Genomic DNA, 59,339 nt, shown 5'->3' with positions numbered 1-59,339 from the left:
TGTGGTGCGCAAGATCCTTCAAGAGGTGGCAAAACAGGGAGCCAAGCAGAGAAGTCCGAATCAGAGGCAGAAGCCGAAAAGGAACCAGAGAGCTGTTTCTTGAAAGGAAATTGAGACTCATCAAAAGTAACATGCCGAGATATGAACAAATTGTTAGTAGCAAGATCAAAACACTTATAACCTTTTTTAGAAAGTGAATAGCCAATAAATACACATGGTTTAGAACGAGGTTGTAACTTGTGTTTATTGTATGGTCTCAAGTAAGGAAAGCATAGACATCCCAAAACCCGCAAGAATTGATAATCGGGATATTTATGAAAAAGTTTAAAATAGGGAGAAGTAGAAGAACTTGTCGAAGGCATTCGATTGATCAAGTACACAACACTCGAAAATATGTCATCCCAAAACCGTTCGGGAATGGAAGCATGCGCCATGTTAGCAAGTGCGAGTTCTACTATGTGTCGATGCTTGCGTTCGGATACCCCATTTTGTTGGGGGGTATAAGGACAAGTCGTTTGATGAGTGATCGATGGAAAAGAGCGCGAGATGGGCTTGTATTCGGTACCACCGTCCGTTCTTAGAATTTTAATGGTCTGTTGAAGCAAATTCTCGACTTGACATTTAAATGCGGAAAAGACCCGCAACACGTCATCCTTAGAACGCAAAAAATAGATCCAAGAAAAGCGTGAAAAATCATCAGCAAACACAATATAGTAACGAAAACCGTTATTTGAGAGTAATGGTGCGGGACCCCACAAGTCCGAATACACGATCTCTAAAGGGGAAGAAGAACAAGAAGTAGTAGGCATAAAGGGTAAACGATGAGATTTAGCTACAAGGCAATCATGACAAATGTTCATTTTATTTCTACTACAAGGTAAACCACTACAATTTAAAATCTTGTGAGTAGTGATAGAAGAGGGGTGTCCAAGGCGATCATGCCAAGTGTTGATAGAGACTTTTTCACCAAACAATGCTTGAGGCTTCATGAGGAGGGGAAAGGTGTAGAGACCATGTTCAACCTTGACTCGAAGAAGAGTCCCCAAAGTGCGACGATCCTTTATCACACAACAATTAGAGAAAAACTCAATTAGAATGGAGTTATCCTTTAAAAGTTTAGATAAGATTACTAGATTTTTGGCAAAAGAAGGCACAACTAAAACATCATGTAGAGAGATCGTGTAATTCGGAAAATGAAAAATTGAGGTACCAATGTGACTTACAGTCATACCCGCACCATTACCCATGTGAAGCTTGTCGACTCCTTCATAAGGCATGTAGGACACAAGGTTGTTCAAGTCGCTCGTCACGTGGTGAGTTGCATCGGAATCGAGAACCCACTCGGGACCCGATGAGAAAGGGGTTTGCGCACTATTGGCTTGAAACGGTGCTGGCTGGACCAGATTTGCTTGAAAATGGGGCTGCTCAGGATATTTGGCTAAATCAGACCTATACCAGCAATTTCGGGCTTGATGGCCCTTTTTGTAACAGATCTGACAAATAACATCCTTGTCAGGATTCGGCCTAGAAGGCCTTTGAGAGGCAGAGTCACTTCTTGGGCCATTGGGCCTGGGATTAGAAGAATATCACTGAGTGTGGGGCTGAGAAAAATTGCCACTGGAACGGAAGTTGTGCTTATTGGATCGGTAACTATTGGATTTCGGACCCGTGCTGATTGTAAAGAGCTGTCGGATTTTGAGAAGAGGAAATATCACCTGAAGACTGAGAAAGATTCAATCTTGCTTCGTGACTGTAGAGGAGTGCTGTGAGATCAGCGACGGATCGGGGCGGAGCAGTTTGGACTGCGATGACTAGAGAGTCGAAGTCAGATCCAAGGCCTTGAAGGATGTACATCTGAAGGTCCTCGTCAGAAACAGGCTCTCCAATGAAAGCAAGCTCGTCGGCCACCGATTGGATTCTCTGAATGAATTCGAGGCAAGAGGCTCCGCCTTTGGAAGTGGTCTGGAGTCGCCGTCGGAGATCAGAGAGCCGTGCCCTAGATGTGGCAGAAAAGGAGCGCAGTAGAGTCTGCCACAGATCCGCCGAAGTCTTGGCGGAAACCACTTGAGCAAGAATCTCACGGGTGAGAGATGACCTGAGCCAACCTAATAGCATCTGATCCTGCTTGTACCAAGGTAAGTGTGTGGGATTGGTTTTGGTGACACCATCGGCAGTGGTGACTAGCAAAGAAGGGGCGGGTGACTCAAGAAAGTGATACAAGTCGTATGCGTGAAGAAGAGGTACGATCTGAGATTGCCAAGACAGATAATTGTCTCGGTCAAGCTTGGTGGATACAGGAATCGTGAACATCACCAGTTGATGTTCTGGTGTGCTGTGAGAGGGAGCGGAAATGGTGGAGGAAGCACCAGAGTTCACCAATGGATCAGTTTCCATGACGCTCTGATACCATAAAGACAGAGAGAGAAGAGAGCGAATAGAAATGAACTCTAATCTTTTTATTTCTTGATTGAGTAACATTACAATGGAGGAATTACCTCTTCTTATATAGACAACAGGTTAGGCATCTAATCTTCTTCTAATTACATGTGTGCCACTAACTAACTTCCTAACTAACCTGTTGCCTCTCTTCCTTAATTACTATAGTGCCACTAACTAACTTGTAGTCTGACTAAATCTATTAGTTATTATAAGTAGCTTTTGAGTTCTAAATAATTGCATGACCCGTAATTGTACCTAGTCTAATAAAAAGGGTAGATGACGATGTTGTTATGTTATATGTGAGCGTGACCACCTAACCACCAAGAGAAAAGAATCAAAATATGCTAACCGAACAAGATCCCTTGACAGTGAGCTTTTTCAATGTTCACAATTTATACAATGCGCTCTCTAACTTGCACTTGGATTCGGCTCGTTTCACTGGTTGATCGAAGAGGCATGTATCTGACATGCCATAGAATAGTGGGATCAGTTGACCCCACTCAGATTTGCAAACTAAAGTCAGTACATTTATTTTTGGCATCAAAACCACATTATAATAAGGAATTCATAGTGCTGAAATATTATTTTTTTTCTTTTGCCACTGCAGCACTGCTTACTGGGAAATTTTGTTTTAACAATTTTGTGATCTTTTAATAAAATGTTGCCTACTCAGGTGAGGTATCTCATTTATTTTTACTGACCAAGTTAAAAAGGTCAGTGATTGTAAGGTGCAGCAACCACATGCATCAACATAAAACATTTTTTTTCCTTTTAGTTTTTCAAATTCAATTTAATGAAAAAAAAAATTACACTAGACAACAAATGTAATACCCTTGATGTTTTTATGTAAATGGTCAAGGCATTTAAAATGAAAAATAATAGATCTCATTAGCATCAATGAAAAATGAGGAACCTCCTCAACTTCACTCTATGTAGGTAGTCAAAAACTCAAAATTCATTTTGCTTTATGGTCTCTGCTGTGATTAAATGAATAATCTTAGAAACTTCTTTGACTAATGCCAAATAACGATTAAAACAATGCACCATTTGAATTCCCAAATAATGTGAGGTACTCTGCGGTGCGGGTGGGGTGTGTGTTATTAACAACTTGGCCACAAACAACCTGCATGCCTATCGAAACCATCAGATCTTACCACAACCATGCAAATTTCCAAAAAGAATGTTACATAATAAGCTAAATGTACTGGGTTTACTTTACATGGTATGGGTTTCCAATCATCGAAGCAACAATTGTTGCATTGAATCTACATTATAATATAGCCACCCCAAATCACCACTAAGAGCATGGCCTTTCTAGGGTTGGGTTTTGCAAGGATGCAACCAAACCCTAACATTTGAATATTACACAGCAACAATCTCAGCATTGCATGCCAAAAATTGCGCAGAAGGAAGGCCAGATAGTGCACTCGGAAGCTCCGTGTCCATTGGATCGATGGCTGGGATTGCCTTTGACAAATCGTCTGTTGAGAATGGAATGCTGTAAATAAAAATCATAAAAAAATAGTGAGCTAATTTATATGTTGCACTTAATAAGCTACAGAAATTACAAAATTAACCAGGAGTGAATAGTAAGTACCTTAAATCATCATCCAATAGAAATGAATTTGAAGTGAGATTTTGAGAATCTTTGTTGACCATCTCCCTCATTGAAGTAACAACCTATGTGATAATTCACATTATATTTACTATAGGGGGCAAAAAAAAAAATCAGCCTGACAGAAATTCATGCTACATACCTCACTGGACACACCTTGTGTGCCGTACTTGTCATCCCAGTACATCGAGCATATACGGTAGATTTGTCTAACACTCAAGGCCTGGCAAATAACAATAAAAGAATCATGAAAGGAATTCAAAATAAAACCATATGATTATGAAAAAAAATTGGTTTTTAGATTAACATACCGGGCATAAGTCTTGCCTTATCTCTTCTAGTGTCCTTTTCCTCTTTTGGTGTATAACCTTGTAATATTAAAGTGTATGATAAAATTATAACCACAGAAATAATAAATTTATTAATCAATAAGTACATAAATGGTAAGTAAATAGGCGCATTACCAGAAAACCAACAGCTTGCCTGATGTAATTAAGTTCATGCCATGAGGTCCCAGCATACTAAGGCAGGAATGAAAAAATAATTAAGCAGAGTCGCAAAATTTTATTTTATCAGAACATGAACAAAATTTAAACAAAACTAACCTCTTCTGTGACATCAGCTATCCATTTTTCTAATAATAAGAGGCCAGACTTCACATACTCCCCATTAGAAAACGTGCAACATTCACGTCTTAAAAGAAGGCTACAAATATGAAATAAGTATGTGAACCATCTGATGCAATCAGTGTTCTAAATAGCTAGCTATAGCTACACTATAGCGGCGCTATAGCTTTTTCGGACCCTAAAAGCTATGGCGCTATGGGCGATATATAGCTAGCTACTTAGTGCAATCGTTTTTTTTTTTAACCGTCCCGTAATACCGCTATAATCGCTATTTAAACCATTGGATGCAATAGACAATTAAAATCAGGGGCAGATCTCCCAGGGGGTGATTAGTCACCCCCATGATTTCTAAATTTTTATTCATGTATGTTGAAATTTAGTTTTGATATAGTTCAGCCTCCCTCGTGAAATGTAAAATGTGTGATTGTAGCCTAGTGGTTAGAAATCCATTTAGTGGTTGTGGAGATTGGATTCAAATCCCACTGACCACACAATATGTATTTTCACATATAATGCATTTTTGTGTTTCAGCCCCCCTATCTAAAATTTCTAGTTTCGCCCCCAATTAAAAGGTGGTACATTTACTATCATGAGTTCTTTCTTACCTGTTGAAAAGCTGGATGTTGATGAATGAAAAGAGCTGGGTGATAAGTTTACGAATAAAAAATGATGGCACCTACAACACACATAAAATATTATCAATGCATGCTAGCGTCGCATGGTTCCAGAATATTAGTGATATCTAGAAATACAACTTGGTACACATCAAATAGAGTATAAAAACATACATGATTCTCTTGCAGCCGGTGCATAAGGGAATTAAGGAATTCAATAATTTTGTCCCAGTGAATGTTTGTCAGTGGCTGAGCAGCACCCCCAGGGGATTTTGTTGATTTACCAGATTGCCCCCTAGATGATTTAGGAGCCTACACACAAAATCCATAAAATTGCCAACTAAGTCTTCGTACTCAGTGCCAACAAGTCGACAGCACATACACAGAGCACAAAATACAATCCAAAAGAAATTATGAAAACCTGAATGCAGAGGCTGAGGAGCGGTAAAATCTCCTTTTTCAGGCTCTCCCTGAGATGGCCAAATATCTTCTCCAAAGAGGCCGTTAGTTGCTGTTTGAACATTATCGCCGGGTATCTTGCTTCCACTTGGCTTAGTGTTTCTTCTAGCCCAAATAACTTTGTTGGTGATTTGATCGTCTGTATAATCACAATTCACGCTATAAAACAAAAATCAAACACCAACAGATTTGCCCAGTAACTTTCACGAGTAAAAGGTATGAGAATTCAGATCCCCTAAAGTAACTCTAATTTTGAATTTGGATCAAGAACATTCAATCTGATGGTCCAAATATAAACTCAAAAGGGAATCCGGACCCAATAGGCACCGCATACATTAGATAAGTTGTCATTACCACCAACCAGATGAGTTGATACAAGTTGGATAATGAACACAGCTTCCTTTTTCTTGTTTTGATAAGTCTTAGAATTTCCTGGTTCATCTTTTTTCATGGTTAAAAAAATGAAAATAAAATAAAAACATTCAGATTCAAAGTTTGGACAGGAAGCAACCTGCATAAGTTTGCCTCCAAAACTCAATGAATTAACAGAGCGGCGAGCAGGTGTGGTCAGAAAACCATTGGAGCGAAGATTTTTTTGTAAGAGGCAAAGTAATGCACTTGTGTTTGATAGCCAATACGGTAATAAGTTACTGTCCTCTTCATTCTCCTATTAAAGTCATTCAAAGAGAAGGTCAAGTGTTATTTCACTCTTTTGCCAAGTTAAAATATAAACTAAGACACAGAAAAATCTAAGAATATTCTTTTCATAAAAAGAACATATTTACCAAGGTGAATTACCTTTAGGACATCATTAATTGCCTCAATTATAAAATTGAAGATATCGGTCCTTTCAGATTCATAAGCACGCCAGTGGAGAAGGCTTTTGTACATTATGCATGCAGCAACTGGTTTGTCTTTTCTGAAACCCAAGTTTTCACGAATGCACTTCAAAAGAAGTTCGTGATGTTCCTGTGAAACAACATTAAAGAAAATAATATCAGATCATTTCTAACAGAAGTCTTACTAAAATAATAAGGTAGTACTTTGCAAATATGTGATATTGTAAAGAATGAGATATTCTACCCCTGAAATGTAAGATTTCTAATAGTTTCCCACTATTTTCAGAGAACGAGTGAAATGGTCTTGCTTGCATCTGACTCCTATGGTTTACTAAATGGGATTCTGCACTTTCTTTAGGACATATAATTTTACTTTCTCATGTGTAGACTCATGACATTACATGTCCTTACAGGGAATATATGCAAGTTTTTACGAAAAAACTCACCTCGTGCCTCTCAGTAGTAATCCGGGTTCGTCTTGATCCTGTTAGGGTTTGTGAGTAAGGAACCAAATATTTTGTCGAGGTTGGAGTTTCCTGGAGTTCCATAATCAGCATTTGTAATCACACAAACTCTAATATAATACACAGTAAGACTTACAAAGCTACAAATTCTAAAAGAGATTTAACTTACAAATAAAGACTTCTCTGTACTTGAAGGAACTGCAAGTGCACTTGAATACTTACTCTGCCGAAAGATATACAATGCAGATAATTAGAATTAGATAAACAAAAAAGAATAACTTGAAAGAATGCAGTAATAAAGTTGTTGTGCTTGAAAACAAAAGAACAAAGATGAGAAATTTAAGTAAAATAACCTCAGAAAATGTCTTAGGTGTGACAGCATAATTGCTTAGTGGTGATGCATTAATTGCATTCTGTCTTAGAACTTGGTTTTCTTTTTGTATACTTGACAGCTTCTCCTCTAGCCTGCAAACAGAAACTCAGTTAACTAACATACCACAACACAGGAACATACCGTTGCATAATAATAAACCAATATAAAAATGACTTATAAATAACATTCGGTTGGTTGAATCCAAAGAAGTAACAACAATTGATAATTCCAACAAAAGATCCATTCAAAAAGGTTTTACATGAAGAACAACAATAGCTTTGGAGAAAAGTTACCAGAGTTGTATTGGGTAGTCCCTGTTCCAAACAAAATGAGAGTACACAAATTGATATAAAACATGTTTAAAAAAAAATGAAAAAAATTATACTTTTCGAATTTTTGCTGGAGTTGTTTGCATTTTCCTTCTGTATCTTGTAACTTCTCTAGAGTGTCATCACTACACTTCCTGGCTGTAGAAAGCTCGGCTTCCAAATCTGAAGTCTTCTTTGAAAATGATTCAACTAAAGTCTAGTGTGTAATAAAACACAAGGACTCAGTTAAATACAATAAAAAAAACAGCAGAATTTTAGCTTTGTAAAGTCTGTTTTACCTTGAGATGGGAATTTTCTTGTTTCACCTCTGTCATTTGAGTCAAACTACCCTTCAGATTTGTTATTTCCTTCAGGGAGCAGTCTAACTGTCCTTGAACTGAAATGTACTTGCCATGTTCAATTTCAGCTGCTACTTTAGCTGCTGCGCACGCAGCACTGGACTCCTCCAGTGCCTTCTGTAGCTTCATTACCTCAGCCAACTTAGACTCCTCAGTAGCCAGCTGTGTGGTTTTAACAAATTGCAAACCAAAGATATCATGCTCAAAGGGTTGCCCACAAAATATGTTTTATCATTTTTTCATAGATGAGTTTCTTCACTAGTTATCTAATGACATGCACTTTTTTGAATGCATAAATTACCGGAACCGGGCACAGAAAAAAATTAAAGAGGTAAGGAAAAATTATTTGATACCCGCAGCTTCCTTTCAAGATCACATCTCAAGGAAAGTTGCTCCAGCTTTTCCTCAAGCTTGCTCTTTGCTGCACGTAATGCACCAGTTTCATTCGCAGCCTAGAGTTCAAGTAAAAACAAGGAACATTAAACCATTGCTAGAATGAATCAATGCATATCAACAAACTGATAACATAAAGCAAAAAAAACAAGACAGAACATTACAATATTTGAAAAAGAAATATTATGGGCTTGTTCAGCACACAATGAGAGAGAGAGAATAGGTTCAATCGTGTTCAAAATGCACAAAATAGAGGAATAGTGGAACTGGGCCTGTTCCAGTGCAGGGAGAATGCACTCTTCCTCTAGTCTATCAGTCCAGGAACATGGAATAGTCTATATTTATGGCATAGGGAGGGAATAAAGTTCAAAACAGGGGGGTATAACAGTAAATTTTAATCCCAATTCCACTTTTTCACTTTTGTACAATTTTGTTCAACACCTATTGTGAATGAAACAAGGTAAAGATAAATACCACTCTAAGTCTCCTTAGTTCCCTTCGAGCGAGCTTTCGTCTCCAAGCACACTGAATTTTTATGGCGGAGCTCCTGCAGTGCTTAAATGTTCTCAAAACCTGCCTCCTCCTCCAACAAGCCTAGTTCCCAAAAATATTAATGAAGAAATATTGATTTACAAGTTCCAATAATTGGAAGTCATCACTACTTTTTTAGATTGTATACGAATCAAGGGAAGTACCTGGATGAGTAAGGCAGCCTTCTGCTCTTTAAAGCAGATAAATTTCTGACGAGTAATGAAACCACGGATGACAGCCTGGATAAGGACAGCAGAAGAATGGATTCTCAAGAAATAACAGCGCATTAGCCACTTTTTGAGATGCTTTTGAATTATCACAGCTGCATATGTCCGTCTTTTATGCTCATATAATCTCCTTGCTAAGCAGCCTGTAATAACAACATTACTTTAATTTAGATAACAGATTATTTAGTTACCAGATATAGGGTCTAAAAGTCCAAGTTCAAGCTTTTTTCTTGTCCCTTTTCCACTTTATTTGGTAAGGATACAAGTTTTCTATCCAAAAAGGCCTAAAAGCAATTAAAAAATTATAAACAACAATTATTGAAAATAAAAATAAAAATAAAAACTCCAGATAATATGGGACATGTCAATGCTTAACATTTATGATGAAAATAGGATTTTGATATTCAACCATTTAATTTATAAATTCATCCATATGTCTAGAATAAGGGAAACAATTCAATGCTATAATGCAACAAACAAACAAACAAACAAATAAGAATACTAAATGGGATAGGCACCTCTACAGAAAGCTTGAAGAGATATAGAAGCCTCTCTTGTGTAAAGGAATTCCTTGCGAGTGATAAATGTTCTGAAGCGAGACTGAATGAGCCTCGCAGCATTGTCAAGAACCTCACTCCTTCTCATATCTAAAATGGCTATCTGACCCGCTCTAAGGAAAACTTTGCTCCTACCTAGCTGTAAACATAGCAATTGTTTACAATGCCTCATGGTTGATCCTCGAAAAATTAGAAGCTTATGAACTCCCTAATCTGTTTCTAGAGTGAGGCCATGTTACTATGCATAGCGCATATTGGTCCGTACTATGTATAAATATCTTTGTTCCCAAAGTTTAAACAGTCGATCTGAGCCGGTCAACATGATCTCCATATAAAAATGTATTTGCAAACTAAATTTCACATTTTTTAGAATCATTCTACTATTTTTCTAGATGGGTAGAAAATCACTACTTTTGAATGGTCTAGAATCTTTATATCAAGTGATTTTCTACCTATCTAAAAAGATAGTAGAAATAATTAAAAAAATATATAAAATTTGATCTACAAGTAAATTTTCATATGGAGATCATGTTGCACAGTTCAACTCGACTCTTTGGACTTTGAAAATGGAGATATTGGTCCATATTACGGACCAATATGCGCTATGCACAGTACCGTAGCTTCACTCTTGTTTCTAATGCTATATTATGGGTTTACAGTCACATATTAGATGCTTCACTACTGCCCTGTCAAGAAGTTGGGAAAAAAACTTGATAATAAAATAAACCAAAAGAACCACCGACAATAGTGACAATGTCAGGTACCAGAGCATTAGTAAGATGTATTGAAATATGTGTTGACTGGTATCATGATCCTTTGCAGAAGTACCAAAAGTGATTTAGAGGACAATAAGTACCTGAAAATTATCAAGACTCAGCTTCTCGAGGATTCCTTTTGTAACAGCCTTTTCATCATAGCTGTAAATGCAAATTAGCACAGAAACTAAATTTTTTTATCAGAAGTAATTATGTTAAATGATAAACCTGTAGAGGCTAAACATACCTCCCATCCATGAGCTCAAGAGCAAGAAGGCCAAAACGGTCCACAAATTCAAAATATGACCTTCTAGTAGGGTACCCAGCGAGGCTGATCCTAACTGCCTCTAAAACACCCTGCAGAAAACACATAAAAGCTGTAATGCCTCTTATGGAACTAAACGAATCCGCAGAAGCATCCAATTAACAAATATGGACTACCAGAAAAGTAAAGAATTAAGTGCCACTTACACCACACCGGAGTTGATGCAATACACTCTGGTTTTCAAAGATTTGAGGACGATTGAGAGAATTGGGCTTCACACATCGTACGTAGTGAGGCTCAGTAGACTTGAGTGTGTCCATAAGTGATTGGAGTTGTTGCTTTAAAAGAAAAAAAAAATATACATATTTTTAGTCTCGATCCCACCATCTAAAAAAATGTACATAGATTGGCCCAAATTCTGATCAGACTGTGTTGATTTAAACTCAAAATTTGGATTACTTGAGGCTATCCGGACCCCTAAATACCCATAGTAATTGAAGCCCTGTGGTACCTTAAATCTGGAGGAAACGGATGAGAACTTGTATGAGGATCTAGAAGATTCATCTGGGAGGGATGCAAACAGGCCCGAAACAAATGAGCATTTGGAAGAAGACAAGAGATTGCAATGCTCAACAATAACATAATCTCGGTTCTTATCCAAAAATGAATCTGTTTGGTATGTGACCTGCATGAAATCACACAAGTTTTATGTTCTTAGGTATATTATAAATTATGGCGTATTTTTGTGAAAGTTTGAAGGGATTCAAGGAACTGTGTTACCTTCCCAGCATAATGGCATAGAGTGAAATCAGTTTCTGAGAACTTGGTCTTTTCTAGTCTAGAATGAGAGCGAAAGCTTTGGAACAGCTTAGTCGAAAATGTCTCATGGGTTGATTTCGGAAACATACTGGAGAAAAGGAGAAGGAGAAAGAATGATTAACATTGCACAAAAGAGCTTGGTGACCAAGCAACACAGTAGCAGACTCAAATTAACAATGCCAAAAAAAGGTCTTACCAAGCTTCGTCCAGCAATGAGATAATTCCAATCGGTTTCTGTAAGACAACAGAAGATGAAAGAAATCACTTCCAGAACAAAATTAACTACTCAATGATACAAGCTTGTATGCACATGCACATACAAATGAGACATTCATAGGAATTTTCATGGATAACCATAACATGTTTCAATGATGTAGCTTCTCAGAACTTTAACAGTAAGATGTGCCAGTGGTATGGCACCCAGTACATATGTGAATTTTTTTTTCTTTTTTTCGCGGTTCATTGATTAGACTCCGCATCACTTCATGAAAGAACAAATAACTACAGAAAAATGACATCGTTAATACCAGTACTAAACATGGTTTGTACTATAACAAACATGCCAAATATCATGAACTATTGGTTCGTACAATTATGGGAATAGTTTTTCATCTATACACACACACACACACAATGTCCTGCTACAAGTATCAATTTAGACACTTTCTACAACTCTACATAGGGCACACGAACATGCACAACAAAACATGCCAAATCACCTAACCTAACAGCTTGAAATGTCATTATGAAAAAATGGGGAAAGAACCTTTTCTATCAAATCCAGGACATCTTGGTTGTCAATAAATTCAATATAACTCCAGTTGATTTCCTCATTGCTATATTCTTCCTGCTCCATCTTAAACACATGCTGTGAAAGAAAAAAAAAACAGAAACAACAATCAGGTACAGTCTCAGATTCTATTAAGCAAGAAAAAAAAATTTAGTAGGTGCCTATTATAGAAAAATAAAATATATATAGAAAAAAATTAATAATAATAATAATAAAGAGACATTCTAATAGTACCTCATTAAAGTGTTGTTGGAGCTTCTCATTTGCAAAGTTAATACAGAACTGTTCAAAGCTGCAGAAACAGATCAAATATATCAGATCAGTACATATGCATTTGTAATTATTCAGACAATCATGATAAATAGCAATCACAAAGAAAGAAATCGGAACTATCTAAGACCTGTTGCTAGTGAAACATTCAAAGCCATATATATCCAAGACACCAATTTGAACTTTTGAATTCTCATCTTGGCCGATCGATTTGTTAATGTTTTCTACAAGCCTGCAATTTTTGAGTTGCCATAGTGAATTAAAATTAATTTAGTCATCAAGCACAAAATAATGCACAAACAAAGTAGAGAAGAGGTCATGCCAATCGAAGAGCTTGGAATATACAGTCTTCGCAAGAGCATCACGGTTAGCAGCAGCAGCCTCACAGTCAAGGAATTTTACAATTATGCCCTCCCGAGTCTGAATGGACCGACTGCACAATGTTGTGACCAATAGGTCCGCATCACACCTAAGAATTGGACGTTTGGTAGTGTCAAATTATGAAACAAAATAATCTATTAAAAAAGAGTGCATAAAAGGAATTTTTGTAAATCTATCCTTACATAAACAGCTCAGCAGCCATTTGAAGATGGAAGTTAGATTTTGAATCCTTAATAACTGATGAATCATAATCCTTTCCTGGAGAAAACTCAATATTCCCAAGATGAAGAATAGCAGCTAATGTTCGAAATATAGCCTCCTGAAATTGAAAAAAAAAAAAAAAAAAAAAACGGAAACAAAAAGCAACACGGATAGGTTTCAATCAAATTTATCCTGTGCACATAGAGAAACAGGAAAAAGTTAAATACAGATCATCAAACCTGGTCATTTCCAGTAATTCCAACAATGGTCATCGCCCGTTTTGTCCTGGCATATTCTTCAGCATTACTGGACCCCTCCAGTTCATATGTATTGCTTTGGTTCAGGTAATGGAAGCTGCTAGGATGGCCAAGCTTGTATTTCTCAGCATACTGGAGTCACAAAAACCAAGGAAATAGTAAGACCACAGCTTTTAGCAATGGAAAAGGAGGATACTAGGGACTACAATTGTCAATTAATATATTATTATTTTTTATTATAAAACTCTTGATTGTGCTCATCAACACCCAGACTCTTTTGAGAGGTCACTGTCTTAAGCCCGTAGCACATGTGACATTGACACGAGGAGTTCCGCTTCGCAATTAAGTTTTTTTTGTCTTTTTTGAATTACGTCAGTAGGTTACCAATTTGGATCCTCAAAGATAACTTATTTTGGAGTGTTCAAAAATGTATCAGATGGATAAAACAAATTTGATTAAAATTTCACATTACAACTTTAGAATAAGAAGTTTTAAAATTCAAGGAAATAATTGAACCATGAATTTCGTTACCTCTCCAGAAGCACATAGCTGGTAGAAACAATGGAAGTTTCTTTCAGGGTTGGTTATCTGCACAACCCGTGACCTCTCAAGAAGATATGTCCTTATGGCCGCACCAGATATTCTGCCTCTTGCGTCAAATTGGATCTCCACGAACTTTCCAAATCGACTTAAGCCATAAAAGAGAGAAAAGCAAACAGCCTTTAAACCAATCCAGCAATAAACAATTAACTAGGGTTATGCAGTATGCACAATTTCTTGCATAGAACTCTAAAATTTCATGTCCTTAACGGACACATAATTTCTTTGTCTATTGATTTATAACTAATTATCATACATGTAAAAGTTAGGGGAAAACTACTCCATAGCTTTCCATAAAAACCTAGGTATCTAGCAAATAAATTCAGAGCTTGCTTGATTATTAATTTTGCCTTGGTACGACCCGAAAAAGAGGCTCTTAGAACTAGAATTGAAATTGTCAATATAAAATTTGATGTACTTATTCTATGCTACAACTAACTGTTGAGTGCTATGTACAAAAAGAGATTCAGTCAGATATTGTTTACAAATATAGTAAGACATTTGTTGTAATTCGCAAGGAGAAAAAAAACATCATGAAGGATAGAGGATATTAGCAGTAAATAGGCACACCTTGAGTTGTCATTTCTGACTGTTTTAGCATTGCCAAATGCCTCCAACAGAGGATTAGACTGAAAAGGAAAAAAAATATAAATAGGAAAATAGAAAGGTTATACAAATGGGCCAGGAAAGAAAAATGCAAATCAGTGTTAACGAATTTCATTTTCACACAGAGCTTGAACTAGGGTGTCAACGGGTCCAGTCAGGTCGGCTCGACATTCTTTTATTATTTTCCTCCAACTCTACCCAACCCATGTAACTTGATTGCTTATTATTATTATTTTTTTATGTGTGCAACTTAATCTTAAATAATATATAATTAATCTAAATTAGTGCAATAAACTTTAATTACTGATAAATTTCAACTTAAATCTATCAAAACACAATTAAATGAGTTGGATCAGCTCTGACACAAAACGAGTCAATTTTCTAGACACGTACCCGACCCATTGGGTCAGGTCAGAAATTGACATCCCTAGCTTGAACTAAAAAAGAAATAATGTGAGAGAAAAAGCGTACTTCAAGGACTTGTTGTTCAACTGAGCGGTCATCAATAACAGCTCTGCCCCCAACAAAGGTTAGGTACTGCATGATAAGCTTAGTAGTCTCTGTCTTCCCAGCCCCGCTTTCTCCACTGACTAAAATTGACTGACTCCGAGCCTCACTCATCATAGCTCTGACAACAATAACAGATTATTAAATATTTTTGCTGTTCTTGGAATCATGTTATTGTAAACACCAAGAAATATATTGTCTCACACTCTTACAGAAAACTCCAATGGAACTAACCAGAAGAATTATTAAGGCCTTATTATTCAGTAAAACGTGTTTGCTGATGAAAGACAGTACCATATATAAGAAATGCACCCACCTGTAAGAGGCGTCAGCGACGGCAAAGACATGAGGACTCAAGTCGCCCAACCTCACACCCTTATATTGCTCCATCATGTACTCATTATACAAATGTGGAAGCTTTGTGAATGGATTGACAGCAATCAGTATGGTCCCTGTATACGTCTGAATTTCAAAAGTTATGGCAGGTTAAAATTTATGTTTTGGCTCAATGTAACATGAGCACTGGCCAAGATACGAAAGACACTTTGCTAAACAAAAAAACATATCTTGCAAGTAACCACCTTGATTTGCGAAAAACACACAACCTCAGACTAGTGGCATGATAAAGGTTTGCTAAAAATATAACTATTGTGCCCCCAAACAAGTAATTAATATTTTCTTAGGGAATCCAAGGTGATATAAAATCAAGACAAGCAAAATATCATGTTCCGTTCAAGACTTATATGAAATATCTGTTAAAAATTGTAGCCATTGCAGTTTAGTGCGCATTGATTATAACAATCACTGCCAATTAGATAAGATTTAATATTGATGACTGGCCCTAATGCAGTTAACAGCCCTTTTTTTAAGCCTGAGTTGAACTAAAATCAAGCAAAGCAAATTTAGATGCAGTGATGCAGATCTATATTAACTAATGTGTATGATTTGTTCAAATAAAATATGAAATCAAAGCGCATGCAAAATATTCATTTTGATCAAGAAACATTGAGTTTAATAAGTGAAGAAATAAAGAAAAATGACAAGACATACAGTTGACAAATATGCCCCCAATACAACTTATAAAAATCTTTGTATTATTAGTTAACAACGGCCGAGTCAAATCTTCACAAGCCCAAGTTGAACTTAGGTCAGGACAAGAAACTCAGATTTTTGTTTCCAGGCCAAGTTGAACTACTTAACATACTATTTTTTTTCCCTTTTTGTTTTTTTGATAAAAAAATCCTAAGCAATTAGATTAATATAAAAAGAAATATGGGCAATTTAGTCATCTTGCTTTAGCTATCCGTATATGCTTAACAAGTATAGATGAAAGGGTAACATAATTCAGGTGCACTTGTAGCAAGAATTAGCAAGTTGGCCCCCCTTTTTGTTAAGTAAGCACAAGTTTGACTGAACCGATGTAGCAATTTTAGGTATAGGAGTACAGATTAGTACAACGTGCCCCTAAAACAATTACGCAAGTAATGTTGAAACAAAAATAAGGAAAATCTAGTCAATTTCGCTTGAACAAAACTTTCATTTTAGGACGTGTTAGATAAAAAGGGACAAGAAGACACGTACGTATATCTCGTTGAGAGCATATCTCCTCTTGAGATTGTAAAGGACACCTGGCTCATTGAGATATGTCAATTTGGTCATGTCATCCACATGGCCACCGCTCAAATCTTCATCTGTATCTCTTGGCAGTAACTTATCTGGTCCAGTGGTTACCTATTGATTATAGACATAGGTAAATTCAAAATACATTCAGAATGGAAAACATGCCCCTTTATTTTGGATAATTTGCTCAAAATAAATGTTATAAGGGAGTCATATTAATCTAAAGAAAAGTAAAGTATGATAGTGCTAGGCATCTCTTCACTGAATTTCCAACATGGAATTTGAACGCCAAACTTAGAAATGAACTACAAATTGCCAATTTTACGTGTCTCGGGGGAGTATCACTATCAACGAAGAAATTACAGCCTGATGAGCTACCAGTTTGAGGCACACATGTTGCACAAACTATATTATCAAGTTGATCATAAGATTTGTAAAATAAATTTTAATTGTGATTCAATGCTAGCTAATAACAGCAAGGCTCCATTTGCAAACTCAGCTCCAGAAATGCTCGTGCATTTTAAAGGAGTAGAACATTCAAATAAACAGCACATTTAGAGACTCAGATACGAAAAATCAAACAAATTTGACTTAGAGAACAAGAAAAAGTAATCAACGCACCTTCTTTCTCTGATTCGTAAGCACCACAAAGAGATTATCTTTCAAATCGACCACTTCCCCTTCCACCCAGGCAAGCTCTTTATCCTCGAGCCAAACCTTCGACCCCTTTCGAAAGCTCATCTCCAATAACCAACTGAATGACACTACTTGGATCGAAGAAAAAGGAACAGTATATTTGTATCAAAATATAATTCACAAAACAAGAACAAACAAGAGGGAGTGGAGAGGGCCGAGATGGAGAAACCCTAGAGAGAAGAGGGAAATAAAATCAGATGCACGAAAGAAGATTAAAATTTGAAACTGCGTGTCCGTTCAAACTTTCGGATTCATGGCGATTGCTTCTTTGGCGCTCCTTCAAATCCCAAATAAAAGAATGAAAATATTAAATACTTTAAGAACACTTCCAGTGGAGCTGCCCCAATATGTTAAACTAATACCTGCACTTGGATCAACGTATGTTTTGTCGTTACCATGTAACAAGTGAGGACCCACCTGCCATGACAAAGAAGTATTGTAGTGTACCACGTTCAAATAAAATTGTAATCTACTGTTCTGAGATTGCTTGGGCTTGCTCGAAGTGCAGTTTCCTCCATTTGGGTAATCGGGTCCTGTTAAAAATATGCCAGCACCCGGTTCATCTAGAGTTCACTCATATTGTACCACTGAAAAATAAGGCCCACTGGGTAAGCTCTGTGACCCGGGTGCATTTAAAGGGTAAAAAACATCGAAACCTGAAGAAGCAAACCCTTGTGGTCTGGAAAAAAAATATCAGAGTTGCCATCGGTTTAAATTGTAAGGGCAATTTCGTCATATTAAGCTTACGTAAGATTTAAGAACGAGCGAAATCCCTGCCTCGGGTCGGCGGACAGCACTGGGTAAACATTTTAACACAGTAGTTTTGGCTTCATGCAGCGCACTGATTTTAGAATCCAACCAGCGCTGCATGAAATCAAAACTGCTCTGTTAAAATCTTTACTCAAAATGGTCATGTAGCTCAACTTTTATAAGATGGCATTGAAGAAAATCGCAGTTGAGAGATACTAATGGTGTGGGGCTCATCAGTCACGTTTTCTTTAAATATCGAACTTAATTTGCATTTTAAAAATTAACACCTTCATGTAGAAAATTTTGAATTATTACTTTGAAATGCAAGGAAAAACAGGATAGGACTGAAATGTTTACCATTTACTTCTTGTGTTTTCACTCCAGTTCGTCCCATCTCATATTTACCAAACACTAATTCTAGCTTAATATTTTTAGGAGCTAAACTATAGTTAGTTTTCTATTATTTATCAGTGAGTACAAAATCTTTTCTACATCAATTATTTTTGTAACATTCCTCAATGCCATCTCATAATAGTTGAGCTTGTATAGTAAAAAACTAAAACTAATTATAGTCAGTTAAAGTTAAATTTTATTATCTGCAAAAAAAGGCAATTGAAAATTTTCAAATTAATTTGGAAATTATACAAATATTGAACGAAGGAGAAAATTTAGAACAAACTGTGATGCCAAAAAAAACAAGATACCGAAACTAGGGCTGCAAACGAATCGAATTAAATCGAACTTAATTCAGTTCGAGTTCGAACCAAACTGGTTCGAAATTCAAGCAGGTTTTCGAACTAAAAAGAAGAGTTTGAGTTTTGATTCTGTGCGATTTGAACCAGTTTCGAACGAACTGGTTCGAAATTGAAATAGGGTTTAGAACTAAAAAGAAGAGTTTCGAACTGAGCCAGACTCAGTTCGAGTTTGATTTGAACCAATTTCGAACTGAACTGGATTTGATTCGTTTTAGAACCAAGCTGATTTGATTTGTTTCGAACCAACTTTTTTTCTAATCGAATTACAAACTACGAGTTTTTTGTGCACCCCTTACCGAAACACCCTTCTTGTGCTTAAAATTAGAGTTGAGATTTCTTACCATGAATATTTTGATAAAATCTTAATGATATATTTATAAAGTGTTGGGGGTGGTGGTTGTTTTGCTCGAGTAATTTTATCAAATACTTTGTGGGCATACACTAATATCCAACTAAATAGAAAAATATAAAAGTTAAACAAGAAACCAGTACAATCAAGCAATCAAGCACAAGAAAATAAAAGAGAGGCACAAGATTTTACGTGGAAACCCTTGCAGAAAAAAATCACGGGAGCACACGGCGCAACTTCACTAAATCAAAGAGTCTTTATAGATACAAGGAAATTAACAAGCCAATAACATTCTCACTCACACTCTCTTACAATCTTACACACTAATCTATAATATTCTTAAGTGTACCAGTGGATTGATACAAAGAAAACAAAGCTTAGTTAAACAGAGAAGAGAGCAGCAGACAAATTAACTCAACACAGAGCAGCTCCCGGCTTAGCCTTTTAATTGGAATCAAAACAAAACACCTTCGGTTTGCCTTCATGCCGATAGTAATAAAACAATTACAAAAATGCACCATTTACCATCGGTCAAGATTCAAACCGACGGCAAAGGGCTTAGGTCCTGTTCGGCTGCACAGTGGGAATGGAAATGGGAATGGGAATAGGAACAGAAATAAGAAAAGTTTGAACTGAAATTTACTGTTCACGTGGAAAAAAAAAATTCAGTCTGAGTGATTTTTTTTTTCTCATATAAACAGTAATTTCGATATTACTGTCAAACAGGCCCTTAATAAATTTTGACCCGTTAACTTTGACTTCATAATGTAACATAAAGTAATTTTAAAAAATGTATAGAAATGTTATTGTGCACCTGTATAAGCTGTATATGAGATTACATGCAGTTTTTAGTGTCATTCAAACCATAAAGTTTTGGGGAATTTCACGTTTTACAAGCTTATCTCTTTACTTTATCTTCCTCTCGGTTATGCCCTTATCTATTTACTTTATCCCTCTTTCAAACAATCTCCCGGATACATAAAGTTCCTTTGGAAATTTAAAGTTTTACATGACCAGTCTCTTATTAAAATATACTTCCAGGATTGAGTGTGGAGAAAGGCTGAAAGGGGCATTAGGATCATTTTTTTTGCTCTCCGTCAAAATGATGGGACAATCGTATTTTTTTTATTTATATTGCTTTCATATTAAGTAGTGTTGGTCATATTTAAATTATTTGAACAGTATTAGTATTATTCTCAACTTGGTATCGTTTCACTTTAACATATATGGTTTTCAATATGTGGTCGATTAGTCGAAAAATTCCGTGACGGTTTAGTCATCGCCAACGACTAATCGGTCTAAACGGGCATTTTTTATAACACTGGTTCTGACCATTCACGTGCCATGACTATTGTTCCAAATTTGGTCACGGTAAGACATAACATGTGATCCAACTCATGGTACATATTTATATTCTTAGTAGTTGACATCTTCTTTCTCCTAACGAATCAACGATTCTTCTAAGTGGAGTAGTGAATCAGATTGTCTTTTTTTTTCATGAATCAGTTTGAACTGACTTTTTTTTTCTATGTAATTTTGCTCTACTCAGTCGTAAATTTAATTCAGGGTCAGGTCTTATATCCATTCAGGGGTAGGCATAGATATAAAATAGTATTGGGTTTAATTTTTTTTTCGAATTCAGAGGTAGACAAATACCTACTCCGACACCATATATCTATAGCCGTTTAGCCATATTTTATATGTTGTTGCCCTGATACCTTAGTAATTAAGTTAAGACGTTACTAAATGCTTGTCGCGAATTAAATAAAATTCATACAAGTATTTTAGTTAACAATAAGAAAATGCAAAAGATACTAGTATGATCTAAAATTGATTAAATAATGGCACGAGCGTGACATCTTTAATTTCATATATCTAATTTTTTGAACTAAAAAAAAATAGAGTTTTTTGTTCAATATGAATTGCATGTTTTTATGCATTTTAAAAATGTTGCTCATGATATTTGTGTTCGGGTCCGGATCCTCTAAAATAACTCAATCTTTGCGTTTTGGATCGGGACCGTCCGATTCAAATTTGTCGGTTGAGGGTGTTTTGCGATTTGAATTCATTTCTCAGTATGTGTGCATTCCACATTGGATAGATTATCGTGAATTCAAATTGAACGGTCCAGATTTAAAACCGAAAGATTGGGTTGCTTTACTGAATTTGAATTCATTTGTGTTGAAGGACTACCTGTCTACCTTTGTTATTCAGAGTTGAAAAGCTAGAACTGTTCTGTTTTGTTTTGAACTAGTGGTCGTAGTGTCGTACCGGTGTCCTCAACGTGCATATGAATAAATTCGGTCGGAACTGTTGGATCTGCTCCATCAAAATTTGAGCCCACTTAATCTACACGACTTTTAAAGCTCTCCGTACGAATCTTGATGCTTCCGCCTCTGATTCCGTCATCGAAATATTTTAACAACGAATAAGAACAGAAGTTCTTTTTGCTGCTCTTTCAAGAAAAAACACAAGAGGAACACATAAATTACGAGTTTACCCCCCACACTATGAATTCATCCGGCAAACGAGGCGGACCCTTCGCAATCTGACGCAGCGTGGTCTGGCCAAATTACGACTTTACCCCCCACACAATTCCAGTGTCTCAGGTTATCGTGGAGCGTGCCGGTCAAGCCACGTAACGTGCGCCAGAGGCACTTTCTTTTCTCAATTTGCAATTCTTGCTTCAGACGAAGAGAGTCGATTATATGAGCCATAAATAAAAAAAGGAAATAAAGCCTCTTTTTGTTTCGACACAGGCTTTCAATAGGCCTCAAAAAGCCTATATTTTTTCTTTATAGGCAGGGCCTTTAAATGGCTCAAGACAAAACCTCATTCAAAGTTGCGTATAAATTGTTTGATTGCTGTCAAATTGTGGGGATGGTTTAGATTTACAGGACCGTTTAAATTTATTCAATTTAAAATATATTTGCATGAATCTTAACATATATCAGACGATTTAGTTTTATTTTGCATACAATTTGTCTAAAATCCTGTGGATAAAAGTCAATTCCTAAATTTTTATCAAGGCTCGAGTAAACAGCCTTGTGAATTCAAGTTTAATTTAACTATAATATTTTTTTTTTTGTAAATTTTCCAATCAATCATTTTCTTTCAAACTTGGAGGGGAAATGACTATGTGAGCCCAAGAAATAAAAAGGCCGAATTAAGCCTGGTTTTTGTTTCGGCCTGGACTTTACACACGGCCCAATGTAAAGGGTCACATTCTTTTTTCATTGGTCGGACCATCATTTTTCTTTACCAATGGAAGCCAATTTGCTCCTTTTTTTTTTTTTTGAGAAAAGGTCGATGGATTTCAACGGTTCAGATTCGTCGTTTGAAGTCAATCCGATAGGTTTTAGAGTTAAGTTTACAAAGAGGTTTGGTGAACTCAACTCTAAAACTAATGGATTGGCTTTAAACGACAAATCTAAACTGTTCAAATTCATCGATCTTACGAGTGATACGTCTATATTTGAAAATTTTAAACTTTCAAATTTATTTAATATACAGTCAAGCAGTCAAAATTAGAAGGTTTATAAATTAATTTTAATGCATTTATTTTTGAATATTTTTTTACCACTTGACTCTATATAAAATTAATTCTAAAATTAAAATATTTTGAATATATGTACACGCAATCCCGTATTAACAATTCAGAATTATCATTTGAAATTAATCTGGTGAGTTTTACAATTGAATTCACAAAGATGCTCGATAAACTTTAAGAATACCATAAAACCACTCCTGTTACAAACATTACACGCTGCAAATAGATTCCAACGGATTTTAATTAAATATATTTGATGCAACTTTTGATTTAGCACGTATAAAATCATATGAATGTATGTGATAGTGATACACTTAGAAATTGTTTGTAGTTCTGATAATTCTAGGCTCCTGAAATGGGCTCAAATAGCTTAATACTATGAATAGAAATCATATCACGATATAAGGTAACAGAATATTCTGTTTAAATCTGGACCGTTCGATCAACATCTGCACAAAATTAAAGGGCCACATACATTCCACCTCGAGCTAAATTGACCTGAATTCTAATCGGACGGTCCAGATCTAAACAAAAATATTATGTTACCTCAGAGGATATGGATTCATATAAATAGACACGTTACATGTTGTAATTGTATTCTAGCTATTTGTTTGCACATAAAACAATCGGTTTGGATGATTTGAAAATGTGAAATATGATCCAACTAAATTTAAAACACAAGTTGAGCCCTCCAAATAAAATTTCGACAGTTTTGTATGCATAATATTCATACAGTATGCTGTAATTGTATTTTAGAGTATTTGTTTACAAAAAAAAAATGTTATTATTATAGCAGAAGTTTATGAATAATAAATAATTGGTCTATCTTTCTGGCTTTTAAACTTTATAACAGATTATTATAGCAGATTTTTAGGCAGAGGCGGATATGTGTATAAATTGTATACATGTTGTCAATTGACTTTTATTTTTAATTTTGTATTATGTATAATTTTCTTTATAATTTAAGAATAAAATATTATAGTACTGTTAAATTAATTTCATTCTATGCAAAAAAAAAATATATGATGAATCTCGACATGTTTTTCACTCCCATAATTTTAAAGTCCGACTATGTTCTTCTAACGTTAGAGCATCTACATCCTTAAAACTCAAAAGGATTTCTAAATAACTGTTAACTAGTTTTTAGAAATTATAGTCTTTAAAGTTTCTAACTTTCACATCCCTGAAACTCATTTTAGAGTTTCTATTAAATCTTGTTAGCAACAAATTAAAAAGGAGAAACAATTTGAGCCAATCATTTGGCCAACATAGAGTTTATAAACAGTTTCTTAATAAGAAACTTTCCTGTATAATTTTTAAATAAGAAACTCTCCCACATCCCTGAAACTGAATTAGAAACTACCACGTCAGATTAGAAACTCTAATAGTTTCAGGGATGTAGATGCTCTTAGGCCTTTAAATTGAGCTCAAATTGGTCAATAATATTTATCTACGCATACAACGTGTTATAATGGTATTTTATTTATTTGTTTGTTTGGACACAAAATTGATGTAGTGTTCAGAATTTTGCATAGTATATTTGATGTATTATTTTAATTTACCACAATTCACCTGCGTATACAATACAATTTTAATGGGTGAAGATATTGACAATACAATTTTAACTTCATGCAGCAGATAGACAATATAATCAAACAACGCTATATAACTCGTGCGTTGTATGAAGCAGAAAGTACGGTGTTAATATCTTTACCCGTTTTTGTTTCGGACAGTGCAAGTCGTTAAAATTTGACCGTTAGATAAAAATGCGAATATTTGTTCTGAAGAAAATCTGTTATATTAATTTAGAATTAGGGATATCAATAGCACCATTTTACTTGTTTATTCGATCCGTATAGCATATGAAAACATGTTTTTCGTTAACTTATTGGGTACGGATAACGATTTTTTTTTCATTATCTTGTCCGTTTTCGTATAAGATAATTTTTAAAAATAAAATTATATATATAGATATATATTTGTGTAAAGATGATACATGATAAATAATACTAAAGTTTTATATTTTATTAAATTTTCATAATACAAATTAGTTGTATTCATTAATATTTTTTTCTTGTTTTGAAACACAAATCGAAATGTCAATGACACCTTTTTTATCCGTTTATCCGACCCGTACCGTATTTGAAAAGACAGATAAGAGTATAAATTTTTTTCGTTACAATAACGGGCATGGGTATGAATTATAAAAATGCCTCCACCCGACCCGTATCGTACCCGTTGACACCCCCCTATTTAGAATGTAAACTGACTTCTTTTCTTCAATGGTTCTGAAATGCCAGCTTCTTATCTAGTTCGTTAATTGTAAAATATCTTATCTTATCAACGACTGAGATTTGTCCAATAATGACCAGGAACCAGACATGATCTATACGATCAAATCAAGTATCTTTTACGTAGATTCCGGTTGAGATTTTCCGACAGGGATCAGGTACCAGTCCCTGTATAAAACAGACATTTTTTACCAGTAGTTTTTTCACCGAGTGCAATGAAACAGGCATTTTTTACCAGTCCCTATAATTTTTTGTAAGGCTCAAATTTTGTTCATGGGGATATGTTTTTTCTTCCTTTTGGGGTTACAATCTTTTTCTGGTTAACATGTACAAAATTACAGATCCGAAATATAAAACCGCAAGTCAATTACATTTACCTCAAAATCTGCGCATGCTATTTTTTTTTTAAAAGTACAAAATAACAAAAAATTCACAGCAGTTGGGAAAAGCACCACAGTTGCAAATTTTTTATTTTAATATTTAAAGACAATCAATGTTAATTTTTAATTTATGAAATATGAAATACATAGATACTTATAGATGATATAGATAATGATATCATTATCGACGTCATATATAGACTTATGTCCACAACTTAAATCTTTGCCTCCATTTCTCATGAATATATTTTCTCAAACCAATATTTACCATGACTATTCTCACAGTATATCCAAATAGCATTTCAACAAATTTTTATAACCATTCATGTTCATATTTATGACTATGGGTTCTTGACTTCTTGTAAATTAATTGGGTAAGGCTAAGGTGCTATGGGTTGCATAGAGACTTACGGTGCTACGACTCAATATTTGAGTTTTCAAAATTCAAACGGTCGATCCGAACTGTTCCTCTTGTTCTCCATATTAATATGTGTTTGGAGACCAAATTTTACATTTTTTGGAAATTTTGTACTATTTTTTTAGATAGGTAGAAAATCAGTTGATCTAAAAAATTCTGCACCATTCAGATATTTGATTTTCTACCTATCTAAAAAAATAGTACAAAATTTCCAAAAAATGTAAAATTTGGTCTCCAAACACATATTAATATGGAGAACAAGAGGAACAGTTCGGATCGACCGTTTGAATTTTGAAAATTCAAATATTAAACCATAGTACCGTAGGTCTCTATGTAACCTATAGTACCTTAGCCTTACCCAAATTAATTTGTGGTTTTCATACCTGTAAAATATCATTCGGCATAATTATATGACAACCGATCATACTCTAATAGAGACATAATTTTTTAATAACGATCGTTTATATTTCGAGGAGAGATTCACTTAAAACATTTGTAAGTTACAATATCTTACAACAATTCGGTTTCGTGATTTTTAAAGTCTAAACAATCGATTCCAACCATTCAACATGGTATCTATATTAAAATGTGTTTGGAGATAAAATTTTACATTTTTTTTTAATTTTTTACTATTTATTAAGTATTTTATAAAATTATTATTTTTTAGTGGTCTAAAATTGTCTAAAAACAACCGTTTTATAAAATACTTAATAAATAGTAAAAAATTCAAAAAAATGTAAAATTTTATCTCTAAGCACATTTTAATATAGATATCATGTTGAACAGTTTGAATTAACTGTTTAAAATTTTAAAATCGCAAAATCAAATTGATGTAAGATGTTGTAACTTACAAATATTGTAATTGGAAAATTTCAGATATTTTGCAAAACAAAAGTAACATTTCAGATAGTTGCAGATAATTTTAAATTTACCTTCATCATATGCTCAAAAGAAACTAACAGACCTCATACCTATTTTGCCTCTATAAGAGGAATTTGCCTCATATATATCATGAAAAAGAAAAGTTAGCAAAAGAAAAAGATGCTAAATTTAAAACCAAAGAAAGAAAGCTTCCCCATAACTCCAATTAGAAGAGAACACAGCACCTTTTCTCCAAGTTCCAACAAGCCCATAAATCACATGGGCCCACTTTTCAGGACCACAAAACCCTAATCAATCATCACCGGTCCCCTACCACATTTTTTTTTCTTTTGGAAGTTGGCCCCACATCACATTGGCTGCTCAGAATCACAGCTAAGCAATTCAGTGAATAATTTACTGCTCTCGTACAAACCACATGACACCTCTCTTTCAACCATCACCTCTCCATTTCACAAGAGGATAATGTGTCATTATCTGGTAATAAATATATTTAAAATGATGAGGCGTAAAGTGTTATTATATCTCATACATGCACATGCAAAAATACATTTGCATTGAACTGCTCCAAGAATTAAAAATAGGTCTAAGAACATAAATTATATTTCTTTAACTTTTCATCAAGTCATGGCATTTACTAAAATCCTATAAAGTGAACAGTCTCCATTTATCTGAAATAACTGGAGGGGCAAAATCTGCATTGTCCTACCTATTCTGTTACATCCAAAAAGGCACAGATAATAGTACCATATTTTTACAAACAAGCCCTCAAGCAGACCCTAGTTTAGTGGGTCCACATCAACTCCAACCCACTCCCTCTTGTACCCCTCCCCTCCTCTGATATACTACCAAAAATCTAATCAATTCAGTTCACATGATTACAATGAGCTTCAAAATAGCCAGCTAAATACTAAAAATAAAAAAACCACACCCAACAAAAAAGATAACATTTTTACAGTGACCAACCACCCTATTTTGATAATTTGATGATCTGATTTAACATTGGTGAATCCATTACTCAGTGTTTTGTGAAATAACCTCCCCGAACTTGATGAACAACTGCGCATCCGATGAACAGCTTGTTGACGTGTCGCATGTAAGAGCACCATTGTTTCTTAGATTTGCATACTCATCTATATAACTAGGAACAACTTGTGGTGTGCCGGTTTGAAATGGTTTAGTGGGCAGTACCGGCTGGATAAGGCAGTCCAGTACCCGCACCACTTCATGCATTGTAGGCCGATCCGTCGGTTGCTGTTTCAAGCAAAGCAACGCTAGTTGAAAGACCTTTTTTACCTCACCGAGGTCTTTGCACGTGGCAGTTATGTCAGGATGTACGGTTTCCATTACTGCGTTGGTAGTGGCCTTGGAAAGTATCTGTCAAATTTTTAAAAAAAAATCATAATTTAAAATATGTTTTCTGTAATTAGACGGTTGAAACAGGTCAATAATTTCAAGGACGGTATTATGCAAGGCATTGAAAAGCATCAATGAATGGCAACAGTATTTTGAAATTGGGACAAGTAGTTGTAAAAAATTCTATTTCAAGGGGTCATGATGGCATGATGGGGTATATGCTACATGACCATACATTATTGGGATCAAAGAGAGAGAGAGACAACAAGGACAGGCTTTATGAAACATAGGGCACATTATGGCTGTGCTTTTAGAGAGAGAGAGAGAGAGATGCACACAGTACATCTAACACATGATGGATTCAGTTTATGGGACCCATGAAGGATTTGGATGGCACCTAATAAGTGCATATGAGTAATGTGATTATCATTGAGGTATTATTGGTAGTTCAAAAGGTTGATTATGGTGCTTAGTAGGGTTATATCTTATAAATCAAACCTTGTTGAGTATCCTACTAACCGACAGAACCAAAAAGAAAAGTCCGAATGGATCACATTGAACAGTAATGAACAAATGATAGATATTGGTACAAAAAGTGCTTTAACATATGGAGATGTTAGAATATAAGGCTTTGGAATGTAATCAATACACCGATTCCTTTTTTTTTTTTTAGATTTGACTTTTTTAAAGGAACAGAAAAAGGATAAAACAACGTACCAAGTGGTGCAGATTGGATTCATTATCAACCGGTTTTCGTCCAGTAACCAACTCCAACAACACAATGCCGTAACTATACACGTCAGATTTCTCGTTGAGTCTAGAGGTGCGTGCGTACTCCGGGTCTATGTAACCAATTGTTCCCATGACATAGGTTGAGGTATGAGTTTTTGATACACAGAGACTCTTTGCTATGCCAAAGTCGGTTAAATGCGCTTCATAGTCTCTGTCTAAAAGGATATTTGAGGATTTGACGTCTCGATGTATTATACGGGGACTACAGTCATGGTGTAAATACGCAAGACCCTGCGCAGCTCCCAAGGCAATTTTCAAGCGGGACTCCCAGTCGAGCTTTTTCTTTTGCGAAGGACCTATTTTTAAAATAAGAGATAGCTGCTTGTTATGGTTTTTCCCTAAACTGATTGGAAAAAAAAATTTCAAATAAAATAGTGTTTGAGCATAAGCGAATTTTGACTCTGTAAAAAAAATAGTGTTTGGTGCAGTTGGTTATTAGTTCACTAATTTGAACTAATTTTTACCTGACTTGTTGAGTAATAAGAAATCATTGATCAAAATGATAGTTTATATAATAATAATATAGAATAATAGAAAGAGAAAGTTGACTCCATGATGTATAGCACAACCCTGTTTGTGTAGTTGCATATTTAAATCCAATACTATCATTTACTAGATTATTTATTCGGTAAGAACAAATTGTCAGAGAAAAAACGTACCATGCAAAAGATCCCAGAGGCTTCCGTTCTCCATGTAATCATAGAACAACAGATTGCCAGCTGGTGACAAAGAGTATCCTTGTAGACTGACCAAATTTCTATGTTTGATGCTTCCGACGGTCTCTAACTCGGTCTCAAACTCTTTGATGCTTTGCGGGTAGTGCGCATAAAGTCTCTTTATTGCCACTGGCTTGCAATTCTTCAGCACACACTTGTAAACAGTGCTTGATGCGCCGTACCCAATTATATACTTTTCGCTCAAGTTCTCAGTCATACGCATTATGTCTTCGTAAACATGCAGCGCCATATTCATGTGAAGTATAACCAGCTTCGGATTTACATTGTTCACTACAGTGAAACAAGTCCAGTTATAATACAAAACGAGTTAAAGAAGTAATTATTGTTGTTGTTCTTAACAAGAATTATTACCAACTTACCAGGCTTGCTTATGGAGACATCTTTAAAAACAGGGGGATTGTGGGGCCTACACACAGCAACTAAGATCATGAGAAGTATCACGAGTGCACCGAGTGCAATTCCAAGAATCGCCGCTTTGGAGATTGTAACTGTGTTAATGGAAACTCATCAGTTCGACATGCAATAACCGACAAAGATTTTATAGTTGTAATATCACATATAATAAAATATAACCTCTTGGGGGTGCATGAGACGTTTTGCAAGAACTAATCCAGTAGCCGCAGAGACTAGGGTTACCCAAGAAACTGAAACCAAAAGAACTGTATTTGTTAATAAATGATATATTTGCATTTTAAAAGATACTAATTGCTCAGTTATAATATTATTATAAAGCAAAAGTAATGAACTGATAAAATAATATCAAGATAACTTCTTAAAACAGATTAATAAAAAAATAATTCAATTAATTTGTAATTTAAAATAAGTATTTGTTGCTAATTAATTTTAATTAAGTAAACTGAAATATAATTCTATTTAATAACCTATTACATTATCAAAACTGATTTATACTTTGATAAAAGCAAGTAGAAGTAAAACAATAATTGAATAGCATATATAAATAAAATTCAATATAGGTTTACCTGTCGGGTGTGAATCTCGTGAAGTTATTTTCAGTGGGTACAACACCGTCTAAGTTGTTATACGACACATTCCTGTTTATATCACATACATTATATGAGATAAGTTAAAACATGCAATTAGAAATAATAAATATATAATAAAGAAGAAATTAAAAGGTGCCGTTAGATTGCTTACAAAACAGAGAGGCTGAAGCAGTTGGTGAGAGATGCAATATCACCCGACAAATTATTATTTTCTAAATTTCTACAAAAGATAAAGCGGTATAAGGGGAAACACACCAATAAATGATATTTTTATTTTAAATTACAATGAAATTGAACTCACAGCAAATTTAGATTTTGGAGCATGCCGAGTTCTTCGGGTATAAGGCCTAAGAGGCGGTTACTGGACATATCACTGGTAGAGAAAAAAAGTTAAGAAAAATATAATAAATTTAAAAGGCACAAAATTGATTTTTACAAAAGTATCGTTGTTTGCAGGGTTCTTACATTTCCATAATACTTCTCAAATTTCCAAATTCACCGGGGATGTATCCAACAAGAAGGTTGTTGCTTAAGTTTCTGATAAAAAAATTCAAATTATTACATGTCAATATAACTTAAAAAGAAAGGATACGAAATTAAAAACAAAATAACAAAATTGCATAGAACATGTACAATTTTAAGAGATGCTCTAGACCACCGATAGAGGATGGAATGGGTCCCACAATCTTGTTCGACGAAATATCCCTACAAAACAATATATTAAAAATTAGTCGAACAAAAATATATTTAAATACTTCTAGAGTAACATCCTGAGTAACTTACACGTATTTGAGTTAAAATCACAAATCTCTTGATCTTGATGTAATCTTTGTATTTCCTTTTACTCTAATTTTTTTTTCCAGACTATGAATATCTGTTTATTTATAGAAAAGGTTCCCCATAACTCCAATTAGGAGAGAACACAGCACCTTTATTGTCCTAAAAAAAAAACAAATATAATTTACCAGTAGAGCATGTTTACTTACAGAGTATCCAAATTGTTTATTTTAGATAGCTCAATAGGAATAGGTCCGTTTAGGTTGTTCGATGAAAGATTCCTACACAAAAAAAATGTCATCCAAAAGATTGACAAAATAAAAGATATACCTTTTCATTGCTTAGAAGGAAATACTTACAGATAAGTCATGCTCTCGAGCATTTTAAAGGAACGAGGTATTGTGCCATTCAACTTATTTCCATGAACATTACTGAAAAAAGGACATAAATATAAGCAAATAATAGCAAATAGGGACAAGAGGTAAAAAAATAAGCGAAAAATTATCTTACAAGCTATTCAGATTTTCACAAGAACTCAGATTATCAGGTATAGGACCTTCAAAGAAGTTGTTTGCAAGGTTCCTGTGCAAGTGAAAACGAAATTATTACTTGTACATCATCGAAAGCAAAAGCAAAACATTATTTTTATGTAAAAAGAAACATGTAATAAAGAGACATACAAGTCAAACAAGTCAGTTAGTTTTCCAAGCTCAGGTGGGATGTGTCCAGTCAGCTGATTTTCATTTAATTCCCTACAGATTCATCGATTGAACAAAATAAAAATAAAATAATAATTGTTGTGTGGCGGTTTAAAATTTTAAATAAAATATGTATTTTTTTTAATATGTGAGTACGTACAGATAGTGAAGCCTCGACATGCTGCCAAGCTCAGGAGGTATTGGTCCAGTCAATTTGTTCGCTTGCAAATATCTAGAGAACCAAAATCATACTATCAATATATAAACTTCAGTACCCAAAATATTTAATTTGGAAAATAACAGAATCAATTGAAGCATACGCTTACAGTTTCTCGGTGTATGTTAAGTTGCCTAATATCGGAGGGATGGGGCCCGTCAGTTGGTTACAACTCAAATCCCTGTACAATATAGAATATATATTAGAAATCGACTTTGAGGCACATCTATAAAGAAATTGTATTTAGAAAAACTTACAGTACAGCGAGTGCTTGCATGAGACCGATCACAGGTGGAATCGGACCGATAAACTTGTTCCCTTGCAAAGACCTAATAAAAATTTGTGGCAAATAAATAAGCACGCATGTACCAAGCCAAGACAAAAAAAAAACACTGGATCTGAAAAAGTACATACAATGTAGCTACTTGAAGGAACCCGATATTGAAGGGAATTTCTCCGGTGAACTGATTATATGACAAATCCCTACCAAAAGCAAACTCATTCAATAAAAACTATCTAGTAGATGTTAAAAAATAAGATAGAATGACATTGCACTAGTAATACGCATACAAGACTTGGAAGCTAGTGCAGTTGCCAATGGTCTCCGGAATAGTACCAGTCAAGCTGTTATTTCTCACATCACTGCAAAAGGAAAACTTTTCATTAATGCCTAAATCGGTGTTATAACTTTCCATTGATGCCTAAATTGAGTGTAAAGATAAGTCGAGGGAAGTATGAACTTACAAATACCAAAGCCCGGTTAATTGGCACATGTCAGGAGAGAGAGAACCCTCCAATCGATTGCCACGCAAACCCCTAATTGAAAAATCAGAAACAATTAATATTTCTTTGTCTTATATTGTAACACAATTGAAATTTGTGAACCAATGGCTACTAACATGTACTGCAAAACTTCATTCCAATATATAAGGCGAGGTATCTCGCCACTCAGTTTGTTTTGTGCCAAGTCCCTGCAAAAAAAAAAAAAAATTTAAGTACCTATCATGGAAAAAAGGAACCGAGTTTATAGATAAATCAGAAGGGGAGATATATATAGCTTACAAGATCTTTAAATTTGGGAGTTGAGATAGTGTTGAGGGAATCGGCCCAATGAGTTGGTTGTTCTTCAATATCCTTAAAAAAAATGTAAATTAGAATAAAAATGTCACACAAACAAAAATTTGTTTATTTGATCGAGATTTTGTTTGAGAGACCATACAGTGTCTCTAATTGCTTGAGTTTAGAGATAGAGAACGGTATGTCGCCATATATATTGTTGAAGGATAAATCACTGGAACAGCAAAAAAAAGTGTCAGGTGAGAACTTGAGATCATTTAAACATATTAGTTTTAAGCAAATTAAAATTAATTAAATAAACTTACAGGGTATTAAGTGATGAGCAGTCACCTATCTCATCTGGGATCTGACCCGATAGACGGTTCAACTTCAAATCACTGCAAAAATGCATTACAAATAAAAATTAGAAAGATTAAATAACTGCAAATATATATTTAGGGTGTATGAAATATACAACCGCTGCGCAACTAAGAGAATGTTATACATTGATTGAAGGCCCTTCAAACTTCCTATTGCCGGCGAAATCTCTCCATCGAGATTCAAGCCCGATAAATTTCTACATTTGAAAGTTTATTATTGTAAGAAAACAAACCAAAAAATAAATAAAAGACAAATAGAGGAGCATGCATCTAAATAATGACAACTTACAAGGCCGCCACACCAAAGGTCACATTGTCACAAATGACACCTCTCCATGAACAGTAGTCTGAAGAGGATTCGCTCCAATCATACAAAATATTATCCACATTTCGAAATGACTTTTTAATCTCTAGCAAGATTGCTCCTGAAAGAAAGAGAAGGAGAAATCAGAAACAAACCCAAAATGCAGCGTGTGGTTTAAAGATATATTTAATATGATTATCTAAGGATTAGAGAATAGAAGGTACTATGTTAATATAAAAATAAGGGGATAAAAAAAACAGACAAGGAACTACATTGCCAAAAAGGTGTACTTTTGAGGTATTAAATTAATAACAGAGCTAATCTTCCTTTCCCAGAGATTTCAACATTAAAAAATTGATCCTTAAAAACACGCTCAGGTGCTAATCACCCATCTCAGCAAAACTAACCACAAAAAAAATACAACTCTCCTGACTTTTATGAGCTTTCATGCCTAACAAAACCCTGAAAGAAGACAAATCGAACAGAGATCCCGCGAGTTCATTTTTTTCAAAAGATTTCAACTTTGGAAGAAGGATACCCCATAGAGCGTCAAAAGATGAGTAAAAGAAAAAAAACGAACAAATCCCTGTTTGAAAGGTAGGTACATTGTTTGGAAGGTAAGCTTACCATCGTTGGAAGGAGCAGAGAAGCAGAGGCACAGACAGGAAGAGAGCAGAGAGAGGGTGAGAAGAGCTTGACAGAAGCTAGCCATGGTGGCTAAGCTCTGTTAGAAGCCTCGAGATGTAGAACTAAAACCCATTCAATGTTTGATGTGGACTTGAAAGGGACGATGGAAGAGAAGAGGAGGAGGAGAGAAAGAGAAAGAGATAAAAAGGATTTTTTCCAAGCCCGTTTCCCAGTGTACTCACTCTCACTGTCTGCGCCTATGTGAGTAGAGGTGGAGAGAGAAGTTTTGTGCCGAGAGAGGAGAGAGGAGAGAGGAGAGCGAAGAGGTAGCCTGACCTGTCACATCAAAATGGCAGCGTCTCTCTCTCTCTCCAGTAAATATGCTAAACGAATACATTTATTTGTATACCTGTTTAATTCTCTCGCGCTGAAAATCGAATTCTTTCTTCTTTTTTTATTGAAACCCGTACATCTAATTGATTTGTCATTAATTAAAGAAGATTACAAACAATGAAACAAGATTGAAGATATCTACTTAAGCCCTTGTTTGTAAATTGTAATTATCTTATTCTCAGTAATATAAAAATGGGCTTGGCCTTTTTTCTATATTTTTTAAGTTTTATTCAAATGTCTATTAACACCGTGTTTGAACGGAGAATATAGAAAGCAACGGGGGTGAAAAATAGAAGGCCCTGTCCGGCTGCCAGGTGGGAACGGGAGCGAGAACAGATTCAATTTAAATGGCTGAAACATTGTGCACGTGGAAAAAAAAAAATTATTTTGAGACTTTGTTCGGTAGTAAAAAAAAAGTTACTCTTCACGTGGGGAAAAAAAATTCACTCAGACTTAATTTTTTTCCCCACGTGAACAGTAACTTTCAGTTCAAAACTTTTTATTCTTATTCCCATTCTTATTCCTTATTGGACTACTGAACAAGGCCTGAGTGAATTTTTTTTTCCCACAAGAACAGTGAATGGCCGAACAGGGCCGAAAGAAATGAAATGAAATAAAAGGAAGATTAACATATTTAATCTCTTCGTGTTTAGATAATTAATGAGAGAAAATAAATTTAACTTATCTTTTTGTCTTATTTCTTATTTGATTGATTAAAATTTATAATGTTAATAAAAAATCAGTGACTATGGTAGGTTTATGTAAAAAAAACTTGTGTAAGAATTATATTAGTAAGATATAGCATTTGGAGCAAAGCTACGCTTTGACATGCTCATCAAGAAAGTTTGGTGAGCACAACTCTAAAAGTATATCGAATCAGCTGTAAACAACAAATTCAAACCGTTCAAATCCATGTACTTCATAAGTGATGCATGTAAATGCAAAATTTCGAAAGTTTCGAATTCATTTGCAACAAGGTCAAGTGGTCAATGGAATGAACATTTTATAAGCTATTTTATAAATTGTTTTATATATTCATTTTTATCGTTTTTCTGACTTCTTAACCTTGTAGCAAACGAATTCGAAACTTTAAAAAAATTTCATTTACATGCATCACTCATTAAGTACATGGATTTCAACGGTTTGAATTTTCTGTTTGAAATCAATCCGATATGCTTTTAGAGTTGTGCTCACCAAACATTTTTGGTGAGCACATCACACCCTAGCTTTGCTCTAAAATTTGACATTTGTGTTATTTGTTTTAAAATATGTTTGCAATAAAATTTCTTTCTATTGGTTACACCTCAAATTGAAAGAGAAACCGATTATATTGATTACAATGATACAAGGTTAAACCTTTCATCTCCAAAAATTTTTTGTCAACCAAATATAATTCAATGAAAAATAAATTCTTGCTATTCGTACCCTTCCTCTACTCTCCGTCCAAACAAGGTTTAAAGATTTTCTCTTTACACCTACGGGTTTCTCCTTAGTCCTTACAATAAAAATGAAGTAACTGAAGAATATTTCTGGTTAGATCCTGACCGTCCGATTAAAATCCGCACAAATATAAAGAAACTGTGTATTTTACATTTCCACTTCGGATGGAATTGATCCAATTCTGATTGAACGGTTCGAATCTAAACAATTTTATTATGTTTACATCAGTGGATACGGAGTCCTAAAAATCCCGTTTCCTTTATCATTATCGTTTAATAAAAAAATTAAAAAAATCGTGACATGAAATTAATTTCAAAAAAGTTCGTCTCTAATATAAATTCCTAATAATTAAAACATCTGAAATCTTTGTTAAATACAATCAGAATTTATATTTGACTACTGGTGAACATCAACATTGACAGTATTTTCCATGTTATAATTTTTAAATGAGTAGACTTTCAAATTATTTTATTTGATGTGCCTCAGTTTTGCTTCGAGTTTTAAAACTTAAATTTCAATATAAAGAAGTTACATGCAATCTATGTCATTTTTTAGTAGAAGTAAAGGTTTTAATATTTTGATTTTGTTTTAATTAATATCAAGAACTTGCAAAAATATTTCGATGCGGATAAATTTTGCATGTTAATTTTCAAACTTATTGATTTATAATTTTATATAAAATCAAAACCGAAAAGTGATATTTTTTGTGTGCATGTAAAAAAAATAATACATGTTTCGTAAAATAATTTTATTTTGATATATAAATTCAAGCATTTTGTTATTAAAAAATATAAAAATATAAGGCAAAGGCTTCTATGGACATAAGGACCTATTTGTAAAATTAACATATTTTTATTTTAAAAGTTCAAACAGTCGATCCGAACCGTTCATCTTGTTCTCCATATTAATATGTTCTTGGAGACCAAATTTTATATTTTTCTGAATTTTTTTACTATTTATTAAGATGGGTACAAAATTCAATGGTCTGAATTTGATATTTTTTGTATCCATCTTAATAAATAGTAAAAAAATTCAGAAAAATGTAAAATTTGGTCTCCAACCACATATTAATATGGAGAACAAGATGAACGGTTCGGATCGACTGTTTGAACTTTGAAAATAAAAATATGTTCATTTTACAAATAGGTCCTTATGTCCATAGAAGCACCACTCAAAATATAAAAATAGAGCCATTTGATGTAAAAATAGCTCCCTTCTTTACTTATTATTTTACTATTTTACCAGCATTTTTAAGGCAGATTGCGGGACATTAACATTTTCAGCGTTTCAGCTGTTGTGAGAACATTATTTGAAGATGTAAAATCCCGTTGTTGTTAAAGTTTCACCTCGGATTCAAAATAGTAACAATGCTAATATTTATGTAATGAAGAGTAGAACTAGGGTGTTTTAAGTTCACCAAGTTTTTTTGTGAACTCAAGTCTAAAACTTATCGAATCGGCTTTAAATGATAAATTCGAACAGTTGAAACCCGCCTAGTTTACGAGTGATGCGTTTACATGTACAAAAATTTAATTTTGAAATTAATTTTGCATAGAGTCAATTGGTCAAAATACGTTCAAAAAATGAATGCATTAAAATTAATTTATTAACCTTCTAATTTTGACCGCTTGACTTTGTACCTATGTTGCATGGATACGGATACGGGTATCGTATCGGATACGATATGGGTACGGCGATACGGCAATTTTGAAAATAGAGAATGTTCAACGTATCCGAGTAACACAACTTTGTACTCAATTTTTTCGAATGTTTAAAATTTTCACATGTAAAAACATCACTCATAAGATAGGCGGGTTTCAACGGTTCGAGTTCGTCATTTAAAGCCGATTCGATGAATTTTAGACTTGAATTCACCAAAAAGCTTCATGAACTTAAGAACACTTTAGTTCTACTATGTAATGAATGATAAGATTTCGAATTTACTGTAGTATATTTGTTGAAAATAGCATTTTTCGGCTTGGTGACCCTCCTTTTTGCAGTGAGAGCATCTATCTCCCTTGATACTTGATCGGTTTGAGTAATTTGGGAAGTTAGGGTTTTTTCCGAAATTGGGGTTTTTTGTGGCAAAGCTATGAGTCTCGTGTCCCTCGCTGCCACCGACTTGTGGACCACTCATAGCAAGCCGTCGGCTTTCTTCTTGCTCCACCATGGTGGTAATTTGAGCAAAGGAGGGAAGGGAAGTTGTTAAAAGAAGTTGTGATTTCACGGCTTCATAGCTTGGATTGAGACCCGCGAGATATTGGAAGATTTTATCTTCTTCTTCTCTCTGAATGGCTATTGGATCTGGTATGGGTGGCCGATAAACTCGAAGTTCATGCTATTTCTTTTGAAGAGCACCCAGGTACTCTATATTACTCCTTGACCCTTGTTGTTCTTGTTGGATTTCTAGTTTTAATCGATAAATGTGGGAATTGTTGTTTTGTCGGCCATACATCGTTTTTATGCCTTCCCACAGTGAGAAAGCTGTTTCATGGCCAAGGAATATTTCTGAAACACTCGGCTCCATGGATTGCATGATCCATGTCATGACTCTGTCATTCTTAGATTGCCACTGTTTTCTTGCCTTTTTTTCGGCCTCAGTTGCCTCATCTTTCTTTTTTGGAACCGGCTTTACAGACTCTCCTGTGATGAATTATAAAACCTCTCTTCCACTGAGAGATAATCTTGCGGCACTTGCCCACGAGAGATAGTTTTGGCCGTTGAGCAATGAGTTTGTGAGTTTTGAGGTATTGGTGGCTTCTTTCGAATGCTGCCCCTCTGAAGCCATCTCTTTGACGTGCTAGACTTCTGTTTATGGGTTTTGATTTTGCTTGTGTATATACCAGTTTTGCTGGTAAGAATTTGGAAGAGATTTTTTCGGTCACAGAGATTTTTTCGGGCATCCATTTAAACATTCCGTTTAAATTCTCTGGCACTCTACAGCTATGAGAATATGGATAAATGCTTCTAAGAGATTGACAATAAATATACATAAGATAATGCACTTTTATTTATTAAAGGATTCAAGTGCATCTCAGTATGTTTTAAATGTTATTTTTAAAAATTAAGCATGCATTTTCTTGAAAGAGATACGTGAACATGGAGTATGGCTAATATAATATCAGTGTTATTTTAGTCTATATAACATTAACTTTGAAACTTATCAAATCGAGTTCAAATGGTGAATCCAAACCGTTCAAACCGATCTACTTCATTAGTTGTGCGTTTACATGTAAAATTTATAAGTTTTTGAGTTTATTTAGTATCAAGTCAAGCGGTCAAATGTGTGAGTTTTTAAGTTAATTTTAATATATTCATTTTTCAATTTTTTTGTCGCTTGATTTGATACTAAAATAACTCAAAAATATAAAAAACTTGCATGAAAATGCATCACTCATAAAATAAATTAGTTTGAACGGTTTGGATTCACCATTTAAACTCAATTTGATAAGTTTTGGAGTTTGTGTTATATAAACTGAAATGACACTGATGTTATATTAGCCATACTCGTGAACATGTATCGCTAATACAAAGTCCGCAGTTGAAAATAATACATTTATTATTCCTCATTGTATAGAAGTTGCACAATATCGTATTGTGCGATAAATAAATAAAAAGATCTCCGACATTTATATCTTAGTCTCATATATTCCCCCGATTTTTTTATTTATATTCAAACAATAAATAAAATTTAAAAAAATATTCAAATCCTGACTGAAATTCGAAATTTATCCAAACCGGTTATCCAATAACCGGATTTGGGACAAATGTCTGGTCAATGGATTCCCGAACTCAAGAAATATAACCGGATAATCACTAACCGGAAAGTTGTTTTTAAAAAAAAAAAAAACAGAAATTTATAATTTTTTTATTTTGTGTATTAAAATATTAGAAATGTTGAATATATTTCTTTGAAAATAGATGGAATACAATATAATTTGATTTATTATAAATACTGCAACAAATAACACGGATCAATATTTTTCAGGCTGGATTTTTCGTGGCTGTAAGAAAAATTAATATATTTCTTTATGTGTTATTGGAAAAAAAAAATGTTTAGATTCTGAGTTATTGATCCCGGTTCAAAAGTCACTTCTAGCTAATCCATAAAATATTGTGATCTTTCTAGTACATTTAATTTATAAAAAGTTGTATCTACTTTGAGAATTTTTTTTAAAAAATAATCATTAAATAAATTAAAGTTCTTATTTTTTTTCAAAAATAGATATAACTTTTCATAAATTAAATGTCCTAGAAAGATCACAATAGTTTTTGGATTACCTAGAAGTGACTTTTGAATCGGGATCAATAACTCAGAATCTAAACATTTTTATTTTTTTCCAATAACACATAAAGAAATATATTAATTTTTCTTACAGCCGCGAAAAATCCGGCCTGAAAAATATTGATCCGGGTTATTTGTTGCAGTCTTTCTAATAAATCAAATTATATTGTATTCCATATATTTTCAAAGAAATATATTCAACATTTCTAATATTTTAATACAAAAAATAAAAAAAATTAGAAATTTCTGTTTTAAAAAAAAAAATTCCGGTTAGTGATTAACCGGTTAAAAAAAAAAAAAACTTTCCGGTTAGTGATTAACCGGTTATATTTCTTGAGTTCGGAAATCTACTGACCGGACATTTGTCCCAAATCCGGTTATTGGATAACCGGTTTGGGTAAATTTCGAATTTCAGTCGGGATTTGGATTTTTTTTTAAATTTTATTTATTTTTTGGATATAAATAAAAAAATCGGTATATTCCCTCTGTATTTTCAAACTAAAAAAGTTATCTCTTTATAATTTTTAGATATCTACAAATACCTCTTTTTGTTTATTTATTTATTGAACAATAAATAAAATACAAACTTACTCCCTTCTTTCTAATTAACAGTGAAATATAATTATTTTGGTTATGTTTGATTGTAGAGTAAAGTTAACGAAAATTAAATTGTTTTCTCCATGTTACTTCTTGTATTTTATATTTCGTTCGATAGCTGAAATTATGACTTAAATTAATATATTCAGAAGAGTAATATATTAAAAAATGAATAACTGTCCATGATAACGGACTCTGCAGGTAAAGTAAGTATGAAATAAGTTAATTCATATGAACATGTATGCTCTCCAATATTGTAAAAAGATTCCCTTCACACTACAGTTTGAGTTTAACTTCCGTCCGCTTTGAGATTCGAGCCAGCGAATGGTAGTATCATTGGGATTTGAGATTTGTGCCAAGTTAAAAAGAACAGTCCAGATCTAGTAATTCTAAAAGATTCCCTGTTACGGTATTGATGAGAATCTAAATTCAATTCACTTGAGAGAGATGGTGTAACTTACTCCATAATAACTTATTTCCTTTACTCCATCTTATACTTCACAATCAAATATGACCTTTAATTAAAAAATAGTTCCTACCATTAATATTTCACTTCAGTATTTAACTAGTATAATTAATACTGTATATTTGGCACTTCCAATAATGAAAAATATATTATTATCAAACTCGCCACATCAAATCGGAATTATATTTAGCCATCTTATTGTATTGTTTGTACCCAACCATTTAGTTTTGCACGAATTCTAAAAAAAATAAAACCTCGTATATGATCTCTCATATGAAGAACCAGTATTATAAATAACTGTATGCGCTTGTCGGACAGACAAAACACCGTCAAGCGATTAATAAGAAATAATCTAGAATAATGAGTCATAATTGAGAATAATTAACCGATTAGTCGAGAAAATCCGTGACAGTTTGATCACCGCCAACGATTAATTGACCAATTAATAAGTCTAAACGGCCTTGTTTACAACACTTTGAAGAACGATACTTGAAGATTGTCAATCTGTCCAATGCCAATTTTCGTTACTCTAATTGACTCATTGCTATTATTATAGAAGAAAAAAAGCGTGTGCGTGAATTTTTGAACAAACGAAGTATTATGTTTATATATTCGAATACTAAAAAAAAAGTGCCGTTGAATTTTTCAAATATTTTGATGAAATTTTTTGCAACTACTAATAAAATACGAAAGAGATATTTATTTTGTTTAAAAACGTCGAAAATTATTTGAAACTATAAATACAAATGTAAAAACAAATTACACTTTTTCCTATCAAAATGTAAAATAAAGCGTGCAAAATAGTTAATTGGGTCTGTGGGTTTAAAACTTTAAGATGCTCCATTTTGGAATCAAATTTGCTCCTATTTTTCGAATAGGACCCTCATCTTTTCTTTTTTTCTCTCTCTTCAAAAGCAGCAGAGAATGAGGTCTGCGGTGTTAAAAAGTGAGGTCCACTGGAATTATTAAAGAGCAGCGTATAAGTCTTCTATATAAATACTTGGTTGATTTATATGAGTACCTTGTTCATCTATGTAGAGTCTGGCTAGTATAACATCAGTGTCATTTTAGTCTACATAACACCAACTCTAAAACCTATCAAATTGACTTCGGACGACTAATCCAAACCATTCAAACCGATTTACATTACGAGTGATGTGTTTACATATAATTTTTTTATATTTTCAAGTTATTTTAGTATCAAATCAAACGGTAAAAATATTAAAAAATTAATGTATTAAAATTAACTTAAAAACTCACACATTTAACCGCTTGACTTAATACTAAATAAATTCGAAAAGTTATAAATTTTGCATGTAAACGCATAACTAATGAAGTAGATCGGTTTGAACGGTTTGGATTCATCATTTAAAATCAATTTGATAGTTTTTAGAGTTAGTGTTATATAAGTTGAAATGACACTCGTGTTATACTAGCTAAACTCATCTATATAAGCACCTTAAACAGAAAAAGAGTAGGTTTGAATGAGCAGATTTGAATCCCTCGTTTCAAAGGACAGGCTATTAAGTAGCCTGAAAAATTAATGATGCAACTTTATTCGCAGTTAATCAGTGATTAATGATTTTTATTTATTATTATCTGTTTAATGCATATAAAGTAGCTGACATCACATCTCGAAAGAATATCCGAGATTTGGATCTGGTTTTTTTTTTAAAGCTTTGATTTGAAGTTTGAAGTTTGAACACATACATGGAATTATAGGTTAGCTAGGTTACGTACGTAGGTCATTTTCTCCATTTAAATCAACGACGGTGATTTTCCTTGTTTATTGTTTGGATACATTGGGGTTTGGGATCTTAAATTTGATGGATCCGATTAGATTTTCTGAAGCTGTTCATTCGATAAAGTTTGTTTTTTAATTCACAATTCTGTCACCTCAAATAAAAAAAAAATCACATTCCTGTGAGATGTCTCGTATTTTGAGTTAACATGTGAAGAATATGGATTGTTTAAATTTTTCATTGTACGAATCTCAAAGGTAGTGTTTGGTTGAGAGTTGAGACCCACTGTGTTTAGGGGGAATAAATCTGCTGCGATCCGAATTAGATGAACAGTAGAAATCTCTGCTTTTTTAAATCTAACCGTTCAACTCTTTCTGTGCACGCATCTCGAAATAGCTAGTTTGTCTGTGTATGCATCTCAAAACAAATCGACAGTTAAATCTAGAAAATCAGGGATTTTAAGGTACTGTTCATCTATTTCAGATCACAACAGATTTATTTTCGTGTTTAGGAGACTTAAATTGATTATTCTAATTTAAGAGACCTAAATTATTTATGTTTGATTAAGAACTAAAGTTTAGTCATATCTTAAATTAATTTTTGTTTGATTAAAAACCAAAGTTTAGTCATGACTTGAAGTTAATTTTATAACCTAAGTTGAATTATTATTATTTTTTGAAAAATTTATATACCATCACAATTTTATTTAGATATTTACTCCTTTACTATCACTATTATTTTCTCTATAGTCAGTCTCAATCTAACGGTCGGTTGGTTTACTAAAACATTGAATCCGAGTAAAAATAGAAGGAAAGATAAAATGTTTCCAATTAATCACACAAAATACAAAGATACAAGAACCATGTATAACAAGCTAATTAATTAGGGAGTGGAGAGAGGACGAATCGAAAATAATAAATGAAAACTTAGATTCCGCACCTAATTAAATAAAATTAAACAACTTAGAGATGTGTGCTTATTTAGATTAACCTAGACTATTCTAAATATCGGCTTATTCCATCTTAATTCAGCAGAATTAAACTACGTTTGATATAATAACTGATGTCTAAAGTTTTTATTTCACCGTTTCGTTTAATATTACCGAAATTATTTTATATACCGTAATAAAAAAAAATAAACCAAAACACCTCCGTTTTGGGGGAATTTCACCTTTACCCAGGTGCAGAGCCAATTTGCGGCCCCACTTAACGGGCTGCAAGGGATGTTTTGAGTTGTTGTAACATGCAAAGTGGGCCGTAGATTGGCTCTGCGGTCCTACAAAATGAGACCGCACAGCCAATCTGCGGCCTGAGTAAAGACGGAATTCCCCCAAAACGAATATGTTTTTTTTTTTTTATTATGGTACTTAAAAAAAATCGGTTAATATTATTCCATACAGCATGAATTAGCACCGAATTAAATAAGATCCAACTTCAGATAAACTAAAGTTTCCAGTTTACAGACGGACCCATACTTCAGAAGTAGGAATTGCGCCCATTTTTATTAATATCCTTAAAAAAAAAAAAATTAATAATGCCCTTACATTGAATTTTTTGTTAAAAATGCCACAACCACCAGGCCCACGGGCGGCCCAAAACACAAGCGGACCGCCCGTCCCACTGACGAGTCACTTCAACTAGCGGGGCGCCCCTGGCACGGGCGGTTCACTTCTTTTTTTTTTTCTTTTTTTTAGAGAGATCTTAGTATTTTGATTTGAATAATTTTGTGAAAAAAAAGTTTTCTTATTTAGAGTGTATACCAAAAAATAAAATATTTGATATATTTACGAAGTGATGTAGTAAATCTTTATAAATTTGATTTTTATTTTTTTGATGAACTTTGATTTTATTTGTCAGTTGGATATCACAAGTCTAAATATAACACTAATTAAGAACTTGGCCTTTATTATGGTTTTTATAATATATGTATAATATACACATATACACATATACACATATACACATATACACATATACACATATACATATATAAACATATACACATATACACATATACACATATACACATATAAACATATAAACATATACACATATACACATATATACAATTTTTTTTTATGAACTCATTTATTTATAATATATGTATATATATATATATATATATATATATATATATATATTATAAATATATACATATACATATATTATATATAATATACATATATATACATGTAGAGTAAGGCTATGCTACTTCATGAATTAAACGGAGCAATAATGGAGCGCCCGTGGGATGGGCGGTTCTCTAGTTTTGAAGTTCAAATAGCCGATCCAAACCGTTAGATGTTTAATCTATATTAAAATGTGCTTGGAAACCAAATTTTACATTTTTTTGAATTTTTTTACTATTTATTAAGATGGTTTGAAAATCGCTGTTTTTTAATGCCTACCGTCGAACGAAAACTTAAACTGAATTTTTGAGACCCTAAACGACATTTTTTTGAAATTCTAATGCTTCCGATATGATGATGCCCGGTGTTCCACGGGGGCAAAACGGATCTGTCCCATTCTCCCCTTTCCGAAAAGTGCTCATACGCGTAAATCCGAGTTTCCTAGCCAAAGTTTTTCAAAAATTAAACTTTGAAAATTCACCAACTGACAAATAAAATCAAAGTTCACCAAAAAAATAAAAATAAAAAAAATCAAAGTTATAAAGATTTACGACATCACTTCGTAAATATATCAAATATTTTATATTTTGGCATATGCTCTAAATAATAAAACTTGTTTTTCACAAAATTATTCAAATCAAAATACTAAGATCTCTAAATCTAAAAAAAAAAGTGAACAGTGAACCGCCCGTGTCAAGGGTGCCCCGCTAATTGAAGTGACCCGCCAGTGGGACGGGCGGCCCGCTTGTGTTTTGGGCCGCCCATGGACCTGGCGGTTGGGGCATTTTTAACAAGAAATTCAATGTAGGGGCATTATTAAAATTTCTTTTTTTTTAAGCATATTAATGAAAATGGCCGTAGGAATTGTGAATGAGATGTTGGAAAGCCAGATTTTATTTTTGGTTTCCGTTTTATAAAACTTAATATCTAGATCAAGTTGACATAATTATAGACAAAATTCTATAATTATCATAAACGCAGCTATTAACTACACATCAAATAAGAGATTTGTTTAACTTTCATTTCCGATAATTGTTTCTCAAATAAATCTCCGAGCCCTCAAGTATTGAATGTTTAACTTTTATTTTTAGTGCTTATATCTAAGCATTTAAAGATTTGTTTATAATATTTTACAATACTACCTGTAAACACTTAAACCTTTATCTGCAAGAATTTAAATTTTAAATATAATTAGTTTTAACTTCTAATTATTTTTATATTTCAGCAAAAAAAAAAAAAATCTCTCAACCACTTTTTTTTTCCTCTAGTTGTTTTCATCTATTTTTCCGATGATCCGTGATGAATTTTGTGAATAAAAAAACCAAACGTTTTTTTACTCAATTTTTTATTTCAAATGAGATCCATGCAGAAATACTTTTGAGTTTTTTTTCAAGTCAATGTTTTTATTTTTTTTAAATAAAGTCCATGAGCACTTTAAATTATCAAGTCTTTAAACCTCAATCTACGACTTTTTAAACCTAACATGAAAACTATTTAAATGTTTGGCACAACTACTTTTAACGGTTGTATACAGTGATTTAAATGCGTGACGCAACATCTTCTATTTAATTAAAAAAAAAATTCAGAAATCATATTTCCGTTGAATTATTTAACGAAAAGTTATCTTTCATTGAAATTCAAATAATTTGACGAAAATATAACAAATTTTCCGTTAAATTATTTGACAGATTGATTAGATTTGAAATTTTGTTAAAAACAGATATATATTGTGAAATTTGATTATCTTTTTTGGATAATGACAACAATTTTGGCGTCCCGGGTGTTTTTACTTCTGGGTGATTTTTTACATGAATGTATTTCATGTTACATTTGTTCAAAGGTTTAAATAACATTTATCACGTTATATCGAAATGGTTAAAAAAAGGACGCTGTGGCCATATAGCGCCACTACAGCGCATTATAGCGTCGATAGCATCATAATTTTTATGATATGAAAATGCTATAGCTGCTATAGCGCTGTTATAATGCGCTATTTAGAAACTTGCATTTGTTAGATATGACCTGAAGCATTCGCTCCTACCATGCCTTAATTTATGAGATAGGAGTAGGTCCGATGGGCATTCGACCTACTTTTAGGTTCAATTAGCTCTATCACCGTACAATTAGCATTAAGATCTGTGCGTATGGAAATTGATAAAAACTCATACGAATTTTAATACATATTGCACGATTCTTGATGCAATTGGATGGCCAGATCATCCATCGAACCAAAGTAGGTCCCATGGACATCGAACCTACTCCGAAGTGTAATTTATAGCTTCACAAAAAATCTTCAATTACGGTACGCATTTAATCATGCACGCCAATAAAATTCGATAGTACCAATTAATTTTGATAATTTCGAGAAGTATAAAATAATTCGGATGCTCAAATAAGTTAAATCTTTTCCATCGTTGAGCAAAGAACAATTTTATCATCAATATTATCGTTTCTACTTAATTTAAGGAGGCTTACAAAAACTTTGTAAAATTGATATCATTTGCGTCTGAGCTTGACTCCTATATTTCTCATAAAAAAAATTAAAGAGGCTTAAGTTGTTAATTTTATTCACCCTTCTTGTGTTTTACATTTCGTTTGATAATTTAAGTTATTACTTAAATTAATCTGTTTTGTAGAGTAAAATGATTTAAATAAAATATGTCTAAAACACTGGATCCTACGCGTGAAGTATATGTGGAATAAGTTCATCTGTCTAAATAAAAGATGTAACTTATTCGAGAAGTGGAACTAAAAAATTAAAATAGGAGAACTAAATAAATAGATATCATGTAATTTTATTTATCGGAGCAATATAGTAATAATTTTTATAAAAAAATAAAATAAAATTAACATTAAAATGATTTTTTTTTAATTCATAGATGGCTTTACCTTTTTACTTGAATTATGTTCCGCCACTAAATTTCTCCGAATCAACTCGGATTATACTTCACCTTAGTTCTATCTTACTCAGTATTTAACAACTTAAATGCGAAATAAAAAATTTAATTCATCTCTTATTCTAAAATCAAACATAAATTTTATGTATCCTTGTGTTATTTTCTATAAGAGGAACAAGGAACGCTAATCTTGTGTTATTTTTTTATAAATAAGAAAGGATTTAAGTCCCCAATTCATATTCTTATGTTTAGTATCTGTATTTTATTTTTTCTTTTCAATTCTATTATTCGGTCGAACATTTAAATAGCCTTTTTGATAAAGTGTTTTTTAACTGTAGATCTCCTAAATTTATCCGAATCAAATTTAACTTTAGAAATAATTTTATTTTCAGTTCAAGAGAAGATGCCCATTCTCTTTGCTTGCTGACATAGAAATCTCTTTACACTGTGCGAGAAATGGAGAAGGTATGGAATGTTAGATTTTTGGATCTAGTATGGAGCTGGCAGGGATTACTGTAGCAGAGCAAAAATAAAAAAATCATAATTAGAAATTAAAAACCTGAATTTCCAGATATACTGAATTATTGTTATTCAATAAACTGATGAAACTAGGGTGAAAACGGAGCGGATAGTGGTAAAACTATATTTATATATTTTTTTTTTATTATTTTCCGAATACATATACGGAGAGAATATCATACAGATACGGACATAGATCGGATCAAATTGGATATTTATTAAAAAATATTAATGTTCGTAATATTTATCTAATTATAATAGTGAATTACATAATTTTTTCATACTATATATTAAAATAAATGGTATATGTCTACTATTCAGATATGGATAATTAAAACATAAAGCTATATCAGTATATTATCAATACTGTTTTCACCCCTGGATGAAACAATTACCACCGAGGACAAGTCTATGAGACCGAATCTCCTCATCTTCATACGAAAAACCAGAGTTTAGAACCATTGGCTAGTTTTCAACGGAATAGTATCACTGGTTCGATTCTATTTTTTTTTGTTTGAGCAAAGTTGAAAGTCAACTCATCCAACCATTTAATATTATTATTATTACAACAAATGATTTCTCCATCTGAGTTCTGTTTATTTTCAACTCAAATGTAATTTAATTTTTAAACCAATTTTATAACTTCTATTATGAAAAAAATCAATATTTCGGCTCTAGTACTTTTTGAAATTTCTGTGGTCATGAAAGTTGTTTGGTCTCGGTACATATTCAAATTGGACTAAATCAATAGTTGAATCCTATCTATTTGATTAAAAATAAAACAATCTATCTCTATACCGATAATTTAATTATCTAAGTTCTTAAAATATAAGTTTATATATATATATATATATATATATATATATATATATATATACATACGAGGAGGGATCAAGTTACAACAAGTTACCACAATAATTTTCTACATTTTCAAAGTCCAAATCATCGATCCAAACCGCGAAATGTAATCTCTACAATAAAATGTGCTTGGAGACCAAATTTTATATTTTTTGAAATTTGTTTACTATTTATTAAGATGGGTAAAAAAATTAAATGGTCTGCATTTGACTAGTTTTTGTACCTATCTTAATAAATAGTAAAAAAATTCCAAAAAATGTAAAATTTGGTCTCCAAGCACATTTTATTGTAGAGATCACATCTAACGGTTTGGATCGACGATTTGGACTTTGAAAATGTAGAAAATAATTGTGGTAACTTGTTGTAACTTGATCTCTCCTCTCTCTCTCTATATATATATAAACTATATCTTTTAGAGGAGGGTTCAAATGCCTCCATTTTTTGTGCCTCCACTATGCCTCCATTTTTTAAAATTTTAATAATTCAAAATTTAAAACTTAAAAGTCAAAATAAAACTGTTAGATGTGATCTATGTTATTTTCTCTATGTGCTCATAAAAAATTATGACATTTCAATTTTGTTTTTGTGTGAATCAATAAGTTCAAAAATCAACGTCTATAAATCATCCACGTTAATGCATTTTTTACAAGCTCTTGATGACAATCAAAAGAAAATTGAAATGTCATAATTTTTTACACGTGCATAAATAAAATGACGTAGATCATATCCAACGGTTTTATTTTGACTTTTAAGTTTTAAATTTTGAGTTATTAAAGTTTAAAAAAATGGAGACATTTGAACCCTCCTCTATCTTTTATTATTAAAAGGAAAACAAGTTCAGTCAGTCTCCCGGGTGGCCCCGTTTATTGTATTTCAGCAGGAGGGGGCAGTTCTATAGGCATCGGATTAAGCGCTGTCCTGGAATTTTCAGTCGGATTTCAAGTTTGAACCGTTCAATTAAAATTAAGATTCGTGTGGACTGCGTAAGATTGTTTTTGATATGAACACACGAATTTTGATGTAAGCCGAACTACTCCAGCCATGCAACAGACCACACTCCCACTTGATTTGGTTCTTGGTTGGATGTTAGATCGAAGATGTTCGACCAGCGTGAAGATTTGTGAGCACTTGATCCATACAAAATTTAAAGATAATTGTACGAACATTAATGTGAATCGAACTGTTGTGATCAGACATGATTTGATGCCCGTCCGACCATCTTGATTACTTTGCAAAGCGTGGAATGATCCGTGCTATAGATCATTAATTTCGTTCACAAAATTTAAACAAATAATCAGAATTGTTCAACATAATCTCTATATGAAAATATATCGAAAGATTAAATTTTATACTTTCTAAAAACTTTATACTATTTTGTTATGTAAGAAGTTCATCCAATCTAAAAAATTTAAACCATCCGAAAGTAGAAAGTAGCTGAAATTTTACGTGGATCCCTAACGGACTGATCCGCATTTGGAAATTACCGTAGCCTCCTTTCGCTTTGTAGCTTTTTACTCTAATTACAGTGACGTCATTCATCTTTTTACATGGTTACTTTTTTGCCAATAATTTTTATGATGGCATCTATTAATTACGAAAAGGGAAAATGAGAAATTAAGTCAGTATCCCTTACAGTTACCGATGGTAAGAGCATCTCAGATCCATCCATCAGGATTCAGGACCATCTATCTATCTGCTGTTCAGTACGGATTGGAGTGGGTAGCAAATTGCAACCACAAACCGAATATACTTCTTTTTAGTTTTTAAATATTAATAACAAACTTGTGTCATATACTTATCTAGATTGCGTCACTGTTATTTTCATTTTTAAAATGGTCATTTAGATGAATTCACATCCTTTCCATTTCCTGATAAGGGAATCTTTTACAATTAGCAGATATGTACAGTTCTTTTTAACTTTGCACGAATCTCAAAGCCCAATAATAATACTGCTCCTGCACTAGTTCGGAGATCCAACTCCGCTGCTCTCCAAATAGGAGAACAGGACTTTGTTATTCAAAATCTAACTGCTGAATTTTTTTACGCACGACTTTCAATACGGATGAACAATTAGATTTGGAATAACAGGATCCTGCTCTCCTATTTGAAAAGCAACGCAGTTGGATCCTTAGCCCGGATCTTAAATTGGCAAAAGGAAATCTTTTGAGTTAATGAATTATGACCATTCAATATGTTTTAAGATTTGTGCACATTAGATTCGCACTAATATTAAACGGCCCCTATAACACAAGCAGGGCCGAATTGGCTCCGTTTAAAATCAGACGGTTGACATTCATTAACTAAAAAAATTCATTTTTGAGTTAATGTAGAGGATACGCATTCATGCCCGGTGAGAGGAATACATATCCTCTCCGTACGCGACAAAGAAATCTTTTAGAATTAGTGGATCTGGACCGTCCTTTTAACTTTTGTACGAATGTCAAAGCACAAATAATACTGGCTCGGTGCTATTCCCGAATAAGCACTGAATTGAGTTAATATGAGCAGCAAACTTTTGGATCCATTGTCATTATTTTGAGAGAATACTTGTCCCGTAAGAGGCTATTGCTGAATCTTGTAATTTCTTTACCAGAATATTTTATTTATAAGAGTTCATAAAATATTATATTGGAAATAAGATTGATGGATTTTTTTATTGCATAAAATAACTGAATGAATGATTGAATTTTTAGACAAATATAAAGAGATTTCTTAAAAGTTATATATAGAGGAAATGTACCCAGGCCACAAAATATCTGAAATACAAGGAACCGGATCATGATTAAGTTCTTTTGTATTTCAGATGTTATATGGAGATTTAATCTTTTATCATTCGATTTAAAATAAAATCAGCAATATTAAAAAAAATACAGAAGGCAAGCTGTAAGGAAATTAAATAAAAATAAAATAAAAATAATTTCTGTATAATAATTCATTTGTTTAAATAAATTTAAATAATTTGCAAGTCCAAAGAAATAAGAAAAATACATGAGAAAATTCAGACTTTAAACATGCATACAAAAAACTCACATTTATTATTAAGACTCCGCTCAGAAAAATACGCAAATAGATATGCAGGATTTTATATTTGATTGCAAAACAAAAATAACTAGAATAATTATTTTTCCATTTGTCTTATCAGAATAGTCAAATTCAACTTTTTGTAAGAATAAACTGTTCTAATAAGACAAAAGGATTGAATTCACTATTCTAGCTATTTAACTCCATTCAAACAAAGAACAAGTTATTTTGAATAGTTTTGTTTTAAAAATATGTTATTCTTACTCCAACCAAACATACCCTAATAAGAGCGGAGTCGGAAATTACTATTTTATACTCAAAATAAGTAAATAACTCGTTTGTAGTCTAAAAAATTTAGTTAAAATTTATAATCTTTGGTGGTTATGTATTTTCTTTCGGTTTGAAATCTAAACGACCGTTTTAAGGAAACTTAAAATCCCAATTCAATAAAATAAATTAATAATCAATATATATTTTTTTTTTTGTAGTTTCCAATTTTATTTAATTTTTCGTATTTGATTCGGTCCTTAGATATTGCTAATATACATCAGTAAAACAAATAACAATAGAAATAAAATTACAGTAACAAGAACAACAATTGCAAAAATAATTCAAACTAACAAGAAAAATAATTATAAAAAGAAGAAGTATAGTATCACATTAGGAATCGAATGAATTATATAATTATGCATGCCCCAGGCGTTGATGGATATTCATTATTATTAAAAAAGATTATTAATATTTATCCGTGAAACAGAACGTAATAATAATTATCGATTAATTTAAGTAAATATTTAAATAACATTTATCGCGTTATAGCGGAACAATTGAAAAAACGACGTTGTGCCCATATTATGCCGCTATAGCACACTATAGCGTCGATAGCGCCATAATTTCAATAAACCAGAAAAGCTGTAGCGGCGCTATTATAGCTCCTTATTTAGAATCCTGAATTTAACAATTAAAAACAATAGAGCTTTCTAGAGAGAAAAAATTCTAACCGTCGTCGCTTCCTTCTTCCTCACCTTTTTTCATTCCACCTGTCTCATTCTTAGTTTTCTTCTTCGGCATAGTGATATCCTTCCCTCTCTCTCGTCTCTATTTCCTTAAGCGGGGAAAAGAATGAGGTAGAGAGAAGGGAGCCGATCGGAGCCGGGAGCGCGATATTGTTGGAGCTCGAAGTGTAGACCTTTTACCTCTATCTTGATCAGAGCAGACAAATCCGGTCGTCGGAGCGCGACGGCTATCGGACGAAAGTGGATCCGGTCGTAGTTAGAGATCGAGAAAAAGATAATAGGGTGTTTTTTAGAGTAGATAAATATAATTAGTTGATTAAAGTAGTTTACGTGATTTATGACAATAAATGAGTTTAGATCTAGGAAGGAGGGTTATTTGACCCGTTGTAATTAAGTCCATTTTTTTAATCAATGAAATTGTTAGTGTGTATTTAAAGCCACCTACTTAAAAAAAAAACAATTAAAAACAGTGATGGCTAGATTTGTCTTGAAATCATTAAACTCAATCACTTGACTGCTTCACAGTATATTTAATCACATAAGCACGTATTATTTAAGAAAACAAATTATTAGTAGCACCACAAATATTTTTCATGTTGTCTCTCGCTATGAGTTCAAAAAGACGAGTAGAACTAGGGTGTTCTTAAGTTTATCAAGTTTCTCGTTGAACTCAAGTTTAAAACCCGTCAAATCAATTTTAAATGATGAATTTGAACCATTGAAACCCGCCTATATTAAGAGTGATGCTTCTATATGTGAAAATTTTAAATATCCGAATTAATTTAGTATAAAGTCAAGTGGTAAAAAAACGTTCAAAAAATAAATGTTTTAAAATTAATTTATTAACCTTCTAATTTTGACATATTGATTTTATATTAAATTAATTCGAATGTTTAAAATTGTCACCTGTAGACGCATCACTCGTAAGGTAGACGGGTTTCAATGATTCAGATTTATCATTCGAAACTAATTTGACGAATTTTAAACTTGAATTCACCAGGAATTTGGTGAACTTAATTAAGAACACCTTAGTTCTACTTCCAAAAAACACCATTATTGTCAATTTGCCATTTTAATTATTCCGCAGATTTGGGGATTTTAATTCTTTTGAAAATGGTTTGATTAATTATCTCGGTAGTCTCTACCAAGCTTTCAAAAAAAAAAAAATGGTTTGATTAATTGATTCAGACAATAGCTTAAATTTTGACGCATTCTTCTCTGTTAAGTTTGCAGTTTGCACTATAACTTCGGATCGTTGTCGATCGCACAATCAATGCGTGCAATGTAGATCTCACCAACAATTTTCTAAAGAGCTCTGTTAAAACCAGATACTTGAACAGGGATCCGTATCCTCCCAGGTAGTGTTTTAAAATGCGGTTTTGTTCATGCACGCGGAAGAACTGCATGCCGTATATGCGGTATGCAGACACATATGCAGATTTTCATACAGATTTATATATATACACACACACACACACACACATATAGATGGGCTATGGTGAGTTGCGAAGTAAAACGCGTTTCAACTTCACGCCGTATTTTTATTTTGAAAGTCCAAACGACCGATCCGAACTGTTAGATGTTTAATCCATATGGAAATATGCTTGGAGACCAAATTTTACATTTTTTAGAATTTTTTTACTATTTATTAAGCATTTTTTAAAATTGATGTTTTGCTGTAAACAGTAAAATTTTCTGGACCATCAGATCAGCGACTTTCAAAATTGCTTAATAAATAGTAAAAAAATTCCAAAAAATGTAAAATTTGATCTCCAAATACATTTCAATATGGAGAACAAGATTAACGGTTCGGATCGATGTTTTGAACTTTAAAATCACAAAATATGAGCGTGAAGTAAAATAGTCACTTTATTTCGCAACTCGCCGTAGCCCATCTCTCTCTCTCTCTCTCTCTCTCTCTATATATATATATATATATATTCATATATTTGAATTTATTTCCACATAATGACATAACATAACGCACAATAGTTTTTTTCACATAAATTTTAATTAAAATATAATCAAATTATCAAATTAATCAAACACAAAAGCACAAACAAATACGTCAACTACAACCAGATTATGCATAAATTCAGCTTAACACAAACATCAAGTTAAATATAAAGTCCATAACAAGTTGATAACATTAGTTAAACTTAAAAAGTACGATAAGGCAACAAGTCAACAAGTCAACAAGCAAACAATACAAAACTATATGGGAGGACTGCATGGCCGTTTTCAGTCCGCATGGCCTCATGCTCAAAACCGCATGGGAGGATTGCATGGTCATTCTGAGCACAGCTACTGACTGCATAGGCATATGCGGCCGCATATGTGATCCATGTGACCACATTTTAAAACACTGCTCCCAGGTACCTGACCGAATCTGACTGAAACAAATGACTCACATTTACTTTCAGCCGCTGGCTACTCGGGATGGCACAGGGGAAAGTTTTATTTGTGCTTTGAGATTCGTGTTGATTTAAAATCTGAGTTGAGAATAATTTTGGGCTGTCCGTTTCAGTCAGATTCAGTCAAGTACCTGGGAGGATACGGATTCCTTGAATTGTCTACGAAGTACATGGGAACGGCTTTTTTTTTTTTACGAGAATGCACGAGATATGGAATAGACCAAGGTTCTAAATAGCGCGCTATAGCGGCGCAATAGTGTTTTCAGACTATAAAAGTTATTGCGCTATAGCGCACTATTCCACGCTATAACGGCGCTATACAGGCATAGCGCCATTTTTTCGTTCGTTCTGCTATGACGCGATAAACGCTATTTAAACCTTTGGAATAGACTATGATAATCTTGCTTCTAATTGTATTGATTTTATCTCTGAGCAATGCTCTATTTTAAAATTATGAGGGAAAATTTAGTAATTAATTATAACGGTCTGCTTCAACAGAATTAATAATAAAGATAAGTGAAATATATTTTCTTTGTTTTAAATATATTCATTCATAAATATTAATTATAACAAGAGGAATGTTAAGATGCCTTCAATTTTTGTGTCTCCGTCGTATCTTCATTTTTTAATTTTATAATAATAAAAATTTTCAAATTTATATGTCAAAATAAAACCGTTAGATGTGATCTATATATTCTCTCTATATGTACATAAGAATTATCACTTTTCGATTTTGATTTTGCACGAATGATCAAGGCAAAAAAAAACTTGCAAAATTTATCCACAATAGCGTACTTTGCAAGCTCTATTAATCAAAACAAAATTGGAATGTTATAATTTTTTACGCATGCATGGAAAAAATAATGCATATCATATCTCTCAATATTATTTTGACATCTAAATTTTAAATTTTAAGATATTGTAGTTATAAGAATGATGGCACAATAAAGATATAAAATATAGAGGTATTTGAACCCTCATAAAATATTAGCCAATCAACTAAAACTTAATTTCTTGATGTGTTATCAGAAAAAGACAATAATACTTTGTATTTGAATTATTGATCCCTCTGCAAAAGTCACTTCTAGTAAATATATAAATTATTGTGTTCTTTCTATTTGTGAAAATTAATAAACAAATATTATACAATCGACGAATTTGAGGTTTATTTTTGATTAATCAGGGTCCACAGATTCATTTGGCGGCCCTCTATTTTTGGGGCCGTAGATTGGCTCAGGAACCTATATTCTTTTGGAAATCCCCAATATCAGAGTGTCTTGGTTTATTTTTTTTTTGTTAATTATGGTATAAATAAAATTTTCGGCAAATAAGAAGCTGCACGCATCATTGGTGCTGTATAGTATAGCTCTTCGTGACAGTGTCACAGTGCGTTGTAAGCTGTTTCTCGAAAATAAAAAGTTCCTTCCTTCTCAATAGAAAATATTTTTTATTTCTAAATAAAGAAAAAAAAAACGAATGCCGCATACCAATAGGATAATAATCCTCTATCGAAATGCTGATCAGCTTATTGACCCATGTTTAAAAAAAAAAAAAATCTAGATCAGACGATCCAAACTTTTTAATATTCGTGTGGATTCAGATTGAATAGTTAAAATCAAAACAGAAATATTCAGTTACACCAGGGATATGAATTAGTGATATATATGAAATTTTTAGTGATTTGGTTTTACACAGAGTTTGATGAATTAATTTGACTGCATGAATCAATGTATGATGTATCTAGGGATCTACCTTTGGATGTAGCCATTACTGAAGCAGATAAAACATTTAATGGTTGATGGGGACATGCCTTAAAAGCTTCCTTGTAACTCTCGTGCCGATTAAGAATTAAGAATAGAATAACAATAAAGGAATGTTCACATATTGTATATTACATGCCTCGATATTTGTGCTAACTCCTCTCAATCTTTTAATCATTTCCATCTGCACTTGTTGGCTGTTGCCCCTGTCGGAAAAGGGGAGAAGAAAAGATAAAGGAAAACAAAAGAGATCCCCGTTTATCTATTAGATTGTTTTTTATTGTTTTTATGACTTGCTTTGCTTAGTAGGGTATAAATGTATTCTCTTTGTGGGGAAGCTATGAAACTTCACAGAGATTTTTTTTTATTTATAGAAATTATAAAATTTGGACAAACAGAAATAGAAAGAGTATCTCGTTTCTATCAAATATAGTAAGAACAGATTTATTGAGTCCGATTTAATAATTTTTTTTTAAAACTGTGCAATAAATATCAATTCTAAATAAAATTAACTCTCTGCTTTTCAAGTAACTTTCCAACATTGACAGTTATTTTGAATCTATTTCCAGAACTAATTCTTAGTTTCTCTGAGTGACTGTTTCTATTTTGTGCATTTTATTTCTTAATTATGCAAAACATAAAGTGTGAAAAAATGGTAATATCTTAAGCATGTAATATTTGTTAGATAATTCTGTCATAAAGTTGTTATTAACTTATTATATATTTGTGCATAATTGAGGTGTTTTCGAACTTTTTTCTGAAAATTTTAATGGCTCTAGGTGCATGTTGGAGGCCTATATCAATCCCCTTGATATTTAACCGTTGACGCCTAGCGGATTAAGATTTTATAAATTTTATTTAATGGACTACTATCATTAGGTATATCGACAGTATGGATCAATCAGCAGAAAA

General features: G+C 33.1%; 2 protein-coding genes across 5 annotated transcripts; both read right to left on the bottom strand.

The window, feature by feature from the left end:
* Nucleotides 1–3,607: 3,607 nt before the first annotated feature.
* On the bottom strand, nt 3,608–17,880 carry LOC144553373 (protein OPAQUE1-like). 2 transcript variants are annotated; one of them, XM_078301506.1, is made up of 38 exons: nt 17,497–17,880; nt 16,837–16,986; nt 15,572–15,717; nt 15,220–15,376; nt 14,713–14,771; nt 14,074–14,230; nt 13,525–13,674; nt 13,267–13,403; nt 13,026–13,172; nt 12,834–12,935; nt 12,668–12,725; nt 12,410–12,511; nt 11,840–11,877; nt 11,605–11,731; nt 11,336–11,509; nt 11,031–11,162; nt 10,807–10,916; nt 10,661–10,721; nt 9,766–9,943; nt 9,185–9,390; nt 8,964–9,083; nt 8,450–8,548; nt 8,037–8,258; nt 7,815–7,954; nt 7,410–7,521; nt 7,226–7,279; nt 7,039–7,128; nt 6,552–6,722; nt 6,265–6,420; nt 5,716–5,892; nt 5,469–5,606; nt 5,286–5,356; nt 4,660–4,759; nt 4,519–4,575; nt 4,366–4,422; nt 4,197–4,277; nt 4,037–4,119; nt 3,608–3,937 (listed from the first exon to the last, which is right to left on the bottom strand). In XM_078301506.1, exons 1-38 carry the CDS (start codon nt 17,614–17,616, stop codon nt 3,802–3,804), a joined length of 4,575 nt encoding a protein of 1,524 aa, XP_078157632.1. In that variant the 5' UTR covers nt 17,617–17,880; the 3' UTR covers nt 3,608–3,801. The 2 variants fall into 2 exon arrangements, with proteins under 2 accessions (XP_078157632.1, XP_078157631.1); XM_078301505.1 differs by having other exon boundaries at nt 7,226–7,283; nt 7,411–7,521; nt 17,497–17,868.
* Nucleotides 17,881–27,609: 9,729 nt separating this feature from the next.
* Nucleotides 27,610–35,275, bottom strand: LOC144553372 (Leucine-rich receptor-like protein kinase family protein). Of its 3 annotated transcripts, XM_078301502.1 has the most exons (27): nt 34,892–35,275; nt 34,250–34,385; nt 34,086–34,157; nt 33,907–33,978; nt 33,744–33,815; nt 33,587–33,658; nt 33,424–33,495; nt 33,269–33,340; nt 33,095–33,166; nt 32,939–33,007; nt 32,782–32,853; nt 32,634–32,705; nt 32,468–32,539; nt 32,290–32,361; nt 32,120–32,191; nt 31,969–32,040; nt 31,819–31,890; nt 31,466–31,537; nt 31,298–31,369; nt 31,134–31,205; nt 30,984–31,052; nt 30,809–30,880; nt 30,402–30,472; nt 30,188–30,316; nt 29,751–30,098; nt 29,017–29,387; nt 27,610–28,320 (listed from the first exon to the last, which is right to left on the bottom strand). In XM_078301502.1, exons 1-27 carry the CDS (start codon nt 34,974–34,976, stop codon nt 27,958–27,960), a joined length of 2,937 nt encoding a protein of 978 aa, XP_078157628.1. In that variant the 5' UTR covers nt 34,977–35,275; the 3' UTR covers nt 27,610–27,957. The 3 variants fall into 3 exon arrangements, with proteins under 3 accessions (XP_078157628.1, XP_078157629.1, XP_078157630.1); XM_078301503.1 differs by lacking the exon at nt 32,782–32,853 and having other exon boundaries at nt 32,634–32,750; nt 34,892–35,272; XM_078301504.1 differs by lacking the exon at nt 34,250–34,385 and having other exon boundaries at nt 34,892–35,018.
* Between the last annotated feature and the right edge of the window lie 24,064 nt (nt 35,276–59,339).

Source organism: Carex rostrata, chromosome 4 (genome assembly GCF_964058835.1).
Source record: "Carex rostrata chromosome 4, lpCarRost1.2, whole genome shotgun sequence".
Classification (NCBI taxonomy): domain Eukaryota; kingdom Viridiplantae; phylum Streptophyta; class Magnoliopsida; order Poales; family Cyperaceae; genus Carex; species Carex rostrata.
Note: the sequence above shows the minus strand (reverse complement) of the source record. Positions and strands in the feature narration are given on the sequence as shown.

Coding starts and splice junctions, on each gene's coding strand:
- LOC144553373 (XM_078301505.1), bottom strand. CDS start 17,616: ATGAGCTTTCGAAAGGGGTCGAAGGTTTGGCTCGAGGATAAAGAGCTT. Junction 15,377..15,571: donor GTCGCTGACGCCTCTTACAG/GTGGGTGCATTT, acceptor TATTGTTGTCAG/AGCTATGATGAGTGAGGCTC. Junction 14,772..15,219: donor TTGAACAACAAGTCCTTGAA/GTACGCTTTTTC, acceptor TTTCCTTTTCAG/TCTAATCCTCTGTTGGAGGC.
- LOC144553372 (XM_078301502.1), bottom strand. CDS start 34,976: ATGGCTAGCTTCTGTCAAGCTCTTCTCACCCTCTCTCTGCTCTCTTCC. Junction 33,496..33,586: donor CTCCCAAATTTAAAGATCTT/GTAAGCTATATA, acceptor TTTTTTTTGCAG/GGACTTGGCACAAAACAAAC. Junction 28,321..29,016: donor AATCCAATCTGCACCACTTG/GTACGTTGTTTT, acceptor AAAATTTGACAG/ATACTTTCCAAGGCCACTAC.